The 72,089-nt window shown below is 35.4% G+C and overlaps 1 protein-coding gene, 2 long non-coding RNA genes and 1 pseudogene across 15 annotated transcripts; all 4 read right to left on the bottom strand.

Moving 5' to 3' along the window:
• Positions 1-30,514: 30,514 nt before the first annotated feature.
• LOC130716678 (sucrose transport protein SUC8-like) lies at positions 30,515-33,288 on the bottom strand (annotated as a pseudogene).
• Positions 33,289-34,984: 1,696 nt separating this feature from the next.
• Positions 34,985-40,512, bottom strand: LOC130720561 (uncharacterized). 13 transcript variants are annotated; one of them, XR_009013167.1, is made up of 7 exons: positions 40,052-40,510; positions 37,450-39,038; positions 37,133-37,262; positions 36,456-36,480; positions 36,197-36,322; positions 35,688-35,765; positions 34,985-35,235 (listed from the first exon to the last, which is right to left on the bottom strand). It is a non-coding gene; the product is annotated as an uncharacterized LOC130720561 (long non-coding RNA). The 13 variants fall into 13 exon arrangements; XR_009013165.1 differs by having other exon boundaries at positions 37,087-37,262; XR_009013166.1 differs by having other exon boundaries at positions 37,080-37,262.
• Positions 40,513-66,719: 26,207 nt separating this feature from the next.
• Positions 66,720-67,987, bottom strand: LOC130720603 (uncharacterized). The gene is made up of 3 exons (XR_009013188.1): positions 67,871-67,987; positions 67,729-67,768; positions 66,720-67,224 (listed from the first exon to the last, which is right to left on the bottom strand). It is a non-coding gene; the product is annotated as an uncharacterized LOC130720603 (long non-coding RNA).
• A 70-nt stretch (positions 67,988-68,057) lies between these two features.
• LOC130719894 (uncharacterized) lies at positions 68,058-69,623 on the bottom strand. Its single transcript, XM_057570491.1, has 7 exons — positions 69,470-69,623; positions 69,133-69,374; positions 68,825-69,028; positions 68,659-68,751; positions 68,465-68,566; positions 68,116-68,221; positions 68,058-68,065 (listed from the first exon to the last, which is right to left on the bottom strand). Exons 1-7 carry the CDS (start codon positions 69,621-69,623, stop codon positions 68,058-68,060), a joined length of 909 nt encoding a protein of 302 aa, XP_057426474.1.
• Positions 69,624-72,089: the final 2,466 nt, after the last annotated feature.

Consider the following 72,089-nt stretch of genomic DNA (forward strand, 5'->3'; position numbering starts at 1 on the left):
TATCTCAGCAGCAATATGCAGCACTCAGATGCTCTGGATGAAACATCAGCTGGAGGATTATCAGATCCTTGAGAGCAATATCCCAATTTATTGTGATAACACTGCTGCAATCTCGTTGAGCAAGAATCCTATCTTGCATTCAAGGGCAAAGCACATTGAGGTAAAGTATCACTTCATTAGAGATTATGTACAGAAGGGCGTACTTCTTCTGAAGTTTGTTGATACTGACCATCAATGGGCAGATATCTTTACAAAGCCCTTAGCAGAGGATAGATTTAATTTTATTCTGAAAAATCTAAACATGGACTTTTGTCCAGAGTGAAGATGGATCAGAACCTCTGACTATGATACTTCTTGATCAGAAGATGTCTAGTCCAGAAGGTAACTCAATCAGAGTGTGTGTGCCCACTGGTACTGACTCTGAAGCTGAGACAACAACACGTGTGTCAGAATTTCTGATGCATAATTCCTTGTGCCCGTGTGACAGTCTGTTATGATTGCGTGTAGATATGCTTATCTCCTGTGTGTGGTTGTGTATTTTACTGTTACTATCTATCTTTAATTTTCAACCGTTGATCTTAAAGTGCTTTTTGAATCAACAACGGTTATTTGATAAAACCCACTATACACACACGTTCTCGTTCACTTCCGGTTTTCACTCTCGCACTCTCTGCTTTTCAAAACCGCCTCTTTCTTGATTTCTCTCTCGATCTCTCTTCATCCTTCAAACTTCATCTTCTACCTCAAACCTTCAACCTCTTCAAAATGGTGAGACAAACCAGAAGATCTACTGCAGATGCACCTCAGTTCCCTCACATGGAAGTTGGTTTGGCAACGGGTCAAAGGGGCTCTGAGAACCCGGCACAAGAACAAGTTCAAGTTCAAGAGCAGATTGTTCCTATTGCAGAACGGGGCTGTGCCGTTCACTGCGTATTTGCTCCTGAGGAACTCCAAGTCCTGGCAGAATGGAGATTCAACCTCGACAACCTGGCTGCAAATGGGTTTGATCTTCGTCCTGAAGTCCAAGCTCAAGGTTGGGGAAACTATTTCAATCGACTTCGAGGACCGGTGTATGAGAAATTGGTAAAGGAATTCTGGAAGCACGCAGACTGCGATGACACTCAGGTGGTCTCTCACATTCTTGGCAGAAAGATCATCATCACTGAGAAGTCATTCGTGAATCTGCTAGGAGCAGAAACTGCTTATGGGTATCGGTTCCAACTGACGGAATCGAAGCTGAAACCCAGCACCAAGGACATAGTCAACAAGGCCCTGTACACCACCTTCAAACCGGGCAAGACGAGTTACAAGGTGATGGATCTTCACCCCAAACTCAGAATCTGGCACAAGATCCTGCTCAACTGCATCAATCAGAGACCGAAGGGCAGTTCCCCAGATTACATCAACTTCAACCAGAAGGCGATGCTGTTCTTCATCCAAGACAAGGAGAAGATCTGCCTTCCCTACTTCCTGTTCTCCTACTTGAAGGAATGCATCCGGAAGTCTCGCACCACCGCCTCCATCAAGTCTGCAATCAAATACATCCCTTTTGGGAGGCTGCTCTCAGACTTTCTCATTGAAAGCAACTTGGTGCAAGATTTGATCGATGCTGGTTGCACAGAGGATTTGAGCACAATTGTCAGTGATGTCTTCACTGCAAACTCCTTGAAGAAGATGGGCTTAATCCAGAAGAAGATTGCTCCTGCTCATGAAGACACATCTTCTGAGATCAGAGGAAGAAGATGCCTCTGAATGACTACCCTCTGTGGACTCAAGCAGACCATCCTGAAGCCATCAGATGCTATGTTGAAGACCTCAGGGCTCAAGGTTTCGAAATTGACCTTGATGAATTCGTCAGCAGACTACCACCAGCTCCAGAGTTTCCTTCTCCTCCCAAGAAGAAAACCAAGAGGAAGATGGTTCTGGAAGAATCCTCAGAAGAATCTGATGTCCTCTGGTCAAGAAGACAAAGAGCAAGCCTGATGATGATGATGGTGATGATAGTGAGGATGGTCCTCCAAAGAAGAAGCAGAAGAAGGTCAGAATTGTGGTGAAGCCTACTCGGGTGGAACCAGCTGCTGCAACGGTCAGAAGGACTGAACCTCCTACCAGAGTGACTCGATCATCAGCACATTCAAGTAAGCCTGCACTTGCTTCTGATGATGATTTGAATTTATTTGATGCACTTCCTATCTCTGCCTTGCTCCAACACTCTTCAAATCCCCTCACTCCTATTCCTGAATCCCAGCCAGCCGCACAAACCACCTCTCCACCACATTCCCCAAGATCCTCCTTCTTTCAACCTTCTCCTACTGAAGCACCCCTCTGGAATTTGCTTCAGAATCCAACCTCTAGGTCAGAAGATCCAACCTCTCTCCTTACCATTCCATACGACTCATTATCTTCTGAACCAATCGTCCAAGACCAACCTGAGCCCAACCAAACAGAACCACAACCCAGAACGTCTGATCACTCTGCTCCCAGAGCATCAGCACGTCCTGCTGCCAGAACCACGGATACAGACTCTTCAACCTTCACCCCTGTATCCTTCCCAATCAATGTCATTGACTCTCCTCCCTCCAATACCTCTGAATCAATTAGAAAATTCATGGAGGTTAGAAAAGAAAAGGTATCTGCCTTGGAAGAGTATTACCTTACCTGTCCAAGCCCTAGGAGATATCCTGGCCCTAGACCTGAACGTCTAGTTGACCCAGATGAACCTATCTTGGCCAATCCTATCCAAGAGGCAGATCCCTTAGTTCAACAAGCTCACCCTGTCCCTGACCAACAAGAGCCATTCAACCAGACCCTCAACCTGAACAATCAGTGTCTAACCAATCCTCGGTTAGATCACCTCACCCTCTGGTTGACCCTTCAGACCCTCACCTTGGAACCTCTGAACCCAATGCTCCCATGATTAACATTGGTTCTCCACAAGGTGCCTCTGAAGCCCATAGCAGCAATCACCCAGCCTCTCCTGAACCCAACCTCTCCATAATTCCCTACACTCACCTTCAACCCACATCTCTCTCTGAGTGCATCAATATCTTCTATCATGAAGCCTCTTTGAGGCTCCGCAATGTGCACGGTCAGACTGATCTCAGTGAGAATGCTGAAAATGTGGCTGATGAGTGGAACAATCTGAGCACTTGGCTAGTGGCTCAAGTTCCAATTATGATGCAGCACCTGCATGCAGAGGGCAGTCAGAGCATTGAGGCTGCAAAGCAAAGGCTTGCTAGGAGAGTGGCTCTTCACGAACTAGAACAGAGAAATAAGCTTCTTGAAGCTATTGAAGAAGCCAAGAGACAGAAAGAACAGGCAGAAGAAGCTGCACGTGAAGCAGCAGCTCAAGCTGAACAAGCCAGACTTGAGGCAGAGCGTGTTGAAGCTGAGGCTGAGGCAGAGCGACTTGCGCCCGTTGTATTTACTCCTGCTGCTTCTGCTTCCATTCCAGATCCTCAAGCTGCACAGAATGTTCCTTCCAGTTCTTCTCAGCCAAGCTCTTCCAGACTCGACATCATGGAACAACGTCTTGACACTCATGAATCCATGCTGATTGAGATGAAGCAAATGATGATGGAACTTCTGCGACGCACTGACAAACCTTAGTTTAGGATCTCTTCTTTTTCCTTCTTTTTATTTAACGTTATTTTATTCAAACTCTATTTCTTTTTATTTGCTTATTCTATTCTATTCGTTTGTGATTATATATGCATATCCTTATATATATTTGTGTCACATATGTTTGCAAAAATCTCGTTTTCCTCATAATTGTTCTATGTTTACATCATATTTCTTTACATCATATAATCTAGAATGGAGGATCCCTCCTCATTCTTCTGCACTCCTGGCGCTGCTCTGACCTATCCTTCTCCAGACGCTCCAGTTCATGCTGAATGTTGCTGAGCCTGATCTTTAGCTCATCCCTCTCCAGAATCTCTTCTGAAGTCTTGAGCTTCTCTTCCAAACTCTCTTTCTCTTCCAGCAGCTTGAGTTCAAGCCGGCTGAGTTCCTGCACTTCCTCCACGAAGGCAAGAAATTCCTTAAGGTCTCTCTCCAACTCTGGACGCAGGTCCTCTTCCAGAAGTGTTCGTGTCAGCTCCTCGATGGTAGTTGCACCCTCTGGATGCCTGATGTTTAGGAACAAGTCCTCTTCAAAGGCCTTCTTCCTCAGCTCTTCTAGTGCTACGTTGTATGATGCCATATTTTTTTACTAAAAATTATTCGAGGTGTGAAGCTTACCTTTCTCTCCAACGCTTTTTATAGGCTTCACTTTCTCTCTGAAAGTTAATGCTCTTACAGTTTCTCGAGGTTAAGTTCTTGGTAACTGACCCTTCTATTTACTCACTTGACCGGTGGTAAACGTTCATCCCTTGCATTAACTCTTCTATTTATTTTCGCCTGACTCTGATTCTTACATCATTTTCATTTTCTTTAAACTTAGACCTTCTCTAAGGGGGAGTACCTTGTACTTCAAGCTAAGTTTTTCACACCCCAGGCTTTTTGCTTATGACAAAAAGGGGGAGTAAACCCAGTTTTTGATGTGTAAGATGTGTTTAGTGTGATTTATTTTTCTTTTGGAGATTTTAAGAGTTCCACCTTCATGACCATAGATGTGTCACTGGGCAAATACAAGGAATACATTTCACTTCTTCTGAAGTGATTATAAGTTGACTCTGATACCTTGTCCATGACTCTGATCACTTATGCGCTCTGATTATTCGTTTTTCATCTATGTCATAAGTTTTTCACTCTGAACTCTTACATCATTTAGCTCAGAATCTAGACTTTACTAACGTTTTCATCAAGTATTAGATTCAGGGGGAGCTAAGCTCAGAATCAAGCAGTGACTTGAATTCAGAATGAGCAAGAAAAACTATTCACATCAGGATAAGTATTATTCTATATCTCTAAACTCTGAGTGAATTCGGTTTAATGTTTAAGAATTGTTCATCAAAAATCTTAGTTTTGTCATCATCAAAAAGGGGGAGATTGTAAGATCAAGTTTTGATCTAGTAGTACAACTCTATGTTTTGATGATTACAAGTTAACCTTTTGATATGAACAATTGTGGTACTCTAACGTGTTTTTCTGAGTGTGCTATTTACAGGCTCTGACCTCAACTCAATCTCACACAAATCAGAAGCACTGTGTATAAAGAGTGACCCAAGCAACGCTTTCGCATTCACCATGTTCAGTATGAACAGTGGAAAAGCTTCAGAAGTTCTGAAGCTATACAAACTCTGATGTGGACTCAGTCGCTAGAAGCTCTGAAGATCCAGAAGTTCTGATAACCAAGAAACACTGAAGGTTCAGATGTTCTGATGGTGTAGAAGACTCTGAAGATCCAGAAGCTGAATAGTGGAAACTCTGAAGTCCAGAAGCAAGAAACTCTGAAGGCCATGTTCTTCCCTCTGAGTTCAGAATCAGAAGATACAATGGTCAGAGGATCTGTGCTTTCCCTCTGACTCTGATCAACCGGCTTCACAAGTTCCAATATGAAGTATTCCTCTGATCAGAAGTCTCCTAGGTTAAAAGGTCAAGTCGCTATCCAAGTACAAAAGCAAGTGTACCTTCCTGACGACCTACCTAACGTTCTCAGCCACAGCAGAAGCTGGATTTTCCAGAACTGCCCTCCAACGGTAGCATTTCCCATGCAACGCTCAACCCTAATCCTTGGAGTATATATAGAGGCTGAAGATTGAAAGAAGCGGCTAAGAAACCAAGTTGAAGCAATACACGCGCAAGACATATTCAAAATATTCTAAGCCTTCTTTCATCTGAAATTCATTGTGTTTACTATTAGCTTTTTAGAAGCAATTTCTTTGTAAACAAGAACTTCATATACAGTTGTATAGTTTGCCTTTAGGAGATCAAGGTTGATCGGATCCTAGAGAAGACTAAGAGAGTGAATCTTAGTGGTGATTCCTTTAGGAGATCAAGGTTGATCGGATCCTAGAGAAGACTAAGAGAGTGAATCTTAGTGAGAGCTAAGTCAGTGTATTGTTAGTCACTTGTAGGTTTCAAGTGCAGTTGTAACGATTATCTGATTAGTGGATTGCCTTCATTCTAAGAAGGAAGAAATCACCTTAACGGGTGGACTGGATTAGCTTGAGGGATTTATCAAGTGAACCAGGATAAAATACTTGTGTGCTTTTCTATCTCTTATCTTTAGCACTTAAGTTCTCGAAAGATTTGTCAAAATCTTTAAGGTGGAAGTCTTGTTCTGAAAACGTTATTCAAACCCCCCCTTTCTACCGTTTTTCATACCTTCACTAAATTGTAAATAAAGATTAAAAGTGCAAATAAAGACTCTAAGAATGATTAAAATGCAATTGATGATGCTCAAATATAAAAGACTCAATTAATACTAAAGATTGTAAACAAGACTCAAAAAAATAAACCAAAAGAGAAAAAGACTATATAATCCTTTGTCATCAATTACTATCAATTATAAAATCTTATTTATAAAAAAATTTGAATTTATTTAGACTAGTCAATGGTGTGATATTATTTGTTAATAACAATTTTAGTAAAATTATTATGTTAAAAGTGGAATGATATTTTGAATCAAATATTATATACTTTTACTATTTAAATATTATATTTCACATATTTATTAGGTCAAATCACTTATGTACAAACTTAAATTTTCATTTATGATATTATTATTTATTTATTATATGTGATTGTACTCACTTGATTGATTATTAAATATAATAAATTTTCAAATTATAATTAAAATAAAATACACTAAAATTTATTTGAGAAATAATTAATGATTATCATAAGTAATGAATTTATTAAATATATGTATAATTAATAATCACTATTGTCAAAAATAATTTTTATCTAAAAATTATCATTTTTCTATTACAATATATACTATAAAAAATAATATAATATTAGTAAAATATGTAATTAATAGTCAAATTAGCTTCTATGATAACCCAGTCTTATCTTACAGTTTATTATTTTACTATAATAATTTAATGGATATAATATATAATTTTATGATAATAAAATATATTATAATTTATTATAATATATTAAAAATATAATATATTGAAAATAATATAATTTAAAAAATATATGAAAATATTTTTTTTATTTAAAAATCGATTTTTTTTTGTTGTTGCTTAAAAGCATTTCATGTGTAACGCCCCAAATTCTCGTATGTTAATTGGTAATATTTTCACCAATTTTAGGAAATAATTTTCGCCGATTAATTAATTTCAGAAAACTCTTGAACAATTAATCCTTTCCAAATCGCTGTCACGAAACCGTAAGAATTTCAACAAATGTTTAATGGAAAATCATTGTAACCTTTATTGAATAATAAAAACTTGGTTACACTGTCTGTAATTATTCAACTGAAAAATAAAAGAAAGTAAATGTACTACTTCCGTCTCTCGCCCCGCAAATACAATTTCTCTCAACCCATCCCATCTCTATACTCCGCTGATGTCGCAAATCTCTCCTGTGCAAATGGGAGACTAATTCTGCCATTCACTAATTGGGTCTCGATCCACTCCCCTTGCTGGTCGTAGAAACGAAAGGCAGCACTTTCGACGTAGATTCTTCGGACTCGGTTCTCGTCGGCAGCCCAAGCTCCATCGTCATCCTCTCTATGCAGAACGATCTCGCAGGACTTCGCCATCATCTTCTGATAGCTCATCTGGCAGCCACATAACACACAATCGCAGGAGGGGTCACTTCGACGCTCACACAAGGCACAACAACTCTCATGATATACGCATACATCATAAATTTCGCACAACACAATCAATTCGCAAATCTCATTAGAGTTAGGGTTAAACCTACATGTTCAGTTAGTCTAAACGTTCCTCACATCGCACAAACACCTCAACACCTTGGATCTAGTCTCAGTTATCCGCAGATAATAATCTCTTAAGCAACACTCATAGTCGCACAGCTCCCCGCTGCTTGATCTCCTTGAGTAGAAACTCAAATCGCACAGCTCCCCGCTGTTTGATTCCCATGACTCATCATGGTTAGTCTCGTGGAACTCCCCGTTACCACAATCTCCCTCGCGTGCAAGTTAAGTCTCAGTCTCTAACGAAACCATCGTTCTCATGGCTCGTAATCGCTATAGATTTAAAATCTATGATTCACAACACTTGCAAGCGAATCACCTCTCATATTCTTAACCTATTTTCTAAGGTTAACTAATCATCATCTCTTAAGTTCAATTCTCGGAATTAAACAATCAGCTATGACTAAGTAATAAATCTAATCAAGCATTCACACAATCACCATCACGAACCACTCATACAAGCATGAGATTAGGGTTTCACGCATAATCCATAGTGTCACACTCAAACATGCATAGATCACGCATAACATATATAGCATACAATACTATCATGTCAAGTCCTACTCACATAGTCACAAGTTCATGTCCTCCTCATCTTTTCTTTAAAGAAATTCGCATCGGTTTTCAAGAAAACAAGTTGAAAGCAGGAGAAATCGCTTGTAAATCAAAAACCTCGGAATTTCAAGATTAATATGTCAAAACGTCCGTCTTTCCGTATAGAATAAATCATTAAACATGATACCTCCGATCCGAGTTCGTTTAGAAAGAGTTAGACCCAAAATTCAGAAAATAGGGCAAAACTCTAGGTTTGGTTACGTGAATCCCCTTCATTGTGACAAACCATTTGACCAAGCTTTCATTTAAAGAAAAGATAAAGGTAGGATCATCACTCACATAGTCATCACATAAGAGTCATAAAGACTCCTTACACATGCATAAAGACTCATCAAGACTCGTCAACATGCATAAAAACATCAACAAGAATTCATCAAGATTCCAGAAAGATATCACCTAACATGCATAATCACATAAACAGGTAAGCATGCATATTTACAAACTCTAAGGACCTAAATCCTGGAAGTGGTTCCCTCACCTTAGCCTTCGTTGAAAAAAAAGAAGAAAGAATTCAAGGTTCCTCTCATAGTATTCGAAACTCCACTCCTTCCTTGATGATCCATGAATTCTTCTCTCCCTTTCTCAAGATCACGAGCTCTTCTCTCTCTTTCTCTAAGTGCTGCACAATTTTCTGAGTTATGGAGACTTATGGTATGTTTTCTCTAAGGTTGGTTATTTATAATAATCCTCAAGACTCCTCAAGAAAGATCAAATCCTTATCTTTTTCTATCTTGGCCGCCCACCACCTCCTCTTTGTGATGGTTATTTTCAAATTTTCCTTTATCTTCTATCATCTCTCAAGATTTACCCATATCTCTTCTTAATTCAAGTCTAAACCTCATAACAACCTAATCTTTTTCATAACTAAGATAAATCTTGACTAAATCTTTTAATTATTAAGTGAATCTTTAAAGCACGATCACCTAACAACCTTAACAAGATAACAAGCTCCAAAACAAGCAAACCCTGAACCCAATTGATTACCCACTTAAACAGGTCTGAATCAAAAGAAAATCCAATCACTTTTTGTTAAAAAAACCAGGTTAAAACCGGAATTAAAAGGAAAATTAACCAATTAATCCGCTGGCACTGTACAACCATAACCATCGTCACTAAAACTAGGATATCTCGAGCTACCAATATCGAAATGACCTGAAACCACTTGGATAATTTTCTTAACTTAAAGGGCTTAAATTCTCATGAAGGAAGTTTTTCCAAATGATGTCGTTAAGACCCTCTAATAATTCGCACAAGGTGACAGCCAGAATCTGTCAAAACTCAAACCTTGTCAAAACCTTCATTTTTATTCAATTTTTCACTTGAATAGTATAAAATGAGTTTAGGGCCTTGCATCATGCCCCTGATGTATCAATTTTGTGCAAAAGTCCCCGTCATTCTTTTTTCGTCTACATTTGTACCCTCTATGTTATCAATTTTTTGTGATAGGTGTTAGTCTAATTGTTTGATCTGCTGGAGAAGGTGCTTGGAGGGTTGGGGAATAGAATGGTTGATATAGTGGTTATTATTGCAAATGTCCAATAGATAAAATGGGGTTTTAGGATGGGTGAATGATTAGGGGTAAATGTCGATTAGTCTCTTATATTTTAGGGTTAATTAGTTAATTATTATTTTAGGTTAATTAGTTTAAAATATGGGGGCTTAATTAAAATTAAAATTAAAATTTTTATTTTATTTTTTTAAATGACACGTCATTTCCTTAAATGACGTGACATGACCACATAAGACGGTTGTGCGGCGGCTGCTCCGATTTCCGCCGTCGTGAGGGAGTGGTTGATGGGTGGGAGAGGGGAGGAGACAGAAGGGAAGTGGAGGAAGCCGGAGAAGAAGAGGAGGAAGACGGTGAAGGCGAGCGTGATTGTGAGGGTGATGGTGTTGATGGGTTTGGGAGGAGGTAGTAGCATGGTGGAGGGAGATGGGGGAGGAAACGGGTATCTCTCTTCTAGAGAGAGAAAGTAGAGAGAGAAAACATGGAGGGTGGAGTAAGAGACGAAACCGAACCAATTGGTTGTCTTCGTCTTCAATTTGAAACAGTTTGGTGGAGTATGATAATACTTTTCAAAGGGGCTTTTGTCCTTTAGCCTTTGTTTCTAAGTTAACTCTTACTGAGAATAATCATTTCGAGCAGCTAAGATTACATTTAGTAATAGGTGACCCCTAATATGCACCTGTTTATAGTGGTGTAATTTTACACCACTCTTTTTAATCTGCTATAACATGTCAACCCATCTTTTTATAAACAAATTTAATATATAACAAATTTTTTATGATACTTTTTAAAAAAAAAAATTATTAGTTTGTTATAACGGGTAAAAGTAAGTGGTGTAAAATTCCACTACTCTAAAAGTGGCGCATATTAGGGGAACCCTAGGTGACCCCTAATATGCATCACTTTTAGAGTGATGTAATTTTACACCGCTTTTTTTAAACTGCTTTAACCACTTTTAGATGGTTTTAGATATTATAATATATTAATATATTATATTATTTTTTAAAGTATAATTTACAATATAATATAATAAAATATATTATATTATTTTTTAATATATTATAATATAATAATTTAAAATATATTATATTATATTAAAATTTAAATTATAATATAATATATTAAAATTTAAGATATTCTATTGTATTATAATATATTAAAGTATAATATAATATATTAAAAGATAATATAATATATTAAAATATAATATAATATATTAAAATATTTTTAATATATTATAATATAATATATTTTTAGTATACTAATAAATGTATGAAAATATTTTATTTATTTAAAAATCTAACTTTTACATTCTCTATAAAAAAAGTCATCTTATATATGATCCATCATATATCATGAGCAAGACATATTAGCCTCCCCATCTTGCGAAAAAAACAATAGAAGTTGAAATCTTTTAAAATGGCTACACACATTTATTCACCTCATCTCTTGGTTTTATGCCTTTTTTTAATTCTGGTTTCAGGTAAAATATTTATTTGATTTACTGTTTCATTGTTATAAAAAAATTTCAAAGTAAAAGTTGAATATGATATATTCTTTTAACAAAATTGTCTATTTATTAAATAATACAAAGTTGTATTGTTAAATAACAAGGATTCGATAAAAATTACTTTGAAGAATTTTTTATGTTTATAAATTTTAGTTGCGGAAGTCACATTACAATTCATGAGATAAATGAAAATTTATAATTTAATGAGTTCATACTCGAGAGAAACACACACGAGGAATCTTATTTGCACCACTTACTTTTAGAGTGGTGGAATTTTACGCCACTTACTTTTCCCGTTATAGCAAACTAACACATTATTTTTTTTAAAAAAAGTATCATAAAAAATTGTTATATTTTAAATTTGTTTATAAAAAGATGGGTTGACCTGTTATAGCAGATTAAAAAGAGTGGTGTAAAATTACACCACTATAAAAGTGGTGCATATTAGGGGTCACCTGCGGAAGTCACGTTACAATTCATGAGATAAATGAAAATTTATAATTTAATGAATTCATACTCGAGAGAAACACACACGAGGAATCTCTTGTTGTCAAATTTTTTAATTATCTTTATACTTGGTTCAGGACTAGCGATGAGTTATGAGAATTCTGCGTCTAATGACGACTGCTTTAATAACTGGCCTGGAAAATGCAACGATTTCTGCCTCTCCAAAGGCTACGTGCGAGGCTATGATCAGATTGGATTGAAGGATGTGCATTGTTGTTGTGTTAAGTAATGAGATCTTATTTATGTAACCTACTTGAAGATGGTGTCCTCAATGTTTAGTGAATTTCAAAAAAATTTCTCTCTCTAAGAACAAGTATAGAGATCTTAAGTATCAATGAGCTAAAATATATAAAATATACACATAAACATAAATTGACAAATTTTAGTTTTGTTATAATATATTGTAATTTTACATCCACCAACAAATTAGGTGGTGAACAGATGCCCTAATTATATCTTAATCAACACGAAAAAAATATAAAAATTTGATATTATGCTTGGGAAACATATATCCATCACTTTTCTTGAGCTTCAAATTGCCTATAAAATTTAAAGGTTTAAGTAAAGATATATCACGAAACTAACCAAAAAATATTAAATGAGAGAAAAAAATTAATCTGTTTTTATGATTATTTCTGTCAAACAACTTATTGTACCCAAAGCTTAAGCTATTGGGTGAGGGCCATAAGAATGCTTTCATATTATTATTACCAAAATTATTATATTTTCTTCATCAACTCATAATTGCTCACTTTAATGCACTTTAAGGAAAGAATCATAAACCATGAAATTTCAGAAGACATTTCAACTCATGCTTATTTTCATAATTCTTGCTTTGCCCTCACTAGCTCTAAGAAAGACTAAAATGCAAATAAGGACTAAAAGAGCAAATAAAGACTAAAATGCAAATGATGATGCTCAAATATAAAAACACACAATTTTTTTTTTTGAAATTGGGTTTCATTCAATTAAGAAGAAGCCACAGAGGCAAAAACATCATCCTGGATGAGAGAGGAAACCTCCTCTTCAATCCAAACCAAACAGCCTAAACGAAAAGCAAGTTTTGCCAACGCGTCGGCAACAGAATTGCCGGTCCTACGAACGAAAGTAAAAGTAAAAACATCAAAATTACAAAGCAGTAAACGACAATCATTAACAACTGTTTCCAAATGTGAGAAGCCACCCTCTCTACGTTCCCAATAGTTGTATAGCACCAAGCAATCCGTCTCAACCCAGATGCGGCGAAACCCCAATTCCTTTGCCAACCCCAAGGTCCAGCGCAAAGCTAGTGCTTCTGCCAAGACAGGTGAAAGAACCGGGCCCATGGTCGATGTAGCAGCAGCCAAAACCTCCCCATCCTTGTTCCTTGCTATAAAACCGAACCCGGCCTCATGAGATTGCAGCAAGGAAGCATCAAAGTTCACTTTAAAAGTTCCTGCAGCTGGTCGACGCCATGAAGAAACATGCTCGCGACCATGGCGGTGAGGAGCAGTTAACTGGTTGCTCGACGGGCGAAGGCTAGACGCACGCAACAGGATCTGATCAAAAGAGCTTTGCTTCGCGCTGAAGAGAAGATCATTACGTGCCTGCCACACTGAATATAAGATGGAGAAAAACATACCAACGACACCACAGTCAGCTGCACCCAGAAATTCAGTAAAAAATTCTTGCACCGAGCACTCCTCATGAAGACGAAATCCCAGCGGAGAGGCAAACCAGACCTGTTTGATAAACGGACAAAAAAAGAGAGCATGCTCATGTGTTTCCGGAGCTGCTAAACACCGAGGGCACAATGGATCCGTTGCCACTCCTCGACAGTGTAATATCGCACGAACAGGTAGCAAGTTGAGGCATGCTTGCCATGCCGTTTCGCAGCACCTCGGTGCTACCTCTGCCTTCCAAAGCTTCAACCAAAGAGCTGGCATTGAAGCTGGAGCTGAAGAGCCCGAGGCCACACTCGCATGATGCTGGTTTCGGATGAATTGATAACCTGTTTTGGAGGAGTAGCATCCATCAACAGTAGCTGGCCAGAAAAAGCTATCCTCCTGATGATACATGGGCAAGGGGATAGAAAGGATAGATGTTGCAGTAGGCGGCCAGCAGAGAAACTCAACCTTTTCACGGTCCCACCCCCTCCATTTGGAAGCAGTAAATCCGACACATGAGTGACATGAAGTTCCGCTGCAACATCCTCGCGGTACACCATTGGGGTTGAGGAAGGGATCCATTTATCGTCCCAAGCTCTAATATTTTTGCCATCCCCAACTCTCCAAAGACCTCCTTTCTCAAAGACCCAAGCTGATCCCAGCAAACTAGACCATGCATAGCTTGGTCTATAACCCTTCTTAGCTCCAAAGATTGATTTTCTTGGGAAATATACAGATTTGTAAACCCGTGCCAGCATAGTATTAGGCTTCGACATGATTCGCCACCAGTTCTTCCCTACCAAAGCGATGTTAAAAGCTTTAAAATCTCGGAAACCCAAACCACCCTTGCATTTGGGTTGGCAAAGAGAATCCCATTTGAGTCAATGAACACATCGATTGTCAACATCCCCACCCCAATAGAACCTGCTTATCATGGATTCAATTTGAGAACATAAACCATCCGGAAGGAGGAAACATGACATCACATAAGATGGAATCGCCTGTGCAACCGCCTTCACTAGCACCTCTCGGCCAGCCCTGGATAAAGCTTTTTCTTTCCAACCTTTGAGTTTCTTCCAAACCCGCTCCTTAACAAAGTTAAAAATTTGGGTCTTTGACTTACCAATAATGGTTGCTAGACCCAAGTACTTGTCAAAATGCTCAACAGCCTTTACATTCATCAACCCTTTAAGGTGATTAAAACAATTATCTAACACGTTTCGGCTACACGTGAGCGTTGACTTGTCAAGGTTAATGACTTGTCCTGAAACTCGCTCATAATTTGAAAGAATTTCCTTCACACACTCCACCTCCTCTGGCGTAGCTTTCGCAAAGATTACACTATCATCTGCAAAGAGTAAGTGAGAAATCACAGGTGCTGATCGAGCTACCTTAACACCATGTAAAGAAAAGGACCTTACTGCTTTATTAATAAGCGCAGAGAAAACCTCACCACAAAGGATGAATAGATAAGGGGACAAAGGGTCACCCTGTCGCAACCCTCTCCCCGGGGCAAATGGGGTTTGGGGCGCTCCATTTAGTAAAATAGAGAAATTCACTGTGGTGACACAACTCATAATGAGGTTGACCCAAGAGAGAGGGAATCCCATCTGTGTTAAAACACTCGCCAAAAAAGGCCACTCGACTCTATCATAAGCTTTGGACATATCAAGCTTTAGAGCCAAAACGCCATTACAGCCACTTATTTTCTTCTTCATGAAGTGAAAACATTCAAACGCCACGAGAGCGTTATCCGTGATCAAACGACCAGGAACAAAAGCACTCTGGGCCTCACAAATAATATCCGGCAAGATTAATTTTAATCTGTTCGCCATAGTCTTAGTGATAATCTTGAAGATAACATTACAAAGACTAATGGGCCTGAACTGAGTAGCATACAATGGTTTTTTAACCTTTGGAATAAGCACTAACAAAGTTCGATTTATAATACCTGGTGAGATAGAGCCATGTAAAACATGAAGGCAGAACTGAGATATGTCCTCCCCAATAATATGCCAGAACTTCTGATAAAACAAAGCTGGCAATCCATCAGCGCCTGGAGCCTTATTTGGGTGCATTTGGAATAAAGCCTCCTCAACATCCTCTTTTGTGAAAGGCCTAGCGAGGATCTCTAGATGGTGAGCTGTTAGCCGCCCTGCGACCAGGGAGGTCACTGAGTCAATATCAAGAGGACCTGCAGAGGAAAAAAAAGACATAAAATAGTCAGCTAAAACACGGTAAATGTCCTTGACCTCGTCCACTTTTCTGCCATCCTCAGTTTCAATTTCTTCAATTGTATTGCGCTTCCTGCGTTGGGAAGATTTCCTGTGGAAGAACCCCGTGTTTCTATCACCATGTCTAAGCCAAGTTGCCCTGGACCTTTGACACCAAACAATCTCTTCCTGTTCCAATAAAGCGTCTAGTTGCCCCTCCACCGTTGTTGTTTCTTCTACCACTTGCTCAGATTGTACACGTCTCTGTAAGGCTTGGAGCTTTACTCGTAAATCAGCCGCTTTCCCTGAGACATCCCCAAAAGCCTCCCGTCCCCAAGAGTCCAAGTGTTGGCCTACCGAAGCAAGCCGATCAATACAGCTCCCTCTCCCGGAGCTCCAAACCTCCGCGACAACCTCCGTGCACTCCTCATTTTTTTGGAGCCAAACCTCCTCAAAACGGAACATTCTCTCACGTCTAGTCTCCTCTTGCTTACGTCGAACACCAAACCACAGGCGAATGGGGTTATGGTCCGATCTGTATCTCGGAAGGTGAGAAACATGAGACACCGGCCATTGTTCAAGCCACTTGTCATTTACTAAAGCGTAATCCAGCCGCTCCTCCACAGTACCCGGAACCTTGCGTTTATTTGACCAAGTAAAACGGTAACCGGAGTATCCAACATCTCTCAACCCATAATCCGCTATAGTTCTAGCACAAGCCTGCAGGCGCGTCACATCAACTGGGCCTTCCCCCAGTTTATCATTGGGACTCATTACCTCATTAAAATCACCAATGCATAACCATGGAACCGAATCATCTGGTTTGTATCTCCTCACTAAATCCCAAGTGCGCCATTTGTTATGCTCCTCTGGCCACCCATAAATTGCAAGAACCTGAGCAATGGAACTAGTATCTGGGTCTGTCACCATACATAGAATGTGATTGAGTGAAGAGCTAATAAATTCCACCTCCAACCCCTCTCGCCAAAAAAGACAAAGACCACCCGCTCTAGACCGACCTGAGCCCGAGCAACCAACTGGAAAAAGGTTGCCAAGCCCACCAATACTCCTCAAAGAAGCCATCTCATGTGAAAACCTCCGCGTCTCCAGACTGAAGACCACATCGGGCGCTTCTGAACGGATGAGCCTTCGCAAGGCTCGAACTGCACGTGGGTTCCCAAGCCCACGGCAGTTCCAAGATATGAGTTTCATTGAGGAGGGCGGGCCTACAAAGCAGACTCCGCCAATCCCAATCCATCAGAGTTATTTTGTTTTTTGAAAGGGGGAGACACCCCCGTGCTTCCCAACGCATGAGGGACCGAAGACACCCCACCTCTCTTCCTACTAGATAGCCCAAGATCCGTCGAACCAAAGGAGAACTCCGCTGCTGGGGTAGGAGGATCCCCATGCTCTCCGTGGCTGGCAACAGAAGCTGGTCCTTTGCCCCGATACAACTCCTTACTATCGCTCCCCATAGAAACCTCAGGCTTGTTCACAACAGGAGGTTTTACAATTAGTACTAAAGATTGTAAACAAGACTCAAAAAAATAAATCAAAAGAGAAAAAGACTATATAGTCCTTTATCATCAATGACTATCAATTATAAAATCTTATTTATAAAAAAATTTGAAATTATTTAGATCATTCAATGGTGTGATATTATTTGTTAGTAACAATTTTAGTAAAATTATTATGTTAAAAGTGGAATGATATTTTGAATCAAATATTATATACTTTTACTATTTAAATGTTATATTTCACATATATATTAGGTCAAATCACTTATGTACAAACATAAATTTTCATTTATGATATTATTATTTATTTATTATATGTGATTGTACTCACTTGATTGATTATTAAATATAATAAATTTTCAAATTATAATTAAAATAAAATACACTAAAATTTATTTGAGAAATAATTAATGATTATCATAAGTAATGAATTTATTAAATATATGTATAATTAATAATCACTATTGTCAAAAATAATTTTTATCTAAAAATTATCATTTTTCTATTACAATATATATTATAAAAAATAATATAATATTAGTAAAATATGTAATTAATATGTCAAATAAACTTCTATGATAACCCAGTCTTATCTTACACTTTACTAGAAATTAAACCCGTGCGTTGCACGGATAATGCACGAGTTTGTTTTAAGTTATATGTCTATTATTTGTAACAATAATATATGTAATATAAGAAAAAATTATTCAATAGTAGATAATTAAGAATATGATAGATGTAATGAAATGTACACTAATTTTTTAGTATATTAAAGCACATGTTTTATGTTGTGCTTTAATAGAAATTATTTTAAGTTCATTTGGTGATAATATGTTTTAATAGTAATGCACTCTCAATAATAAGCAAAAGTATGAAAATATATAATTAGAGTTGAATAATTTAGTTTTTGTTTGTGTAAAATATTTTATAAAAGAAAAAGACTTTTATAAAGTGGTATTTATATCTTTCTTTCATTTTTTAGCCTTAAAAGTAGTACTTTCAGTTGAAACTTTATGAAAAGTGTGCTACTGGAAGTTTAATGTTGAAATATTTTTGTCTCTTTCTTCCCAAAATTATTTGTTAATAAATATTATTTTCTTATTGAATTTAATTTTTAATATTTGTGAAATACAAAACTCAAGTAAATTTTAAGTTTATGGATGTTTTTATTTAATGTAAGTAGTTGAATAGTTTTTTACAATATATATATTTTCAATTTTAACTTTATTATTGTTTAACATATTTATTACAAAGTTTTTTGTTTGTTTGGATGCTTTCAATACAATGCAACACTTAAGTTTTGCTTTTGTATTTAATGCAAAAACTTAAGTGTGCTTTACATATATATATAGATTATTTTACTATAATAAATTAATGGATATAATATATTATTTTTTATATAATATATTATTTTATTATAATAAAATATATTATAATTTATTATAATATATTGAAAATAATATAATTTAAAAAATATATGAAAATATTTTATTTATTTTAAAATCGATTCTTTTTTGTTGTTGCTTAAAAGCATTTCAATTTTCATGCCCCTGATGTATCAAGTTTGTGCAAAAATCTCCGCTATTATTTTTTCGTCTACATTTGTACCCTCGATGTTATCAATTTTTTGTGATAGGTGTTAGTCTAATTGTTTGATCTGCTGGAGAAGGTGCTTGGAGGGTTGGGGAATAGACGGGTTGATATAGTGGTTATTATTGCAAATGTCCAATAGATGAAATGGGGTTTTAGGATGGGTGAATGATTAGGGGTAAATGTCGATTAGTCTCTTAGATTTTAGAGTTAATTAGTTAAATATTATTTTAGGTTAATTAGTTTAAAATCTGGGGGCTTAATTAATTTTTTTTTTGTATTTATTTAAATGACACGTCATTTCCTTAAATGACGTGGCATGGCCACATAGGACGGTTGTGCACGGCTGCCGGAGGTATATCTGCGCTAAGAACGGTTTTCGTACAAACAATTGAGTTTGAGGGCGTCATTAGGAAGATTTTCCGGTGAGGGGTGGAAATCAAATCTCGCTTAAAGTTCAGGGACGGGAAACAGGTTTAACCGAATTTATTTGATGACTGACGTTGCTGAACGTTAAATCTCGTACAAGAAAATATAATAATTTTGGTAATAATAATATGAAACCATTCTTCTCTCCTTCAGCCAATAGCTTAAGCTTTTGAGACACCTGGTTGATTGACATATATAATCATAAAAACATATTAATTCTTTGCTCTCATTTAATATTTTATGGTTAGTTTTGGTGATATATCTTTCTAGAAATCTTTAAATTATATAGACAATTTAAAGCTCAGCAAAAATGATGGATATATATTCCCAAGCATAATATCAAATTTTTATATTTTTCGTGCTGATTAAGATATAATTAGTGCATCCGTTCACCACCTAATTTGTTGGTGGATGCAAAATTACAATATATTATAACAAAACTAAAATTTCTCAATTTAAGTTTATGTGTATATTTTATATATTTTAGCTCATAGATACTTAAGATCTCTTTACTTTTTCTTAGAGAGAGAGATTTTATTGAAATTCACTAAACATTGAGAACACCCTCCTCAAGTAGGTTACATAAGTAAGATCTCATTACTTTTCACAACAACAATACACAGTCTTAAATGTCATCTCTGGATAGCCTCGCGAGTAGCCTTTGGAGAGGCAAAACTCGTTGCATGTTCCGGGCCAGAAATTAAAGCAATCGCTATCAGACGCAGAATTCTCATAACTCATGACTAGTCCTGAAACAAGGATAAAGTTAATTAAAAAAATTGACAACAAGAGATTCAGCGTGTGTGTTTCTCTCGAGTATGAATTCATTACATTATAAATTTTCATTTATCTCATGAATAGTAAGGTGACTTCCGCAACTAAAATTTATAAACATAAAAAATTCTTCAAAGTAATTTTTATTGAATCCTTGTTATCTAACAACACACATTTTTGTTTTTTAATCAATAGACAATTTCGTTAAAAGAGTATATCATATTCAACTTTTACTTCGTATTTTTTTTATAACAATGAAATAGTAACTCAAAAAATATTTTACCTGAAAACAAAATCAAAGAAAGGCATAAAACCAAGAGATGATGTGAATAAATGTGCGTAGCCATTTTGATGGATTTGAACTTCTATTGTTTTTTATCGCAAGATGGGGAGGCTAATATGTCTTGCTCATGATATATAATGAATCATATATAAGATGACTTTTTATAGAGAAGGTGAAAATTAGATTTTTTAATAAATAAAATATTTTTATATATTTTTAAAATATATTATTTTTAATATATTATATTATAATATATTATATTATATAATATATTTAACAAACATATTATTTATTTGAATGTGTATTCAACAAACATATTATTCTGTATTGGAGTTAAGACAAAAGGCCCAAGAAGGGATTCCAAGCCAGGTCTACCATCAAAGCTGGTAACGATCAAACAACAAATGGGCCTTATCTTAAAAATAAAAAATCTACATTCTTATATGGATTAAGTATCATATTTGGTCACTATCTTTGTCTCACCGTCTGATCTATGTCCCTCGCCGGAAAATAAATTTATTGCATTTACTCTTCGTTTTTAAAATTTATTTGGAGCGGATCCTCGCCGGAGGGCGGAGCTCCGGCAAGTGATGATTTGGATCGCTGACTAGATTTAATAAGGTGACGTGGAATAAAAAAACTAAAAAAAAAATTAGAAGTTAGAAATTTTAATTTAATTAACAAAAATAAAACTAATTAACAAATATAACCTTAAATCAATTAACAAGGATTCATGCTCAACTTGTATTTCCATAAATTACAAGTTGTCTTCATCCAGAAATTACATCCCTAAATCAATTAACAAGAAATTTTAAGATGCAAAATCAAACATGAAATCGAAACCCAGAATCTGCTTATGACATCCCAACCCTGCAACTTCTCTGTAATTACAAATAGCGTGCAATACCCATCACCTAACCAACATTTCAGCCTTCAATAGCACAACGTTGCCAACAACAAAAACATTGCCAAACACTCGCACGCACCAATCATACCAGTAGCGAATTATACAATCACCACAGCCTCCCAAACCTTCCCCATCATTGCTTACCAAAAAAACTGAACTGTAACAAAAAAAAACCCTTCATTATCTTCACCATCCACTCCATTAGTCCATCTTCATCATCTTCATCATTCTAGCCCAGAAAAATGCAACTCCAGAATTCATGTTCCTTGTCTTGAGCTTCTTCTCCTTCTTTGATCTCTTAGACCTGTAGCCTCACCCTCAACCTCACCCACCTGCAATCTCACTCTCACAGCCTCACCCACCTGCAACCTCACCCTCACGGCCACACCCAACCTCACCTTCTTTAATTACATATACTGATATACATTCTTCTGATGAATAACTTCACACTTAAGGTAATAAATTAAAAATCTAAGTATTGGTAATCGGTAGATACTCATAGCAATAAGAATTTGGAAAATGTGGATATATGCAGGCTAAGTTAGAATGTTTGCCTCTGCACTACTACCTCTTTAGCTTGAGTTATTCTCCTGATTAAGATGGGCTTGCATAATTAATTGGCGACAAAATTGTTGGCACATATCAATTGCCATAACTAAGAACTTCGAAACAAAATAGAAATCCAATACTGTATGTTTAGAAATGAAATAGATTTCTACATGTATTATTAAAGGATTAACCTTCCATAGTTCCATGCATGCTTGCTTCACCACTCCATTCCTCTGACTCTGAGCACCCAAAATGTACTACCAAATATTTACATAAATACAGAGCTGAGTCATGCTTCAACATGGTTATGTACAACCACAACAAACTCTACCAGTTTAGGGAGGACTGATTGTGAGGTATTCCTAGTAATTGGACGTACGGGGTGAGAAGGGAGAATTGCAAGGCACACCCGAACTGCATGCCGGCAGCGACGGAGGCTACCGCGATGATCTTCCGAGACTGACGAGCAAGACGTGGCCGACGAGACCGATGGTGAAGATCGGGTTCAAGGAAAAGCAGAAAAGGATTGGGAAGGCTTTTCATTTTGGATTTGTGAGATACTCATCTCTAGATGTAGCCTCGATGGCAATCAATCTATTCAACGGAGTGTTATTGGGGGGGGGGGGTCGATTCTTTCTGTTGCTCTTGCGAAGTTTCCAAGAGTGGGGTGTGGTGAACAGAGTGTGGACGCGGCAGCTGCTACAGGGTCGTTGAATCGGGTTGGGTCGATGCGGTTCGACGAGATAGGAGCCTTGAAGGAGCGACCGGAAGGGGCCTTCTTCGCTGATGAGGCTTTGATGATTTCAAGTCTGACTCGTTTTTCCCCTGCTCATGCTTGGCCAGCGCCGCTGCTATTCCCGGAGATAGCCTCCTCTTGCCGTGGAGATGGGTTTGCGATGTCTGGTGGTGTGAAAAGAAACCCCACTGAGGTTTTGTTTCCCGAACTGCTTGCGGACCTTGCTGGGTCTGCGTCTGGTGATTGCTTGAGTTCGGTAGCCTCGGAGGTGGAAGTTTTGACGGAACGACGGCGAAGAGGTCGACCTAGAAAGACCCATGTTCTAGGGAGGCAGCTACGTACAAAATGGAGTTCCGAGCGATGAGATCGCCAATATCCCAAGGACTGAGGTCTCGCTGGTTCAAAGCACTTCTTTGATTCTCCCTGAAACCCGAGGTTACGAGGGTGCACTAACAAGAGCTCGCAAGGACTACTTTTTTGTCAAGCAACTTGGAGTTGTCCCTATTGGTTATGATGAGGAAGCAATCCTTGGTCTCGCTAATCACTTCGTGGCTAACCATCCGCGACTTTACAGAGATTCCTAGTGAGGCTCTATTTGGTCCTGCCTCTTGAAGGGTTTGGTTTTGGTGTTTCTGGTTGTTTTTGTGCTGGCTGTGTAGGTTTTTTTAGTGTTTTCTTGGCTGTTAGGGTTTTCTTTGGCGAAGTTTTGGCAGGGGTTTTTAGTTGGTAGGGTGTTCTTTTTGGAATGGGTCTTTGATTTTTCTTTTTTCTTTTGTCGCTTTGCGGCGTGTAGCGGTTTTTTCCCCTTGAGAGGTGCTACTCTCATTTTGATCTTCATATATATATATATATATATATATATATATATATATATATATATATATATATATATATATATATATATCCTTTATGTTTCAAAAAAAAAGAACAATTGCTCACTTTAATGCACTTCAAGGAAAGAATCTTAAACCATGAAATTTCATAAGGCATTACAGCTCATGCTTATTTTCATAGTTCCCACTTTGCCCTCACTAACTTTAAGAAAGACTAAAATGGAAATAAATTGTAAATAAGGATTAAAAGTGCAAATAAAGACTCTAAAAATGACTAAAATGAAAATGATGATGGTAAAACATAAAAAGACTCAATGGATACTAAATATAGTAAACAAGACTCAAAAAAATAAACCGAAAGTGAAATAGACCATATAGTCCTTTGTCATCAATGACTATCAATTATAGAATCTTATTTATAACAAAATTTGAAATTATTAAGATTAGTCAATGGTGTGATATTATTTGTTAATAAAAATTTTAGTAAAATTATTATGTTAAATGTGAAATGATATTTTGGACCAAATATTATATACTTTTTACTATTTAAATATTATATTTCACATATTTATTAGGTCAAATCAGTTATGTACAAACTTGAATTTTCAGTTATGATATTATTATTTATTATACGTGATTGTACTCACTTGATTGATTATTATATATAATAAATTGTCAACAAATAATTAAAATAAAGAGGCTAAAATTTATTTGAGAAGTAATTAATAATAATAATAAGTAATGAATTTATTAAATATATTTATAATTAATAATTACTATTGCCAAAAATAATATTTATCTAAAAATTATCATTTTTCTATTACAATATATACTATAAAAAATAATATAATATTAGTAAAATATGTAATTAATATGTCAAATAAGCTTCTATGATAACCCAGTCTTATCTTACTGTTTAATATTTTACTATAATAATTTAACGTGATAAATATATTATATAATATATTATAATATAATATATTATAATATAATATATTAAAATATAATATATTAAAATATATTATAATATAATATATTATAATATATTAAAATATAATATATTAAAATATAATATATTAAAATATAATATATTATAATATTTTATTTATTAAAAAAATATAATTTTCTGAACAAAATTGATTTATTGATGACAGAAGTCAATTGCTTGGAAATAAGACACATTGTTAGAGAAGGCAACTCAGAAGCTGATTTGCTAGCAAATATGGGATGTGAAGCTACTACCCCCATATGGGTACTGCTTGAGGATAGGAGCACGGATGTGTTACCAGTTGGGTGAGATGTCTGCTGATAAGGTTTACCAGCAAAATGTCATAAAATGGCAGGAGAATTCTACCTGGTACCCCGCATGTTCATGACTTTTGAAAAGCACTTCCTGTTTCCTGGTCCATTGTCACGACAAAGGAAAAGGTATATCATGAAAATGATCCTATTTCAAAAGAGACGCATATAGAGCTTGTTGCATGTTGAACGTGCATATGGAGCTGGTGGGGAAGGTTCGGCTGTAATGCACTGGAACAGGATTATTATAGATAGATTGGTAATTTAAGTGGTATTTTCATTCGTAATTCAATGGTGTTGGAGAGAGTAGCTCTCATTCCTGTACTGTAACTGGCACTTTGTTTGTGCTCTGTAATTTGGTCTATGACCTCTTTAATCATAATATCATTTGATTTTTCAAAAAAAAAAAAAATCTAATTTTCACCTTCTCTATAAAAAGTCATCTTATATATAATCCATTATATATCATGAGCAAGACATATTAGCATCCCCATCTTGCGATAATCAAAATGGCTACGCACATTTATTCACATCATCTCTTGGTTTTATGCCTTTCTTTGATTTTGTTTTCAGGTAAAATATTTTTTGAGTTACTATTTCATTGTTATAAAAAGATTACGAAGTAAAAGTTGAATATGATATACTCTTTTAACGAAATTGTCTATTGATTAAAAAACAAAAATGTGTGTTGTTAGATAACAAGGATTCAATAAAAATTACTTTGAAGAATTTTTTATGTTTATAAATTTTAGTTGTGGAAGTCACCTTACTATTCATGAGATAAATGGAAATTTATAATGTAATGAATTCATACTCGAGAGAAACACACACGCTGAATCTCTTGTTGTCAATTTTTTTAATTAACTTTATCCTTGTTTCAGGACTAGTCATGAGTTATGAGAATTCTGTGTCTGATAGCGATTGCTTTAATTTCTAGCCTGGAACATGCACCGAGTTTTGCCACTCCAAAGGCTACTCGCGAGGCTATCCAGAGATGACATTTAAGACTGTGTATTGTTGTTGTGAAAAGTAATGAGATCTTACTTATGTAACCTACTTGAGGAGGGTGTTCTCAATGTTTAGTGAATTTCAATAAAATCTCTCTCTAAGAAAAAGTAAAGAGATCTTAAGTATCTATGAGCTAAAATATATAAAATATACACATAAACTTAATTAAATTGAGAAATTTTAGTTTTGTTATAATATATTGTAATTTTACATCCACCAACAAATTAGGTGGTGAACGGATCCTCCCCGAAGCCCGTGGTGCTGTTTGTGCTTTGACGAGAGCTCGAAGAGATTTTTTAATTGCCAAACAGGTTGGAGTCGTCCCCATTGGTTCTGAGGAGGAAGTCATTCAAAGCTTTGCAGAGCACCTCATTGCCCATCATCCTAGGCTTTATGGAGTTCCTTAGAGGGGTTGTTTGTTTTGAGGTGGCTCGCTTTTGGCCAGTCTTTTGGGGGAGTTTGTTTTAGTTTTCTGGTTGGGTCTCTTTTTAGGTGCTTTCTGTAGGTCTTTTTAGGTTTTTTCTCTCTTGTTGTCTTGGGTGTTTTGCCTTTGGGTTTTGGCCGGGCTCGGTGGTCCTTGGAGGTGCTTATGGGTGTTTTTGGTTTTCTTTTTGTTGATGCCGAGCTCGTTTATTCTGTAATCTCTGCCTGAGAGTTTTGCTCTCAAGCCTTTTGCTAATATACTTTTAGCTTTCTAAAAAAAATTATATCTTAATCAGCACGAAAAATATAAAAATTTGATATTATGCTTGAGAATATATATCCATCACTTTTGCTGAGCTTCAAATTGTCTATATAATTTAAAGATTTCTAGAAAGATATATCACGAAACTAACCATAAAATATTAAATGAGAGCAAATAATTCCTATGTTTTTATGATTATATATGTCAATCAACCAGGTGTCTCAAAAGCTTAAGCTATTGGGTAAAGGAGAGAAGAATGGTTTCATATTATTATTACAAAAATTATTATCTTTTCTTCCTTCTTCAGCTCTCAATTGCTCATCACTTTAATGCACTTCAAGGAAAGAATCTTAAACCATGAAATTTCAGAATGCATTTCAGCTCATACTTATTTTTATAATTTTCACTTTGCCCTCACTAGCTCTAAGAAAGACTGAAATGGAAATAAATTGTAAATCTGATTTTTTCCACTTCCTTCTTGTTTACGAACCTGAAAACTTGGCTTTGCAAAATTGAAGAAAGTTACAAGCTTTGAAGGCTTTTTGTGATGAGTGTGGGATTAGAGGAAAATATTGGGTTGATTATATAGATAAGGAAGAGGAAGATGAATTGTGGGTGTGTAATTGTACTAAGGGTGGTTAACGAATGGTGTGGAAGGAAATAGAGCAACACAATTGTTGTTCATGACGAAGTAAAAGAGTGATTAGTTTCGACTGGTCAATCTAATCTAATTAAATTGGAATTTGTTTATTAATTAAGTTTTAATGTAAATTAATAAATTTGGGATAAAAAAAATTAAAATTACAGGTGATCACCGGTAAAACAAAGGTCTCCAAAGTTGGAGCCCGAAAATCGGGCTCCATATTAGCGGGATCCATAGAAAAAGTATATAATATTTGATTCAAAATATCATTCCGCTTTTAACATAATAATTTTATCAAAATTGTTATTAACAAATAATATCATACCATTAAATAATCTAAATAATTTCAAAATTAGTTATAAATAATATTGTTATTAAAAAATAATATCATACCAAATTACCAAATTTTTTATTAACAAATAATATCATACAAATTTGTTTTAACAAATAATATCAAACAAACACCCAAGAGAAAAGAAAAGTGCAAAGATCCTAACAAATAGAAGGAAAATTTTATTTAAGTTTTGCTGTCAACCCTCGAATGACATCTTCATCACTACCCGGAAAAGTCATGCCTACGAACTTTGCCATAAACCAAGCCTTCGTTACACGCGTGAAATACGAGCCGAAAGGAAAGGGGACAAGACGACTGTGGCGCAGCAGCGAGATCCACGCTCCTCCAATTACGAGGTGAATCCGTCGGCAGAGGGACATATGTCGAATCCTCTTGGACAGCTTTCTTAGGCCTACCTCTAGGCCTATGAGGAGAACCCATCGAGCCACTCTTCACCTTTGAATAAAGTTGATTTAGAGGGGGGAATAGATATAGAAGTAGAGTACAAAATATGTTTCAGCCTTGTTTGGCTTAGAATTCTTGTTTTTTCCCATCAGTAAATTATTATATTTTTTATTTCTCTATATTTTTTATTTTAATTAGTATAGGTTTTTTTGGGACAACAACTACAATTAGTGTAGAATTTTGTTTTTGGTCAGAAGAATTTTGTTTTTGGGACAACACATTTCAAGATTTTTTTTCTTTCTCAAAAGCCCTCAATAATGTCCAGATTTGGAAGCAATCTCATCTTATTTAACTTTTCTCTATTCACTCGAACCATCAATTTTAATTATGAGAAGGATTGTTCCAACCGGTGGAGCTCTGGAACTGTAATTTTTTGAAGATTGGGAGAACTGTATAGCTAGCAGCTTAATTTCCTGGTATCAAGTGGAAAGACATGCAGAACAGTGCAAAACTCTTTCTAATCACGGATTGCATAAAGTGATAAAGCTGCAGGAGAATATGCTGAAATCATGCCATCTTATTTAACTTTTCTTACTTCAGTTTGGATACTTTAATGAGGGCTTTTTATTCCTTCTGGTTTGGATAGTTTAATTAGGTTTTTTAGAGTTTAAAATTATTTAGATTCTGGGCTTTTGCGAGCTTGCTGGGAGGGATGAGAGAGTGGCCATGGTGGTGGTAAGGAGATCGATCCAGAAAGGAGTGGATGTGGGATGGATTTTGATTAGGAAGATGAAGATTTCTATATAGGATGGATCTGAGGTGATGAAGGTTGCAGGTTGAGAAAGATGAAGATTTGGGGAAAAATCCAGATCAAGGACTAAATTGAAGCATTTCAAACTTTCTCAACGTTCCAACTCAACCTTTCGTTAACGTCTGTTTGTGTTTTTTAACGTCAAGGACTAAAGTGACGGATGTTTGACACTTTGGGGGACCGCGAGGTGAATAAAATTCATTCAGGGATGAATGTGAAGTCGGTTAACACTTTTGAGGACCAAAGTGACCATTTACCCGAAAAACATTCATCATCACCATCCTCTTGTCCACGTCACCACATTCTTTGGCTAGATATTTACTCTTTTGTGTTTTAACTCGGAGCTTAAAGCTGGACCCATAACTGATTCTTATTGAGAATGATTAATATGGCTTCTTAATTGTTATTTTTATTTTTAGCAGGATGATAGTTATGTTAAAATATTTCCTAAAGTCTCACATGGTTGGAGTGTGAGATACAACATCGAAGATACAGAAGCTGTGAAGGTTGCTGAGGAAGCCCATCAGGACTTGCTGGACTGGTTTGCTAAACATCTCATCAAGTGAGAAATCAATCCTGTTTTATGAATGTGAAGAAGAACTTCTATTGCCCCTTTTCTAATAAGAGAATGTTTGTCTGAGATTGTTCATAACTTTGCTTATCCAACTTCTGGGTCATATTTTCTAGGACTGTGGTAAATACATCTTCAGCTTCGCCTCGTATGTAAAATGATCTTCATAGTCCTGTTATCATGCTAGTCATATTGTGGTTGCTTGGTAACAGATATGTATCATTAAGAAAAGAAGCTATGCATAACTTTGATTACATGTTAGGGTCTGGTAATTAATTTGATTTACTGCAGCTTCTTTTTGTAGGAGATTCCATCTGTTTTAATTCTCCCAATCACTTTTCAACTATTTATTATGGAACAAAGTACTGAATCAACTGAGTTGCTTAATTTATCATTGTAGAGAAAATTGATGAGAGCACTTATTGTGTTACATGTAGTTTCAAAAATACAATTTCAATCTAGAAGAAATTTGCAGACAAAGAAGTGACAGTGTAACTAAGCCAACTAAGACCTCTAGTCATATTTCCACTAGCTAGGAAGTTTTCAGAAATCGTAATTAATAGCCCATTCTCATGCACATGACCATCAAAACTTGGTAGGACCAAAAACAAAATCTCTTAAAAAAAAAGGAATAGAAAGTTCACAACTGTAGGCTTGGATTTGATTATGATTACAATGGCCCACTTCGTAGGGTTTTGAGTCTACTCATACTTTACGTGGCGAGGGTCCCCAATGAAAATCCTTCATCAAGTGTGCTAGATGCTTAAGATTCATTAAGCATGTGTACAAAATCGCTGGTTGAAAGAAAAGAAGTAATATTGTACTATTGTATATATATTAAAGGATATGATTAGGAAATAACTAAATATTAAACAAGGTTAATTGGTGGGGGAAAAGCAAAATGAAAGTAGCTAAGTCATGTTTTACTTTTTTTATAGAATTAAGTTTGATATGCATGTGTCTATTGAAATTCATTTATTTTAACTAATGTTAAAAACTTTTGATTTAATGCTTTTTAAGTTTTCAAAGAACTATTGTCAAATTAGGTGGGAGCACCTCTCGAATACATTCAAAAATAAAGAAATCATGCATGCATGCACATACTTATCACTGATAATTTGAGTTCTAATATTTATAAAAGAAAGTACTTGTAAGTTCATGGTCTTTCATAGATATACCAGTAAAAACTTACCTATTATTTATCATAATTAAGATAAAACTATATCAGTATATCCTTATTTTTCTTCACAGTAGTTTTTATAAATGAGGTTAATTATAATGTATAGTTGCAGGAAAATGCGCGCAAATATCTAGTACAATTATTGGTTGTCTTCTAGAAAGAAAATATGTGAATCCGATTCCTTGGGTTGCGAAACAAATGGATGCAAAACTAGTTTAAGATGAACTTAAGAAAAGACAAGATAAGGAAGAATATCTTTCATCTACAGAGTTGCAAGTATATCTAAAACAACAGCCACTAATAAAAGCTCCCCCCCCGCCCCCCCGCTTAATGTCCTCCTCCGGCGGCAGCGTTGACCGAATCTGGCGGTGGAGATGGCAGTAGGACCAATGATAAAATCCCACTGGCTGCAGCCGCCACAGCACCTGCCACAAAAGCCGGCAAATTGCCACCTCCAAACTGCTCATTCCAATTTCCAATGACAAGATCAGACACCACCATCTATGCACATATAGTCATAATTAGCTAATAATAATCCACACTAATGAAGTTAATTATTACTTGGAAAATTTATAATGAAGTGAAGTTAATTCTAACCTGTGGCAATGGAAATATTTAGAACTCCTAGAGATAACCCTAAAACATTTGAACAAAAAATATGAGGTTATGCATTATTAATTGTTTAAGATGACCCTGAAATATTTGAAAAAAAAATGAGGTTATGCATTATACCTTGGCCTGCCCCAGTGGTGCTGGAGAATATAGATGCTAGAGCAAACGGTATACTGAAAGTAACCTTAACATACAAACCAAAAAAAAAAAGGTGTTAATTTTTCAGTACTATATTTCTAAATTTCTAAATTTACTATATCCATGAACAGATAAAAGCAAGAGGATACAAAGCCCCCCTCTATCAAAATTCAAAACAGAACTTACATAGAAAGGAAAAACAACAGTCATCTACTGATGCCATACTAAATAAGATAAAAAAACAAACTACAACCAAGACAGAAAATTTTTAACACAGGGCAGAGAACATATATCATACCCCGTGGTAATTATTCAAACTAAAGGGAGCAAAATGACAGCACCAAACAGCACGAGATATCAAAATAACTTAATATATTTATACTTTGTTTCAAAAAATATATTTATTATTAAGGAATTTTAATTTCTACCAATAAATTTACTTTTGAAACATTTTAGTTTATCTTTTTTATATTTCATGAACTAACAAAGACACATTGCCTATAAAAAAAAATGAATTAACAAAGACTGCCCGAAATATATTTGAAAGTGCAATAAATTGTTTACCGCCAGTGGGATGCCGAGGATGGTAAAGAGAATTAGCGTCCCGGCTTTGATGCCACCGTCCGGCTGGAGCAGCTGGCCACCGACGCCGTAATGACGCGACTCCTTCGCCAGCTTCGCCACCAAAACCGTCATTCCCAAACCCACTGCAAGCAGTAAGTTCGCGATCCCCCACAACCTCTTCACTCCGCCAACTCCCCGAGACAGCCGTTCCATCCCCAAGGATGTCGCACCGAGAACCACAGAGTTAAGCATCAGACCCAATGTTCCCCATTGCACCCCCTTGTAAAAAAATTTCTGGTCAACTTTTTCTCCACCGAACACCTCTCTCCCCACAAAATCGGTGTCGAATTGGAAAAATGGGAACCATGCCAGCCAATTCAAAGAAGTCACCAACAGCAGAATCCACATCGGTTTGTTCAGTGTGAGAAACGCACTGAACAACCCGCCAAAGCAACGCATCCCACCATCATCACCAGCTACCGTTTGCGTTTGCGCTTCCTCCTTCACGTATAACATGGCGGCGGTGGCAAGAGTCAACAGAAGCGTAACCGAAATGATGAAGCAACATTTAAGATTCGCGCATGATTCGTCACAGGCGACTGTTTTCGTGAATGGGAGAAACTGGCGGTAGAGGTGGCCGTTGGTCCCGGCGTACGCCGCCGACATTGCCAATTGCCATAAAGAACGAAAAGAGGGAGTTTGCCGTTCGTGTTTTGCGCTGGTCGCCGGCGGCGAGGTCGCTGAGGAAGGCCCGGAGAGGACCTTGGAGTACGTTATTCGCTACGTCGAATATCCAGAATCCGACCACGAAAACGGCTATGGCACGGGGACGGGTTCCGGTGAGGGGGTCGCCCAAGGCGTGGCCGATGTCGGCAGAGTAGCCGATGAGGAAGGCAGCGATGACGATGGCGAGTGCTCCGGCGGTGATGAATGGCCGGCGGCGGCCAAAGCGTGAAGTGCTGCGGTCACTGTGATAACCGACAATGGGCTGCACCAGGAGGCCAGAGATCGGGCCGCAGAGCCAGATGTAAGCGGCCCATTTGTGAGGGATGCCCAGTAGCTGGACATAGGGAGTGAGGAGGGAGAGCTGCAAGGCCCAGCCAAATTGGACCCCCGCAGCAATGGAGGCAACGGCGGCCATCTTGCGGGGAGGGCTTGGCTGAGTTGGCGCCGGTGGAGGTTGTGGTGCTTCCATGTCGAGAGAGGAAGGTTTGAGGTAGAGGAAGGTTTGAGGGCGAGGCTGTTGTGTTTGCGTTTGAGTTTTGTGCTGTGTTAGATGTTGGTGGTGGAGTGGTCGGTTTATAGAGTGGCTGAGTAAGGGAGAGTCGTAGAGAAGTGGTAGCTCATTTAAAACCCAAAGTTAATTTCACTTGCTTATGTATCCATTTGATAAAAAGACAAGGTCCGCCACTGGTAGTAACAAATCTTGAAAGCGGAAGGAAGGAAGGAAGAAGAAGAAAGAAACAGTTGAGAGTAAACGAAACTGAAAACTTGATTGTATTGAATGAAATGATACCAACTGATTCAATGAGAATCTACAAGCTTTGCTCTCAGCTATATACAGTGAAGGAGAACTCAAGTTGAGTTAACCAACCTATTTAGTTAGTTAACCCAAAGCCTAACCAACTCTTAACTAACCTATGGTTAAGCAAAACTAAACTCAACAACTATATTTACATTTTAACTAGCAATATCCATATCTATTAGGTAGAGAAGAGCATTCGACCTGGATAGAGTAATATTGCTCAAACTGTATAGAGTTCATTCGACCTGGATTATATGAACCATGTTAGTTTTAACTATGAAAATGCACTAAAGAAAGAACAGACTGTGTTTCCCAAAATGAACGTTTTATGATGGCAACGTTAGTGAACCACATTGCATGTTGCAGTAAAGGGGAAAGAGTTGAGTTCTGTGCTAACTCATGCATTGTTTGGAAGGACGTGCTTAAAATGAGAGAGAGTTCAAATTTTGGTGGGAGAGTGCTCACCAGTCACCACCACCTACATTTAGTAGAGGGAAAAGAAAAGAGCATAATTAGTGCGGGGCGGGGCCATCACTATATGTATATATTTTTTTCAAAATGAAGAAAAAGATGAGCGAGTTGGACCGGGATGAGATTAACTTATTTTTATGCCAATTTTCCAATTTTATCACTAGGTCACTATCCTACTTTTACAACATCGGTACTATCATCCTTGCAACTTTTAATTTTATGGCTTTATTTTTTTTTTTGAAAGAAGAAAAGTTATATATTAATAGATAAAGCCTTGGGAACACTCCCTCCCAAGTGAGAACAAAGTACAGTTAGAAAAAAACTAATTGACAAACTACAGCTACTGATCACGCAAGAAAATAAAAAGCAAACAAGGAAACTCTAAGCCCCACCAGCCGTGGTGATTTCGTACTCTATGGCTTTATGGCTTTATTTATTAGTTAGGTGAAAATCATACTCATCTGTTTTCAGTAACACTTTCTAGATCCAAAAGGATGAGTTAAATGTAAATGCAATGTTGACAACTAATCCTTTCTCCACCTAAATGATCTCATCTCATTTTCTCTATTAAAAACAGAAGTAACACTTTATCAATGTTTAAAATTTGTCCACAACCAGATATATCTATAAATTACATGTCAAACAACTGAATGGAAATTTTTTGCACAAGAGTACAACTAATCACTACAGAAGAAAGGCTTTTTGCCGGCAATAATTATTTCCTTTAGCGACAATAAAAATGGCCGCAATGGCTTTTACCGGCAAAACTACTTCGCCGGTGCATCGGTGGTCGGCAAAGGCTTTGCCGGCGCTTATACCGGGCGCGGTAAAGATGCAAAAAACGGCCGGCAAAAGCCGTCATCATTTAGCGGCCATATTTAGCGGCGTTTACTATTGCCGCTAAATTTCATCATTTGCATTGGCTTTGTAAAACAAATTGTGGCCGTTTTAAACCGCCAGAAATTGGTTTCATAGCTGCCAAAAAATAAAACTTGCAACTCAAATACCTACTTGCATTAAACCTACTAAAGCACTAATGCTCTTACCACTCAGTTCATTACTTTGTATAGTTTCAGAACTAGAGTAGAAGAAAATCATGGAAGTAGAAACACTAAAACTACTCTACAAATCAGATTTTAAACTTCATCATTTAAAAACACCAAACAAGCTAGGAAACATTAATGCCAAACAACTGTAAAGCATCACAGTTTTACAATTTAAAATAGTTTTTAGTTAGCTATATCACCATCAATAAGACACCTTATCATTTTAATTTCACCCCAAATTGCGGAAGGTTTAACTCTTAAATAGGTAGTATGCATCATAATGTCAGTCCATGAAGATGTCATACTCACAATTAATATCCATCATGATCATGTCATTATAAGTTTATAACATATGGAAACGGAATTAACAACAATCATTTTACAATAAATATGATACTGAAAACATCCCATTAGAGAAAGGATAGGATGAGCTGCAATGCTTTAACCAACGGAACTGCATTAAGTGTCCACTGCAAATTACTCCACTTCTCTAGCAAAACAATATCACAAAATAAAGCACTTATGAAACAAATAAAAAAATATTATCTCATATAAAAAAGCTTTCAATTAACTTAACATATTTTATCTAAAATTAATTCTCCATAAATACTGTGCATACTTCAGATTTAGGTAATGGAGTAAGAATCAAAGAAAGGAATATTTTCTCATTTTGTTGTGGAATCCACAAAGGCAGTGTAGAAGGTTACAACTTGTGTTATAAGTAAAATTACCCTTTTGCTTTTACAACAGAGTGAACAGACATGTAATTTTACATGATAAAAAGCTGAAAGAAATCCATGGGGCAAGTACATTCAACAACTTAGATATGTGGATCAGGAAATGAAAGTAATAAAATGAAAAATAAGAAAATTATAGAATTGTAAAACAAAGTTCAAACCGAGCTTACTTTTTTATATAGGTCCATAAGTTTAGACAACTAACCTGCAACCAATACAAGAGAATCACCCTACAAGACCACAAGTATGCAGTGGCCTCATCATAGCCTTTATCATTAAGGACCTACATAACAAGAGTATGTAGTTAGAACTTAGAAGAGTGACTAGAAAATATATGATGTAGTATAACAGGGCCCTCACAAACTTGCAGCCAACCACAAATTTTCCCCCTAAAAGTATCCTGCCAAAGTTAAAGGTTTTACTTGCAGCCAACCACATAGCAGTTATAATTAGGAGAACAATTAGTGGTAGGAAAGCGGTTACATTAGCATTTTTATCTTGCCAACAGCCTCCATTTCTTTCATGAAACTCGTTAGTCTTAATATCTGTTAAAGTCAGTATGTAAAGTTCAGTATCTTTCATGAAACTCGTTAGTCTTAATATCTGTTAAAGTCAGTATGTAAAGTTCAGTATACCACTCTTAAAAAAGATTTTTAGAACTCAAAGACTGTATCAAAAGTGTAGTTCATTTAATTGAGTATGAAGCACACATACCTCCACTTAAATAAACTGGAGGTTCAACACTTTACTTAAATCCAGCACATACAGCCTTTGCAAGGGGGTAAGTACTGTCTTGATGCTCAGTTGCATATTTATAGAAGTCCTTAGCCATCTTTCTTACTGAAGTACATAAACATAAAACATCAATTATCAGCCCTGAGGCACAAACCAAATTAATAGCATAGGAAAAAGTCAAAAAGCAAAGTCACATATCTTCATCTGCTAAGAACTAACAGCAACGATACTTCCATACCGTGAACAAAATGCCGCTGAAAATGCTATAAACATCACCATGGTTAAACTTGAGCAAACAAAAAACTCTCTCAACTTATTAAATGTCAATCACCAGATAATAAATGCAATGGACTGATTACACTAATAGACCTTAGTCGTCTTTGTAGAAGTGTATAACTTTTGTAGTTGCTGGTGACATTCAATTTCAAATTCATCAATCAAGAATTGTTTATTGCTAAGTTGACCCAACTGTCTAAGTATAACATGCAAAAGAACATAATCATGGCAAGAGACAAAAATTCAAGAAACTGAAACTATGAAACAACTATAAATATACAGGAGCAATTTTAACCTAAATGGTAAACATACTAGCATAGAAAGCACCCCCCCAATTGCAAGAAATCCACAGAAAGAAGGGTTCCATCTGAGAGAAGTTGAAGGTAGGGAATCAGAAGAATAGGAATAATCATCAATGAAAATTGAAAAGACTTGCTCCATTTTTTTTTTTGATAAGCAGTTAGAAATATATTGAATAGAAGTACAAGGGGTACTTCAACCCAATACAAAAAGAGAGGAGAAAAGATAGCGAAAAAGCAAAAACAAGAGCAACACAAAGATCCTACTAATGCCGAGACTACCCCACCTAATACCTCTTTGAAAAAAGACTTAACAAAATAAGCCTCGTTAAAACCTTACTAGGATAAAACCCCCTTGGGAAAACCTAGTAAGGAAAAGACTTGCTCCATAAGCTTCACTTCATGTGGTTTAGAACTCCCTTCTTCACATAATCCATCACTTGCTGCATCCTCTCATAAGCATCATGTTCCTATTCAGATTTCAAGCTCAAATTAACCAAAACAAAAATCCTTAAAATCGCAAATACACCAAACTGTGCAGAAAATTCAAATCGATGAAACAGTGACTGCAACCTTATTCAAACAGAATGCAATTTGAAAGGTAAATTATAGATTATAGATCAAAGAGAAAAAGAAAGTGTAGAAATGGAAACTTACCATTGGAGATCTTGAAAGATCTGGAGCAAACAAAGATCCAGAGAGTGAGCACGAGTGAACGAGAACCTAGAACGCGAATCAAGCAACTGAACGAGAATGGAGAGCTAAGTATGCGAATTGGCTCTGTTCCAATTGGCTTCGCCATCTGCTTCTTCTGAACCTCAACGTATGAAAGTAAGGGCGAGGAAGAGGGAAACAGAGACTTTCCGGTGAAACTTTTGTCACTACAAGATTGTCGCTAAATGTAATTTTTGTTGTAGTGAATAATGAGAAACTTGTATTGGCTATTTGGCTGCTCAGTGAAATGCACTGACTCTCCATATAGTTTGTAAATCATTCTTCTTCTTCTTCTTCCATTTTCTTCCAACTACTCTAAGTAGCTTTTTACTAACCCTTGCAAACCTTAGCTCTTCTTGTGGTGAAATAACATACGCTTGGACCTAAGAAGAATAAGATAATCTTTAAGACAAATAACTTTGGTTATTACAGCTATAATAAATCAAGAAGTCCAGACATCTCAACCATTTCTATAATTCAACACAACTGATTCAACAAATTCAAAACAAAGAAAACCACCCCCAGTTATCAGAACTACTCACACTTTAGACAGTAGGAAACCAACCCAACAAAAACATATTTATAGTAGGTTACATGCAACATTTTCCCAATTACTTTTTACTATGGCTTATATGCTCCCTTTGATAAGATGTTTTGTAGTCCAAAACATGTTAGTTCCACACCTACCTCTCAATAATAACCTTGTGCAGATTATCAATTGACTTTTTTTTGCATGTGCCTAGAGTTACTAACCTCTCATATCTCAATAATGAACTTCTAAATACGAAGCCAAACTTTCAATAAACTAATGCCAATAAGGTATAAAATAAGAATAAGAAGATATATATTGGAAAAAGGACATTGGGGCAATGCTGATACCTAATAAAACTAATGGGTCAAGGCCGAAATATACTCTTGCAACAAAACTCTGCTAAGAGAGCTATATGATCTGAGGACCATTCAAGAGAATGAAGAGCTGTATCTTTCCTCAAACTCTCCTCATCCAATAACTCCAATATGACTTCACAACCAACGAATCAGTTGAAACAAAAAAGAAAAGAAAAGGAACGACAGTTAAGTTAAATTTAGCGAACGATGAAACATTGCAAGATAGCTCACCTGTGTAAAGTAAAGAGTGTCCATAAAATCTCTACTGACATTTGTAAATAGAGGTTCATTTGTTGTGTTGTCAAGTCTTGACTTATGATGCTCAAATAAAGAGAATAGTGGAATATAAATATATAATGTCGTGATTAAATGATCAATATCAGTTATAAAAACAAACTATTGTTCTACACTCGGGTAGCTATTCTAAATATTTGTCAACAGACTATAAGAAACCCAGAAATCTAAAGGTGACTTATCAAAAGACAACACATAGACCATGCTACCACAAAATTGTAGTCATGTAAGTTAGGGAGCCAAACCATCAAGTCAAGATTCACCAAATCATCAAGTTTAAATTCAAACACTTAATATTATGGCAGGGATGCATCATGCTGAGGCACTTGTGGACCTTTGAAGCCCCATACCTGAAGGGAAAAATAAACAAACAATCTCAGAAATGGGAAACAAAAGCTTTAATAATTAAATTCAATTATGCTCTTAAAACTCATGATATAAACTTATTGTGCAATTCCCCCCTGCCCACCTTATTGGTACTTAAGGGTTCAGGCTCATGCATGATCTTTAAAACCACATTTGGACTGCACTAAGTTTCTAATGAAAGAGGTAGACAAAAACATAATCTAAAACGTAGTTTAGAGTTAAAACATATACTTTTGAATAGAAATGACTAACATGTCACAAAAACACTATCTAATTAATCTATTAATCCTAGTTTTGTATTTATTGAAACATGACACCACAAAAAGAAATTAATCAAACAAACTATGTGACTGTTTTAAGTTCTATTTATCAAATTGTTGTTATAATCTAGAGATTGTACACAGTTGTTCTCAATCATTTCTTCTTTCCTCTAATTTAGATCTCAACTTTGATTTCTAAAAATTTAAAGGGACTGGCATAAGGTAGTTGTTATTCAGGATTTAAATAACTAAAGTAACATGAAAATCGCTGTCACTTGTGAGTGGAATGACATGATCGTTTTATTGCTATGCGACACACCAGAAAACCTGAGACCAACACATAATAAACAAACATAGGGCAGAAACATAGTGAATGAAATTAGAACCACCCCTTACCCCTTCCAAAGTCAACCAATAAGTGACATCTCATCAGTTTAGGTATTTTAAACTATCTGTATTAAGAAGTTGCTTCAATAACTCATTTAATGAGTGCAATAGTGAAGGCATTCCCACTTAATCTGCATAAAGCAATGCAATGCCTATTTGAAAAGGTTATGAAAACATGAGTTAAAGTGTTTTAGACTTAACGCACAAAAGAAACTCAGATACCAGCACAATATTTTTTTTGCAATAAATAGTGAAAAGGAAAACTTGGAACAATCAATAGCTTTAAATAATTCTGCATAACACAAATGCATATTGAAAGTAATGAAAAGATAAAGGAAATAAAGAATTACCCTTGCGGTGCTCTAATTTTGTGAGGGTTGCTTCTGATGGAGCAGGGATTTTTCTTTCAGCTACAAAAAAAGACATTACAGCTGTGCCAATGACGCAAATTGTAGGTCTGAGATCAAAGCTTCACCCCAACTCTCTAATCTGTTAGGGTGATGATGTATTTTCATTTGGGTTTGGTTGTTGCAGCACCAGGCATGATGATGATGTGGTCGTGTTGCAGAGCCTGGTAGAGACAGGGGAGGGGAGTTGGGTTTGGCACCCCACCTATGGGGCTTGGCACCCCACTTTATCAAATACGGAATTTAAAATTCCGTATTCTCCCTATTGAATACGGAACTTAAAATTCCGTACTGTATTTAAGCATGCGTGTCACATTTTCAACCACTCATTATATACTAAAACAGATACGGAATTTTATTTTCCGTATTGATACGGAACTTTAAATTCCGTATTTAATAAAGTGGGGTGCAAAGCCTAAGGGGTGAGGCACCAAACTCAATTCCCTAGAGACAGTGAGGCTGTGGTTGGGGCATTTGGGTATTTTAGTCATTTCAATAAATTTGTATTTTAACATCTGGTTATTGTTTAAAAAAGTAAAACATATTTTCTTTCACTGTGATTCTCTTTTTAAAGAAACGAGACCATAATTTGGACACCGGCCCAAAAAATGCTAATTAGGGTAATAAAAAAAAGGCTTAATTCCACTTGAGCCCCTGATGTTTTCAAAATGTGCGATTGACACCCCCCGTGTTTAAAATGTGCGGTCATGGCCCCTAACGTTACAGAAACGTTAACTTTGGACCCTTCCGTCCACTTCCGTTAGTTGACCAAACGGAAATGCTGACGAGGCACCCTTTAATTAATAAAAAAATTCATTTTCTAATTAAAAATACATAATAATTAAATTTAATTAATCAAAAATAAAAGACTTAATTCCACTTTGAAACTTTTTCCAGAATTCATATCATAATCTTTGTCCAGAACTCATTATCATCATTTTTTTCAGCATTCATCACATCATCATTTCCAGAATTATTTTTTTGTTTTCCAAATCATGAAGCTTTGAAACCACCATCTCCTGAAGCTTTGAAACCACCATCTCCTACTCCTTCATCTTCATCATGAAGCTTTTCCAGAATATAATTTTTCTCTTCCAATTCTTTTTGAAGATTATCAAAATCATCTGATTTTTTATAATTTGATTATTTTTAGTTTACATCAAGAAAGTTATGGCTTCAAAATACATTTATATCTGCATCTCTATCATCATAAATTTATATAATCCGCGTTGCAAAGGCCACATAGCTGCAAGTAATTACAAAAACTGAGATCTGTCATATGTGTCATCTTAGTTTCAACCCCTGGTATGACCTTTTCTTCATGTTGAGATGTCCCTGCTCTTGGCTTTCAATGGCCTCAGCACTCAAGAATGCATTATCTGCTTTCTTGGGTCTAAATCACTCTTCTAATATACCATTAAGATGAAGGAGATTTCAACTTCTATTCCAAAAACATTATCTATACTCAGTCCAAAGATAGATTGCCAGTTCGAATGTCTCGCTGCTGACGGCTAATCCTCCTACCCAGTCGAGACGGGGATGAGTTCCAGTTATCTGGTTTTCCACTGAATGCATATGATTCAAGTTTCGGCTGAAACCATTTTCTCTTCCAAATTAACACAGCAAATCAATACCCCAATCCAACCAGAACCACCCCAATCCCGAACCCCATCGCTTCGATCTGTGAACCCAGATCCAGAGCCACCCACCCACACTCAGCAAACCCGACAATCCATAAGCCCTCACCCACACCCAGTGAACCAATTGACCAAAACAGGAGAAAGAGAGAAGATAGAGTGGGAAGGGAGAAGAAGATCAGAACCAAACCCAAGGTTTGACCCAAAAATTGCAGAACTCTTGCTCTTTCTCTCGCTCACTCTTGCTCTCACTCGATCTTCTTCATCCCTTTCTCCCTCGCTCTTGCTCTCGCTGCTTGGCTTTGATCTTCCTCGATCTTCTTCAGGGTCGTGATGGGGTTTGGTCGCATGGGGAGAGAATGGTGGCATCAATGAAAATATTGTTGAAGATGAAGATTGTGCATTTGTTGAAGAAGAAGAAGCAATTGATATGAAATTGGGAATGGGTCAGATTGGATTAGGGTTCAAATTGGGGTTAAATTAAGGTTGAAAGGGATTTAGGGTTAATTTACCAAAATTAAAAAAATTTATCATTATGTTTTAATATTTTTTATTAGAAAATGAATTTTTTTATTAATTAAAGGGTCCCACGTCAGCATTTCCGTTTGGTCAACTAACGGAAGTGGACGGAAGGGCCCAAAGTTAATGTTTTTGTAACGTTAGGGTCCCTGACCGCACATTTTAAACGCGGGGGGTGTCAATCGCACATTTTAAAAACATCAGGGGCTCAAAGTGGAATTAAGCCTAAAAAAAATAACATTGACCCAAAAGCTTAAGTAGGAACACAGTAAAAAAATGAAAAAGATAAAATCAATGATAGAAATCAAAGAGAGTCACAAAATTGTCTCTTGATTAAAAAACAAAAATGTGTGTTGTTAGATAATAAGGATTCAATAAAAATTACTTTGAAGAATTTTTTATGTTTATAAATTTTAGTTGCAGAAGTCACCTTACTATTCATGAGATAAATGAAAATTTATAATGTTATGAATTCATACTCGAGAGAAACACACACGCTGAATCTCTTGTTGTCAATTTTTTTAATTAACTTTATCCTTGTTTCAGGACTAGTCATGAGTTATGAGAATTCTCCGTCTGATAGCGATTGCTTTAATTTCTGGCCTGGAACATGCAACGAGTTTTGCCTCTCCAAAGGCTACTCGCGAGGCTATCCAGGGATGACATTTAAGACTGTGTATTGTTGTTGTGAAAAGTATTGAGATCTTACTTATGTAACCTACTTGAGGAGGGTGTTCTCAATGTTTAGTGAATTTCAATAAAATCTCTCTCTAAGAAAAAGTAAAGAGATCTTAAGTATCTATGAGCTAAAATATATAAAATATACACATAAACTTAAATTGAGAAATTTTAGTTTTGTTATAATATATTGTAATTTTACATCCACCAACAAATTAGTGGTGAACGGATGCACTAATTATATCTTAATCAGCACGAAAAATATAAAAATTTGATATTATGCTTGAGAATATATATCCATCACTTTTGTTGAGCTTCAAATTGTCTATATAACTAGTATATGACCCGTGCCTTGCACGGGGGAATTGAAAATTATATGTAAGTTTCATTGCTTATTTAAAAAATTGTGTAGTTTATTCTTTAATTGTTTTGTAAATTTTATGTATTTTGTCAAAGTTGTTTTATTTTGTCTTGGTTGCAGTGAATAATCCTAATATGTTAAATTAAATCTAAAAAAATATTGAGTTTTTTGTCAAAAAAAAAGAGGTTAATCTTGGCCAAGTTGAAGTTGTAAAGTATGGTGATTTAAGTACAATTTGTCGGCAGTGTGATTTTAAGGTCTTTTGTAAACTATAGAATATGTGTTATGCAGATTAAATAAATCAAGGAAGATGAATTATAATAGACATTCATATGAAAGACACCGCTTCTGGAATGGAAGGATTAAACATAACTTTGGTGCATTTTAACCCAGCAGTTAGCTGATATTCACTAAAGATTTTTTGTATGGTCGGGTGTTATAAAGATAAAATATATGCGTTATTATAAATAAAAGTTGATTTAGTACGTAGAGCAAAAAATGTAAATGTGCCTTGATTAACTATCACTTTTGCCAACGACAACATGTTCGATATCGCTAGTACTTGGAAATGCGTTCAACTCGTCGATAAATTCATCGAATAAGACACATTTAATTTTTATCCTTCGAAAACAAAGAATAACTTAACTTCTTGTGTAGTAGTTTACACGTTTATTTATTTTAAAATTGAAATAAGCTATTTTTTCGGCTTATAATTAACCATGAGATTCGATCTCAATTTCATTGATTTTCATTACCACTACTCCGTTTCGCTCATATGAGTTTTTATTGCCGAAGTTTGTAATAGACTAAACCTTCAGTGATAATATCTTCAAAACGATTTGCAATGTCATTCCTAGCCTCTTGAATTTTTTGACCTTATAAATCAATTAGGTTCCAATCATTGCCTGATCATGAAGGAAAATAAAATATATTGAATTATTAATAATAGTTTCAGACTCTATGGATACAAATATTTGAATCCATCAGCAACAAATTATAGGACATATGATGGAGCCTTTCATCGTCATCTTCAGAATACCAAACCTTAAGGACTCTCACAATAAAAGATCACTCATGCGTTGACAGATTGATTTGGCCAAGATGGCTGAAGCGAGAATTCATGATGTATGTGTTCAAATGAGATGAAAAGAACGTGTGATGGTAAGGAAAATGAGTAACGTTCTTATAGTACAAATTTTGTCAATTTATGTCCGCCTATGTAGTTTTTTGTCAAACAATAAGTTGCAGCAGATACGATGTTGATGATTTTTTTAAAATTTTAATAAGCAAAGGTTTCTTTTTTTTTTATTCATTAAAAAATCAATTTACAAAAGGTTCAAATCTAATAATCTTTTAATTAATGCAAGTCTAAAAATTAGGCAACAAATGGTAAAAAAATTGAGTATAACTAATTTCTAATTGATAATTTAGCTCAAAATTAACAATTGGATTAATAAATTTTAGGCTTAAAAGCATTTTTGGTCCCCACGAATGTGATGTGTGCAAATATAGTCCCTAAACTTTAAAAATAGCATTTTGAGTCCCCCACATTATCTGCCGTCAACAAAACTGGTCCCTCCGTCCAAAAACTAACGTTTTATCTTATGTGGCACATTTTAATTGACGTGGATGCTTATTAGGAGAGAGATTATACTGTGTGGTAGTGTTTTTTTTTTAAAAAAAGAATTTGCATAAGTTTCATCATCTTCATCATCATGAAAGCTCAAAACCCAGAAGTGATGCAACCCAGAGATTCGTCCTTCCTTCACCAGATATGAAATCTCCTCCTCCTTCGTGCCATGCCCCCACCAAACACCCAAACGTCAAACTGAAAACCTCCGAACCCCAAACTTCCGTCCAGCCACCTTCAACACCAAAAACCCCAACCGAAATCAAACCTCTGTAGAGATCTGGTGAGAGAGTAAGGGAAGTGAGTGAAGCATGCCCTTTTTCTCCCTTTTTTCCCTTTCCCAAATTTCTGGGCGAAGCATGTTGGGTCTGGGTTGAAGAAGGTTATTTGCGTTTGAAGAAAAATTTGGGGATGGGTTTGTGTTTCAAGTTCAAGCCATTTTATTTGAACTTGAAACACACTTGTATTGGTACCTACTTCTTGTAGAATGAAACAGATCCAAATACGACCCAAATTCAGTTTAAGAATAATACAGTTAAGTGTGAAACAAAACATCATAGATTAGACATACCTTTTCTTAGAGGTACTCTTGAGAAAACAGAGGAATGTCTGAGAATTGAGACCCACAGAGACCAGTTTGCATGTCCGCAATGCAAGGGCATCCTGAAAATTCCACAAATTTTAATTTCTCATTCACTCAACTTGCCAAGTTGATTGATAAAAAATGAGGAAGACAAACCTCAGTGTCTTGGTTTCCATATGCTGCGGCCTCTGTGTACAAGGTGAGCCAGACATTTACACAAACAGTTGGAGTGCCTAGGAAATAAAACGAAAATGGAGAATTAAAGAACCTGCAAGCACGGATTCCAGGAAAGTGGGATGAGAGGAATTGTTGGCAATGAAAGTACAACTTTTCTTTTCTAGATACAAAGCTCAAACTTATGGGTAGATAGATACCTGTAAAATGATGAATATGGTGGTAGAAGAAGATGAAGATGAGGATTTTGCTGGGTTTCTTCATGATTTTTTATTTTTCAATTATTTTTGGGTTAAATTACATAATTGTCCCTAAAACCGTTAGTTTTTTGACGGAGGGACCAATTTTGTTGACGGAGGGTAATGTGGGGGACTCAGAATGCTATTTTTAAAGCTTAGGGACCATGTTTGCACACATCGTATTCGTGGGGGACCAAAAGTTCTTTTAAGCCTAAATTTTAAAAACAACTACAAATCTCATATATTGTCAAACACTTCTTTGTAAACTACGTTTTTCATTTTGTTTGTCACTTTTCCTTCTTTATCCAGGACTAATAATTTGAGTCACTTTCTTTACCTTACCCTTGAGAGAGCTACATAAAATTGGCCATGTGTGAAGATTGGGCATGTAAGGTATAGGCCAACGTGGGACAATGACTAACATTGACTTTTATTTATAGTCATTGCAAAGCACATACTGATTGGAAATTGACATCATTTATTTATGTCCATTCTTGGAATGAAAATTTCATCCGTTGGTTTCTGTTATTACACTGGCACATATAACATTTGTTCCAAGATCAAATACAATTAGTCGCGTCCCATTGCATAAACCGACTGAATGATCTATATTTCTTAAAAGCATTATCGGAGCATCAACCTTCAATGGTATTTTGTGATTCGGTATTCTTGAGCCTGTAATATCATTTAAGAACTCAGTAGTAAACCACTCTTACTCTAGTTCGGTGTCCTCATCAGATTTGCAAGTGCTATCGGAGCTTAAGTACTCCTTTGTATCACCTGGAAGTAATTCAAGGATAAAATCATTAACCTTCTCAACAGATTCCAAGGTAGGGCACAATATCATCGTTCCTCCAAAAACTTGTCATTCTTCATGTTCTACACCAAATTGGGAAATGCAAAATCAACCTGATCGAGAATTGGATTTTAACTATCATGTATTAAAAGATTTGCTGAATATTCAATATTTGATTCGCCAAGCTCATTTGAATCGAAATCAATATCACCGATTTTGAGAATCTAGTCAGCAAATTCTTTTATTTATAATGCATGCTTTGGTAATCCTATTGTGCCTAATCTCATGTTTCCGGTGAGCTTTAAAACCTTACAATGTTTCCAAAGATTAGAAGAATTAACAGCAGCAAATACGATGTCTTGCCTTCCTTCTTTTGGAATGATCGGAAGAATTTGTCTGAAGTAACCACCAAGAACTACAACCTTACCACCAAATGGCTTGTCTATATTGCTTTCATCTTCTTGTCTCATGATATCTCACAAAGTCATATCTAGTGCCTCGAAACAATTCTTATTTCACATGAGAGCTTCATCCCAAATGATCAATTTGGCACGCATAAGTAAATTTTCCGTTAAACTACCTTGTTTGATGTAGCAAGTAATTATTTCATCGGTTTGCAAGGGAATGGAAAACTTGAAATGTGTTGTTCTTCCGCCGAGCAACAACAATGAAGCAATACCACTTGAAACTACATTTAGAATAATCATACCCATTGAACGGATGGCTGCAGATAAAATATTCCAGACGAAAGTTTTTCCAGTATAAAATGAAAAATCTCACTGTCAAACAACACTAACTGCATTATGTTGTCATATGCACCCTTCTATTCAGCTGTCATCATATTTATAAAGGATGCATATTTAGTTGTCATTTCTTCTTTGTTGTAGTTAAGCTCATCTACTATGAAATTGTTCTGAAACTGTTCCACAACATCAAATATCAGATATCCTTTGCCATTTCGTTGGAGCATTTTTTCTATCTCAACCAAACACAAATTTTGTAGATTTTGAAAAAATGTCAAAGTAAAATTGTTAAATAGATAACTGAAGTTAAAAAATAAAACAAAAAACCCACAAAATTAATATTTTGAACAACCTGGTATTTGAAGTATTTGAAGTATTCTCCTTCTTTCATGCAAAATTCCATCACCAAGTAACCTCCATGTAGCATTCCAAACGAAATTAGGTCTAATCATTGTGCTTATTTTAAAATGTTACTTTTCTATTAGTTTTAAAATTAAAGTATTTTCATATAAAATGTTCCACCCTGTGGAAGCTTTTTATCATATAATTTCTACAAAATCAAAAGTAGACTATATAACTATGTAGTACATTTAAATATAATTGTAAAATTGAGAAATTTAATTAAAATTTGTTTTTCTATTAATTCTTAAATGAGTTCTTTGGTGGAGAAGAGAGTGATGATGCCTAAAAAACAAAACTAAAAAGCTCCTCTCTACCTATTCATGCTCCCCCTTTTACACATTAAAAAGAAGAGAATTATTTGAGGGAGGATGGGTACACCACACTTCTTCAACCCTCTCTAAACTCCATCTAATCACCTTCTTCAACCCTCTAAAACCATTTTTTACATCACCATCCATCAGCTCCATTATCCAGCTATATCCTTCTATTTCAAAATAATTATGAATCAAATAGGAGAGTGGTAAGGAGGAACACATTTCAAAAATCAAAGACACATCCTTATATACTATCAATGTCGAGTAACAGACTGCCTTCAATTTTCACCATATGGGTCATTATATAGTTTCAGGGAGAAGTAGTGAAGCATACAAAGGTATTAATTCAATAAGGAATCAAACCAAAATAATTATAATCAATTTATGCATTATACCTTATTAAAAATAATTTGAAATTAAAAAAAAAATTAAAATTAATTTTTCATCCAACAATTTTGTATTAAATCTAAAGGAGAAAATATAATTTACAAAAATATTAAAATTTAAAAATAATGATGCTTTCTTTTGAGTAAAATAAATACATATAGACATATAAAAAACTAATTTTGAAATTATCATCTAATCTACATATTAAAAAAGACATATTTTCCTTTAGAAATAGTAATTACCATTTAATGCATAAAATAGTCAAACGGTATAATTAAAAAGGATAATACTTGGTATATTAGAGGCCTTAAACTTTGATTCAAGAGTAAAATACACTCACCCCCTCAAGGTTTGTGAGAATAACACTTAACTCCATTTTTATCCAAAATATACACTCCACCCCAATAATAATCTCATAATTACACTTAGCTCAATTCTTCTCTGAAATCTTCACTCCACCCCACCCCTTTAACACCATCCAAAAGATGCTAACGGAATATTCCTTTAACTCAAATTAATTAATTAAAATATAAATGATAAATAAATTACATTATCCTCTAACCAAATAATAATTGTACTATAATTTTGTAAATATTCTAAATATTTATAAAATATTTTAAATACCTCCAAATAACAAATAATAATTAAACTTGATGTTTATTATGGTCAAAATATTTCTCTCTCTAATATAACTCAAATTTAAATAGGGAGTGTTTCAGTCAAAATATTTATCAAATGATGAGTTCTTAATACCTGTGTATAACCTTAAACAACTTATATTTTAAAACTTAAAATGCCATGTGCTTAAGTGCTCATACAACCTAATAACTAAGGTAATCACATATCGTCATAACACAATTATATTTTGAAAGTTTAGTAAACTTATTGACAATTTTTTTTAGTAAACTTAGTGGTAAAGTTTTTGAGTTTTGATGGTTCTGACATTGAGTTAAGTTTTGCTACATTTGTGATGGAAAGTGTTGTTGCCTTGAAGAGGATGATTTCAAACTTAGCTGGAAGCTACGTAACTCAGATATGGAAGAAGTAAAACAGAAGTTGTTCTCGTTTAAGAAATGTTCTAGTTCTATGAATTTGGAATTATACCAAGAAGGCCAGAACATGCTTTATTGTAAATCATTTGTGCTACCCTCCAAATAACAAGGATTTATTTACTTGAATGAGCACTGATTATCTCGTGCTACTTTTTTTTTAAAAGTATATTTATTATTTAGTTAGAAGATAATGTAATGTATTTATATTTAAATTAATTAATTTTGAGTTAAAAGAATATTCCGTTAGCATCTTTTGGATGGTGTTAAAAGGGGTGGGGTGGAGTGTAGAATTTAGAGAAGAATTGAGTTAAGTGTAATTGTGAGATTATTATTGGGGTGGAGTGCATATTTTGGATAAGAATGGAGCTAAGTGTTATTCTCACAAATCTTGAGGGGGGTGAGTGTATTTTACTTTTGATTCAATGAGCTTAACAAGACCAAAGTGAAATTGATTTCCTCTGCAAACTTGAAATTGATCCATTTAAGTGATTTAGCAGACTTTTTTCACAAATAAGTGCAATAGCCAATAGGTGTTACATAATAAATGTTTATTAACATCAAGTGCTTAATTAGTTACAAAACGTATCCTGTACGAATTCGTTAAGTTATTTTAGTTAAGTCATTAAGTTCTCAAAGCACTTGAGTTTACCCCAAACTTCATTTTCCCTTAAGAAGGATGTTGCTCCAAAAGAATTAGCTGAAGTGAAAATTGTTGGTATCTGTCAGGCTGTCAACTTTCTTAAAAACGAAGAACTCCCAAAAAAACTAGAAACAAACTCAAAACTGATAGACCCTTGCTTATTAAGATTTTTGTTTGACCTTAATTACAAACAATTTAAAGCTAAATATGTAAAATTAGTAATTTTAATAGAGAGCAATGAGAGGGCAAGGGAATTATATGTCAATGTCAGAAATAATTGACGGTAAGTTCAGATTAATATTCTGATAGTTTACTGGAAAGTCAATGAAATTGTGCACAACTTCATACTATGAGTTTGGAAATCAAGGAAAAAGTGATTCTGGAAGAAGCTAGTAGCTCTTGTGGAGTGAGAAATAATTCTTGCAGGTTTAAACGTGAAACTAAATATACTAATCGTCACAAATAGTAGTAATTATTTAACATGATGTATAAAAAAAATTCCGTGACATCCAATAATATTTTTGGGACAAATAATTTTTAATTAAAATAAAAAATCATGTTATTAAGTAACTATGTGTCACAATCTCTCCAAGCTGTTTGTTGAGGTCACTTTTTGAGAACAATGTACGTGAGTGTGAGTGGTAGGGTGAAATGGAATGGATAATTTCCTCAACAAGTAATTTCTTGAGTGTGAGTATTTTCTTCCGTTACTTTCTTTTTCCCTTGCCTTGTTTCAAGATTGTAATTTACTTATGCTGGCACATCTTGTGCTTTTCTAATACAAATTTAGCCTATTCAAATTTAAGAGTGAGAATATAAGTTCAAACATTGGGAAAATCATTTGTCAGAAGAGACAACTATAGTTTCTAAACGGGTAAGACATCCGTTAAAAGAAAAAAAAAAAAGAGCATGCTACCCCGGTGAATTTTAAACAAGGAACATTTTTTTTTTAGTAAATTTAAACAACGAACATTACTATTAAGACAATGAGATTAAATAGGATACGAGGTGTATCATGTATACAAATTGAATTATACAAGATGGTGACCCGCACACTGCTACCCCGGTGAATTTTAATATAATAATATGAGTAAATAATTGTATAGATTAATAACAAATCACATATATTTAATATTTGGCTTAATTGCACTTTTGGTCCCCAACTATGACCTTCCTGCAAAAATCGTCCCTAAACTTCAAAATTAACAAAACTCGTCCCTCAACTATACACACAGTTGCACTTTTGGTCTTCCGTTAGCATTCCGTCATAAATCTAACAGATTGCTGATGTGGTATTATTTAATAATATTTTAATTGAAAAATATTAATAATATAATTAAGAAATAGAATTTTTATTTTTTGGGACTAGTGACGGAGATAATCCGTCACAATTCACAATTCAGTCACCAAATTTCTTCATCTTCCTCAATATTACAGTGAGCATTTTCATCAACCTCTTTCCCTAACATCACTGGAACCTTTCCCAAAATCATAATCAAAATACCCATCATCATCACTGCATATATACAAGATGAAATTTCCAGACCAATTAAAAGGAAATTAATACGTGTTTGTCATAAAAAAAAATCTAAGTTATTTTTCCTAAATTCTATCATCAATCCAAAACCCAGAATCATCACCCCAAAACCCAGAATGAAGAACCCAGAATCATCACCCCAAACAAATCACCCAAAACTTCATCCCTGCCGCAACCCCCAAAACCCACTAGGGACGAGTTACGACCACAACATGGTACCAAGGAGTAGTGGCGGCGGTAGAACTAGATCTGGCTGTTCCATCTTCAATTTTCAGAGAAACATAACCATCTTGGTTCTGCTATGGTGCACAAACACAGAGAGATGAGAATCAGTGGTACAACAAGAAGCCAACCATCACCTCTGAGATACATCGAACCCAGTCAGCCCATCCATAGATCTGCACAGCCAGCCACCAAGCTCCTCCCTTTCCCATGGCCGCAAGCTTCACCATCTCATCACTGTCATTTTGGTTCGCCACGCAGATCTGGTTCAGGAGGTGGCGGAGGGTATAACCCAGAGCAGAACCAAGATGGAGAAGATGGGTTAAACCCTGCGTTAGGCTAAAAACTGATGAATTAATTGTCAAGACACAGGTGTGATAGCCACCACAAGAAACTTCTTCCGAGTATGGAAGTTTACTAATCAAGGATGGTTTTGTTGCATCGCTCGTCTCCTTCATACACTGAATATTTTGATTGAATAAAGCACTTGTCAATAAAACCAGTTGATAATAGAGTTAAGTAATAATAATAATAATAATAATAATAATAATAATAATAATAATAATAATAATAATAATAATAATAATAATAATAATAATAATAATAATAATAATAATGATGATGATCTTCTCTGTATAGCGGTTTGTGTTTCATTCGCGCCATGTCGGCGACCTACACGCTTTACATATTCTTTGTTGATCCCGCCAAGTAGCGTGGTTAGGTGATCTTCTAGGCGGGGAAGCTATTGCAGCTAGAAGCTTGGGAATAGTTCCTGCGCATTGGTCGGAACCGCCAGCCGAGGAACGCCGTACCGAGTGGAAAGTGGCAACGGGCGACCTGCTAGGGGAATCACAAGGGGACAGAGATTGGCGGTCACATTTTGAAGACACACTTCGTTCTCGCCGCTTGTGGACTTGTGGACTTGCCAGCTCGGGTTGCTCGTCAAGTCAGTGGACTGGGTAACTGAAAATGCTAGTTTCCTTTTGCTCACGCCATGTTGGCGATATAGTTTACTTCTCTTTTCTCAAGCCATGTTGGCAGTGCAGATTCCGGTGTACTGTAAGACATATGTAAAAGCATTTAAAAGACACACTTAGCTCTCATGCTTCGAGCTCGGTGTCTTGTGGACTTGTGGACTGGGCGAGCCCCTAGAGGGGCAACGCCCAGGGTTCACACCGCCCCGTGGCGGGTCCCCAAGCCAGTAGGGTTGGGCCTCGTTCAGCCAGGCCCACACGGCCCATTAAGGACACTAGCATATGGGGCCCAACACTACCTCTATAAATAGGTAGCGGATACCAATTGTAATGGACTTTTGGCTCATTTTATGAAATTACACATGAAATTCAGCATTCTCTCTCTCATTTTCTCTCTCTAGCACAATCTCTCTACCCTTAGGTACTATACCTTTCTTCAATGTTCATTCCCAGAACAAATAATAATAATAATAATAATAATAATAATAATAATAATAATAAAAACCAACTTGTCAAACCTTGCTGTTATTTAATTAAAAAAACTTTTTTTTCAGTTAAAATTAATTAAGAAAGGCCATGTCATCATTTTCAGTTAGATTTCTGACGGAATGCTAACGGAAGACCAAAAGTGCAACTGTGTGTATAGTTGAGGGACGAGTTTTGCTAATTTTGAAGTTTAGGGACGATTTTCGCAGGAAGACCATAGTTGGGGGACCAAAAGTGCAATTAAGCCTTAATATTTTCAAGTTAAGGGTAATTTTGAAATGCATGATTGATGGAATTGATTGGTAATAATGAAAAGGATCTCTTTTCTCTTGACCAGCTTAACATCAGTCGGGTGTTTATGCTTGATTGTAAGCATTTGAGCATATAGGTAAACATGATTCATGTTGTTTTGAACTGCAAAAAGGTTGTCAGAATCTAATTGAACCAGAGAATGATGGGAAACCAGATTTGAATATTTGTCTACCCAATATATATATATATATATATATATATATATTTATCTCAAGGGCCATTGTCCAACAGTCCAAGTGATCAAATCTTTGAAGGGAAATGTTTCCTCTTTTTCTTCTACAAAATATATAGTAAGCCTTTAGAATAGTCTTTCTCATCCAAATCAAGAGAAAGTCAGAGGACGGGGTATTTTTCAACTGCTTTTCTCCATAAAGGGACTATGCCAATGGCAACCCTAATAAATAAGATAAATTCATTCATAAACTATTTCATATAGTGGCGAAATCAGGAATTTTGTGAAGCCTGGACAAATTTTAGAACCACAAATCCACACGTGACACAATATATAAATAGTTATAAACTGAAATAAAAAAAAGACTCGTCATTTTGCCAATAAAAGTATAGCTAACTCGGGTTACATTCCATTTACACGTGACACATCCAAAATTGACAATACAAGATAAGAAAAATGTAACATACCAAATTACCAATAGTGTGCTAAGTAAAACCACGAGCCAAATGTCCTCCTCACTCCGTCTTGAATATCCGGAGCATACTCATCAATTTGTTTCCTACGACCTGGATCACGCACAATCTCATTTGTATTAAACTCATTAGCAACATTAGGCGGCGACTTTAATTTGGATTCTGGTTGCACAACATTCACATTCTCAATACTTCTATCAACCAAAAACCTTCTAATCTCTGAAATTTAATGATCTAAAGTTAATAATGAGATAATTGATATACACATAAAGTTAATAATGATCTAACTTTAAAATGAGAGAATTAATATACCACACACATATATAAATAAAGTTAATAATGACCAAAGACAACAAGAAGAACCAGAACTGGATTGCACAATGTTTTTTTTAGGTAAGCCAATAATATAATATAAATAGGTACAAGGGGTGCCACCCATAGTTTACAAAAGGATAAAAATAGGGGGATAAAAGAAACAAAAGCAACAGAAAGAAGAGTAACTTGAATTGCACAATGTAAAAAGTTAATAATGATAATACAACAACAAGAAGAACGTTTTTTTTATTGAATGTTTCCAGTTTCATAAAAAGGCCTGAAAGCCTTAGCCCACTATTGGGGATGTACAAAGCCAACATTGGTGGCCCATCAAAGCTGGACAAACACCTACCTAACGGGAAGACAAGATAGTCAAGAAGGTTTTTTGTGCCCAATATTTTGTTTTTTCTTGCCCAAAAGGGCCCTACGGCTCAAATAAAAAATTGTTTTTTCGGCCATGAACGTATATCCGCCATTGAATTTTCATACACTTACATGACACGATATAAGCTTGTAAGATTCTCCTAGAAGGATGGTTTCGGAGATGACAAAACTACCAACAAGCTAAATAACTTGGAAATGGTAGAAGAAAAAAAAAGTGCATGACTGAAATAGTGAAATAATCAAATAAAATACGCACACCCCTGGAGAATCCTCATCCATTTTGATGAAATTTGGAAGGAGATATACAAAGATGAGAAAGAACGAATGTTTCAAAGTAATTAAAAACAAACTCTTGTTATGAATAAAGAGTAAGCAAAGAGAGGAACAAGAGATAGAGAAATAGTGTGATGGAGATGCTCTGCTAGGTGCAGACTCCCTTATATTTATACTATTAGGTTTAGAGTGTTGAACAAGTATACATGTGGGTCTGGCTCATGGACTCCTAACTCTGATGTGCATCCAAATATTCATAACACTCCCCCTTGGATGACCATCCCTTAAGAATGTGTCTCATTAAAACCTTACTAGGAAAACCCTGCCATGAAAAACCCAATGGGAAAAAACATGGTTAAGGAAAAAAGAGTACAATGCATTTTAATTGAGATCTTTGAGTCGACGAACTCTCATATTCTGCACAAGCTTTTCAAATGTTGTAGTTGGAAGAGCCTTCGTAAATAAGTTTTCCAAATTATCTCTTGAACGAACTTGTTGGATGTCTATGTCACAATTCTTTTGTAGATCATGAGTGAAGAAGAGCTTCGGTGATATTTGCATTGTCTCATCTCCCTTGATGTATCCTTCTTTTGATTGAGCAGTGCATGTAGTATTATCTTCATATATAGTTGTTGGCGACATCTTTCTAGAGGACAAATCACCAATATCAAGTACGCATTGAATCACGAATCTCAGCCAAACATATTCTCGTCTTGCCTCATGTAATGCTAATATTCCTGCAGGGTTAGCTGAGGTGGCTATCATAGTTTGTTTCACAGATCTCCATGAAATGGTTGTTCCTCGACATGTAAACAAGTAACCTGTTTGAGATATTTAGACAAATATCCAGCATCTGCATAACCAATTAGATTAAGCTTGGACATAAAGGGAAAAAAAATAAACTCATATCTAATGTGCCTTTAAGATAACGAAACACTTGTTTTCCATTCCAATGTCTTTGTGTAGGTGAAGAACTATATCTTGCTAATAAGTTAATAGCAAATGATATATCAAGTCGAGTATGACTAGCAAGATACAATAATGCTTTAATAGCACTAAGATATGGTACTTCAGGATCAAGTAATTCTTCATTCTTTTCTCAAGGTCTAAAAGGATCTTTATTTACATTTAATGACCTTAAAATCAATAGAGTACACAGTGGACATGATTTGTCCATATAGAATCCTTTTAGTACCTTTGCAATATAAGTCATTTGGTACATAAATACCTCATCCTTTAGATACTCAATTGATAAGGCTAGACAAAAGTTTCATTCTCAACTCTTTTATCTCAAATTCTTTCTTTAGCAAATCTACAGCTTTTGTGAGCTCTTCTATAGTCTCAATAAATCATTTTCATAAACATTAATTATGACATAAACAATCTCATATCTCATCATAAATATGCATGAGTTTGTTGGGTCATTTTGTGACCGTCCTTAAGAAAATAATCATCTAGATTGCCTCAATCTAGTAATTTGTTCATTGTTGAGAACATGAATTGTGTGCTTTAGACATCTTACAATCTTCAAGGAGTTTTATAGAGATATCAATCTCAAGTGAGCCATACCAATAAGTTGTAACTCCAAGTATCCACCACGATTGTCACTTGTTTGTCTTAAATATGACAACATTATTTCACTTTACTACAAAGACTCTTTAAGCCTTATCGTCTTTATATCTTTAGGGTATAGATATGAGGTCCAAAGACCCTTAAATTCAGCAAATGAATTGCTTCTTTCTATTTATGGCCAATCACACCCATTCATTTTCGGGGTCAAGATTCTCGCACATATTTCTAATATTGAGCGCTACTTCATCATGTCGACAATTCTTCATGTTCTTGGTTCCTTGTGTTAACTTGTAGATAAATAATCATATGAGATCTCTTAAATAAATAATTACAGGTACCTGAATCTCTTCAGGAGGAATAAACATTTTTGTAGTCTCTACACTTTTCAAGATAGTTTGCATCCTCAACAAAACCATCATCCTTCTCTAGGATATATATTTTTGAACCAAGTTTTAGGCATGCCTTAACCTAATAATAATGACAAATTTTCCAACTGGGATATCAAGTTAGAGAAGGGTATTTGCAGCATATAAGGAATTTAATAATTCCTTTTAGGTCAGAGAATGCATCTTTTGAACTTCTGGTTCATAGTGCGAGTATACATATGCATTCTTTACAAATTTTCAGAGCTGCTTAATTTCCTCTCCCCCCAATGCTGAGAAACAACAAGTAAGATATAAAATATATATCAGTACTGGCTCAAATTGATTACATAATCTCGGCTTTCCTTGTGGTCCCACCTTAGTGCGTTGTGGTGGAGCGATTCAAAATATATAACGCACATTGAAAATTCTTAGATGAGAGATATTAGGTTCCTGACCATGAACCAATTGCAATGGGGAGAATTCTAATGAATTGTTGGCTTGATGCGTGTCAATGCTGCTAATTGCAATATCACATGTCCATAAATAAGGATATTTGTTCTCATATGTAATTGTCTAGCTATAAATATGAGGCATTTAATTAAACAAATCAGCTAGATAATTTGAATACGAACATGTGCAACTAGATATTCAAAATCATGTCATTTACCAACTTGATCAAGGTTGAAATTTTCACTCTATCAATATTGAGAGTTGATGACATATATTTGGTCATTTAGTCGATGCATCGATAAATTTATGAAATACTTAAATGACCCGTAAAAAGAGTGAATACGTGCACATGTATCGCATCTAATATACTCAAGAGTATGCGGGATTCAAACCCATATATTTTACCAATTATTAATTGGTAATGAGAACAAGATATAATAATTCATTATATTGAAGAATCTTTAGGTTCTTCGATGGGTACTTATATGAATTCATATACTTTCGCATCATAAGACTCGGAATGGTCTAACCAGCCATGCATGCCAATCACATTCAATTTGTTCCATATATAGAACTTTATCATTCAAAATAATACTTCAATGTTTGAAGTAAAATTTTCTGGCATTTTAAATCCTTCAAGGATTTTGATATTTCCAACCCATAGTTTATCGTTACATCAATTAGATGTAAATAAAGTCCTTCAAGACTTTCAAATTAATAAGGAATATGTGTACATGACAATTGTGTCACAAGATGAGTATTATATCTCATAATTTCCTTTAACTCATATCCATCGCATGGAAAACGCAATAGGTTTGACATATTTACATGTCTGGATTACTACCGATCCAAGCAGTATCTAACAACAGTTTTTATATTGCTCCTTATCTTTCTATACTTTGATACCAATTTAGGGGAAGATAAAGGGAGCAGAAAGCATGAGATCATGCGCCAATGTGAGACTCTAACTCACACTTCAATTCTCAACATTCTCCCCCTAAGTGTGAGTCACAACCATATTATTATGCTCCCCCTCAACAAACTATTAGCAATTGCACTGCAATTCGCTTCATCACCTTGTCAATAGGACATGTTGTCTGACCACCACATTGTGTCAAGAAGACTTTCGATATGAGGAGTCATTATCATGGTCACATCAACCATTAATTCAAATACCATTTTTAGGATTGCAACCGCATCTGGGGTTGCTTCTTCAAAAGAAAATATAAGATTATTGATCAATAGATCTTTTCAAGAGTGTCCGTGATCCATTTTAAGATATTGCTTTGAAATTTCATAGGCTTCTTCTAGAGAGCCACCACAAAAGTTTCATTTCATGAAACAATACCATATATGCCATTGGATGTCCTTCAGGGACATTTGACCATGCGTTGATCTAAATGATCACAACTTTTGCCATGTTTGTTGAAATATTCACTTCAGAAAATATCTCAATCATTCCTTAATATAGCTACTTCTGTAGCTTACATGATAGACACATGTCTTTCAATCAACTTGATCATTTATAATGACAACGATATAGTTCTTCAGGAACTACAATATAAATATTGACAAAAGACTATAGAGTCTTCTTCTTTTGTTTATTTCAAAAGGCTAAGTTTGTTTAACTATTCCTTTATGATACAAGAAGGAAGTCCAAATATATGTAAATATTTTTTTTTTTATAAATAACTAAAATAATTTTATCACAAACCCATAGATTTATTCCTAGAATACTCTGTTCATGATCTCATAAATATTTACACATATTAAAAAACTTTAAATTCTAATTTTATTAAGAGTCCCAAAATCAATTGATATTAGATTGACTCTTCCCATATTATCTAGCCATAAATCAAGCTTTGCAATGTTCTGCATTTTTACTAAAAAAAATTAATCAGTTATTATAATGAAAAGACTGGAAAAAGCACAACTCATGTAAATTTTTATTTATTTATTTAGGAACCGTATCCAATTTATTGAAGATAAAAATAAACTCATCATGATCATATCTCTTTTAAATATATATATAATTTGAATTGAATTTAAACTGATTATAACAAAAATTAAATGTATGATTATATAAGTATAAAAATTTCATGGAGATAAAAAAAACTGATATTGACACCAATAAAAATATACCCGTGATCTAAAAAAAAAATTTAATTAGAAGATAATATTTCACAAATCAATTATCAGAAGAGAATTTATGTAACAAATCATATGAAAAGTAGTAAATTCAATAAAGAGATCAATTTAATAATATAGTGTATTTTATGAATCTTTTCTTGATCTCTTTCCATTATGATATATCTCATGACCTTTTTTTTTTGTCTCTTCCACTTCAGGTGGCAAGATTCAATAATATTTCATTCACATCAAGGAAGGAATGAAGAATGATCAAGTCAACTAAATCATAGAGTAATTTCTCTCAAATGTATCCAATAAATCGATTGAATCTTTTTGGGATTTAATATTCATATAAATTTCTAGTTCTCCAAGAACTCTTTGTATATTCATGCTATGGTACTTCTAGACTCATAGCTCAAAGAGAATATATCTCAATACAATTCTTATGGATTCGTAGGATACAAATCTTCATGATTCATATTTTAAAAATTCTACTACGGTACTTCCAGACTCGTAGGTTACGATGTATTGTAAAAATCAACTACGGTACTTCTAAACTCGTAGCTATGAATCTTCATGATTCATTCAAAATAATTCAACTACAATGTTTCTGGATTGTAGGATATGAATCTTCATGATTCTTTTAAAATAATTCAATTACAGTGCTTCTGGACTGTAAGGCTATGAATCTTCCTGATTCATGCATAATAATTCAATTACAGTACTTCTGGACTTTAAGGCTATGAATCTTCCTGATTCATGCATAATAATTCAATTACAGTACTTCTGGACTGTAAGGCTATGAATCTTCCTGATTCATGCATAATAATTCAATTACAGTACTTCTGGACTATAAGGCTATGAATCTTCCTAATTCATGCATAATAATTCAATTACAGTACTTCTGGACTGTAAGGCTATGAATCTTCAGGATTCATGCAAAAATTGGTACTTTTAGACTCATAGTTATGAATCAATAGAAAAGAAAAAAAAATTGATTCGAAGAAGAAGAAAGAAGAGAGAAAATAAAAACAAATTATAACCTTCCACATGGATGTGGTACTTACTCTGGAATTGGTACTTACTCTTTCACTTAGGAATTGAGAATTTTATGGAGAGACTATCGTGCTGATAACGTGTTATGAATAAAGAGTAAGCAAGATAGGAGAAGAGAGGAACAAGAGATAGAGAAATAGTGTGATGGAGATGCTCTGCTAGGTGCAGACTCCCTTGTATTTATACTATTAGGTTTAGAGTGTTGAACAAGTATACATGTGGGTCTGGCCCATTGACTCCTAACACTGATGGGCATCCAAATATTCATAACAACTCAGAGCGCCAGAGTCAGAGACGACTTAGGAATATTTGTCATTTAAATCACTGCTCAATATCATTTTTATTTGTTTCTTCACTTCCTCCTCGAACCCATGCTGAAATGTACATTAGTTGGAATCACAAATTAGGAAGATGAAACTTTTTCGACAACCCATAGAGGAAGAACATGCAATGTTCGAGTTTTAAAATGAGTCAATAGAATCCTTAGAGGAATAACTACTTCAATTTTCCTCAAGAATCCTAATATCCTCACACATTTCTTTATTTAATTGCTTTAGTTTTTTTAGAAATTTCTCAAAACTCCTCGGTACAAATGAAAGCGGTTCCACAGTATGGAAAAGACATGAGAAACCTCAATAACGAGTTCTTAATTAGAATCACAGTGTTACTACTCCCACCCTCTAGAGCGTTCCCTCCAATTTTAATATTTTGAAAAGGTATCTACATTTTGGTCACAACTCTATTACACATCTTTATGATGTAGTATTAAATGTCAAATTATGATTGTTATAACATGGTTACTTTATAATTGGTTTAAGTTTCAAAACTTCGAATTAAGTTTCATTCACACTCTCATATAAGTGGAATTGGAGTGAAGGGAAGAAAAAGATAGGAAAAAAGAGATAAATAGAAAATTAAGGTGGAAATGAGGTAAGAGTGTGAACGAATCATAGTTCCAAAACAAAATGACCGACTACGTGCAAAGGTCCAAGCAACTCACCTCGATCAACAAAAGGTGAAATTAATGACGAGCATTTCAGCTCGAACATGAACATATATATGATAGTCAATTTTAAATTGCTTATCTTAGAATTCGTTTTACTTTTTTATTTGAACATAATACGTTAAGCTAGCCATTATCTCACTCTCTCACACACGCACGTGCACGCGCATGCACACTGCTTAATGGAAGCCTCTTCCGGCGGCGGTGGGAGCCTTGGCCAAATCCGGTCGTGGAGACGGCAGTAGGACTAAGGATAATACTTGGTATATTAGAGGCCTTAAACTTTGATTCAATGAGCTTAACAAGACCAAAGTGAAATTGATTTCCTCTGCAAACTTGAAATTGATCCATTTAAGTGATTTAGCAGACTTTTTTCACAAATAAGTGCAATAGCCAATAGGTGTTACATAATAAATGTTTATTAACATCAAGTGCTTAATTAGTTACAAAACGTATCCTGTACGAATTCGTTAAGTTATTTTAGTTAAGTCATTAAGTTCTCAAAGCACTTGAGTTTACCCCAAACTTCATTTTCCCTTAAGAAGGAAGTTGCTCCAAAAGAATTAGCTGAAGTGAAAATTGTTGGTATCTGTCAGGCTGTCAACTTTCTTAAAAACGAAGAACTCCCAAAAAACTAGAAACAAACCCAAAACTGATAGACCCTTGCTTATTAAGATTTTTGTTTGACCTTAATTACAAACAATTTAAAGCTAAATATGTACAATTAGTAATTTTAATAGAGAGCAATGAGAGGGCAAGGGAATTATATGTCAATGTCAGAAATAATTGACGGTAAGTTCAGATTAATATTCTGATAGTTTACTGGAAAGTCAATGAAATTGTGCACAACTTCATACTATGAGTTTGGAAATCAAGGAAAAAGTGATTTTGGAAGAAGCTAGTAGCTCTTGTGGAGTGAGAAATAATTCTTGCAGGTTTAAACGTGAAACTAAATATACTAATCGTCACAAATAGTAGTAATTATTTAACATGATGTATAAAAAAAATTCTGTGACATCCAATAATATTTTTGGGACAAATAATTTTTAATTAAAATAAAAAATCATGTTATTAAGTAACTATGTGTCACAATCCCTCCAAGCTGTTTGTTGAGGTCACCTTTTGAGAACAATGTGAGTGTGAGTGGTAGGGTGAAATGGAATGGATAATTTCCTCAACAAGTAATTTCTTGAGTGTGAGTTTTTTCTTCCGTTACTTTCTCTTGAGTGTGAGTTTTTTCTTCCGTTTGGGGTTGTGTTTGGTGTTGGTGTGGTTGGTCTGGTTTTATAGTGTGGCTGAGAGTGAGGGTGGTAGTTGCATGTAACGTTGTAGAGAAGAGAATCTGAGTTGGTTTGTTGAGGTCACTTTTTGAGAACAATGTGAGTGTGAGTAGTATGGTGAAATGGAATGGATAATTTCCTCAACAAGTATATTTTTTTTATCTCAAGGGCCATTGTCCAAGTGATCAAATCTTTGAAGGGAAATGTTTCCTCTTTTTCTTCTACAAAATATAGTAAGCCTTTAGAATAGTCTTTCTCATCCAAATCAAGAGAAAGTCAATGGACGGGGTATTTTTCAACTGCTTTTCTCCATAAAGGGACTATGCCAATGGCAACCCTAATAATTAAGATAAATTCATTCATAAACTATTTCATATAGTGGCGAAATCAGAAATTTTGTGAAACCTGGACAAATTTTAGAACCACAAATTCACACGTGACACAATATATAAATAGTTATAAACTGAAATAAATAAAGACTCGTCATTTTGCCAATAAAAGTATAGCTAACCCGGGTTACATTCCATTTACACGTGACACGTCCAAAATTGACAATACAAGATAAGAAAAATGTAACATACCAAATTACCAATAGTGTGCTAAGTAAATCCACGAGCCAAATGCCCTCCTCACTTCGTCTTGAATATCCGGAGCATACTCATCAATTTGTTTCCTACGACCTGGATCACGCACAATCCCATTTGGATTAAACTCATTAGCAACATTAGGCGACGACTCTAATTTGGATTCTAGTTGCACAACATTCACATTCTCAATACTTGCTCTATCAACCAAAAACCTTCTCATCTCTGAAATTTAATGATCTAAAGTTAATAATAAGAGAATTGACATACACATAAAGTTAATAATGATCTAACTTTAAAATGAGAGAATTAATATACAACACACATATATAAATAAAGTTAATAATGGTCAAAGACAACAAGAAGAACCAGTACTGGATTGCACTAGGGCTGGCCAAAAAAACCGGCCCGGCACGAAACCGTCCAAACCGAGCCCAAACCGCAGCAAACGGGCGGATCAAAACGGGTGAACGGGCCAGCGGGTGATAAAATCGGGTTCAAAAGGGTTGAACCGGTCGAGTTCAGTCCAAGAAACCCTGGTCCAGCGGTGACCAAACCCGACCGGACCCAGATATAATTTTTTTTAATGGCCATAAGCCCAGCCCACATAGAATATAACAAGTAACAATCCTAAAATTCTAATGCTCTCTCTCTGAATCAAAGCTGACGGCGGCCACACAATGCTTTCTCTCTCTCAGATCAGAATCAACATGGAGGATGAGAGAGGAAGTCGATGAACAACAAACAAACCTGTTGATCCCTAATGCTCTCTCTCTCTCTATCTTGCTTTGCTTTGGATATGATTTTCAATCCAAGAAAGTTCAGGCCGCGCTTTGCCTTCATCACCCTCGACGCGTTCTCCGCCGTCAGCGACGCGTTCCCAGCGTCCTCCGGACCTCCCTCTCAAACTCCTCCTCTCCTCCTGTGTTTTATTTGTTTGAATGTTAGATGATTGTTGCCTCTAAGTCTGACCTCTGTATTTGTTTCTGTAATTCTGTGTATGAGGAAGGTCACCTCTGACCTCCGTCCTCCTCCTCTTCTTTACTTCCTCTGGAAAAAAAAAAATCATTTTTTTTGTTCTGCAACCCATGTAACCCACCCTTCTAACCCGAGACCGTTCAACCCGAATTCGATTTACCCATTGCTTAAATTCGGTCGGAAATGGATTCAAAATATGGAGAAATTTTACCCGCTCACACCCGAGATTTGGTCCGAATCCGACCGTTGCCCAGCCCTAGATTGCACAATTTTTTTTTGGGTAAGCCAAGGATATAATATAAATAGGCACAAGGGGTGCCACCCATAGTTTACAAAAGGATAAAAAGAGGGGGGATAAAAGAAACAAAAGCAACAGAAAGAAGAGTAACTTGGATTGCACAATGTAAAAAGTTAATAATGATCGAATACAACAACAAGAAGAACGTTATTTTTTGGGTCAATGTTTTAAGTTTCATAAAAAGGCCTGAAAGCCTTAGCCCACTATTGGGGATGTACAAAGCCAACATTGGTGGCCCATCAAAGCTGGACAAACACCTACCTAACGGGAAGACAAGATAGTCAAGAAGGTTTTTTGTGCCCAATTTTTTATTTTTTCTTGCCTAAAAGGGCCCTACGGCCCAAATAAAAAATTGTTTTTTAAAAATTTCTCTTAACTCCTCAGTACAAATGAAAGCGGTTCCACAATATGGAAAAGGACATGAGAAACCTCAATAACGAGTTCTTAATTAGAATCACTGTGTTACTACTCCCACCCTCTAGAGCGTTCCCACTACACCAAAAAGCGCTATTTCGCGGCGGTTGGAATTGTGTATAGCGGCGGTTTAAACCGCCGCAAAAACAATCTCCCGTCGGTTGTCCAACCGTCACAGTTTTTAGCGCCGCGAGTCACCTTAACGTCGTTTTTTAGCAACCGCCGGAATAACCGCCGCTAAATTTTTAGCGGTGGTTTAAACCGCCGCTAAGGATCAACTAAAACATAACGTCGGTTGCAACCGACGTGAGTTAATAAAGCATTTTATCTCATACTTTTTTGGCGGTTTAAACCGCTGCAACTTGTTCTGCATTTATAGCGTCGGTTTAAACCGCCGCGATAACCTCATCATTTTTTTTTTGGAATTTCTACTTTCGACTTTTATTTAATAAAAGCATAATGACTTTTATCTAGTGCCCTAGCATATTTCCTAGACATATGATATATATTTATCAATCCCAAATACATAATAACATTTTCACAAAGGCTTGGACACAAGTAACCAAAGTTTTCACTTTCAAGAAACCAAATGTGTCTTAGATGTGATCTAAGCAATAGAAAAAATGGCAATCAAGTTTCCAAAATTTCTTATTCTAACTGTGCAAACCATGTGTGCATGTGAATATTGAAAGGGAGAAAAGGGAATAAAGAGAAAAAGAAATGTTTTTTTATATAAGAAGTGGCAGTTGGTGGGTTCAGACTATGATTGATCAAGTGCACCATTTTCCCCTATTTCCTTCTGTTTGCGATTCCTTATTAATTATCCTTTCTTATTAACTGGTCCTTAATTTCATCTATTACTAGCTTCTTCATCTAAAAGGACATATATACATTATCCAATTGTATACTATCAATTTTGACTCTCACGTAATAACAAATAGTTGGTGCAAATATTACATGTTTGATTCTAAATTATAAATCAATAGAAGTTCATTTTGACACCACAATTGATAGCTTTTTAAATTATAAATCAAATTTCTTTTAGATTTTTAAAAATAGAAGGCATTTTAAAATATGACTACTTTTTAAGAATATACAATTAGAGTGTAAAGACAAGCTACTCATTTTATTGTATTACTTTTAAGAATTTTTGATAAATTCATACCATGATCACAATATTCAGAACCAAAACCTGTAACCTGCAATAGAACAATTGCAAGAGGAACATCTTATATTACAAATAAGGAAAGCAAAGATAAAAAATACCAAATAAAAAAAAGCAACATGTAGTTGGACAATATTCTCCACTGGTAGGATCATCTTATATTACAAATAAGGAAGCTCTAATCCCAAATCCACATGTTTACTTCATAGTTATTTTTGAGCATTAATGAGTTACTCAAATAAAACTAACTAAGATTCGATGCATTCAATTGGCATGCTCACACGCACTAAATTCAACAATCCACAGCAAACCTACAAGTGATCATGAAAGATAACTGGAAAGGATCACATCATAACAAATATATCAAGCAACATGGTCTCATCCATTGCCCTTGAAGACTACAATTAAACATGAAGCAGAATCTATACACAGACCAAAGTTCACTCAGAGTTTGTGTTTTATTCCCCATGTTTATTTCCTACAAGTGATCTTGACAGCAACTCAGCTCCTCCAGGTTTCTATAAACATAAATAGAAGAATGTGTTAAACTGTGCTAGAATGAATTGGACATAAATTCTATATTCTATGTTTCTCAAAACTTGGATGAGAATCCAGATGAACTATACAGAAGCAGCTACTGGTGTGGTTAACATTACTATGCCTATGTTTGATTCAGTGTTTCAAATAATTAGAATAGCGTATTTTTACTAAAATCTATTAACAGTTACTTCTTCAGCAGAATGTCATTCTAATCTAAATAGGTTCAAAAGCTCTAAGGACAACTGAATAGCAATGATCACAGATCTGATCATTGTTCGTCAGAGAAAATAAGCAGGGGAGAAGATTCATTTTCATGAAAAACACCAACACTCATTTTACTTTTCCTATATATTAGTTAAACCAAATCAAAACTTGGAAGAGAATCCAGATGAACTATACAGAAGCATCTACTGGTTGCTCCTACAGACACAAGTCAATAGAATAAGCATTATTAATTGCCACGACAAAGAGCTATGTTATACCTTTTCTTTACTTTGATTGGTGATGACTAGGAGATTGTTGCTGCAAAAAATATAAAAGAGCAGTTTATTAATATTGTAAACACATCAAAGAAAAGTATGAAAGGCATTTATCATAATACATGTATTGACAAGTATAGCTTACAATGTTATCTAGCCCATTGGCTAGATCCGGTGGAATGGAAATTGAAGCATTCGAAAGAACATGAGCAAGTAACATCTCTATTTTGCTCAATTTTTCATCCCTTGCTTTGGATAAAAGTCTTTCTTGTTTGAGTTCATTTTCTAATTGAGTAATACGGTTATGGTCAATTGGATTACTAGAAGAACCATTAAATCGCTGGTATTTAGATCCAAAAAATTGTGAAGGGCAAGCTCCAAAGCTGACACCTCGGACACGACCATAATGTTCTGCTCCCTTTACTTGTCCAAGAGAGTCATCAATTGCGACTTCTACAGGAACAGTTCCCTGACTCTCAATTTCAGCAATCTTCTCCTACACAATGTATTAGCAAAAACATCCATTATTATTTATCATGACATGAACCAGTTAAAGACTCATAAACTCAGACGCTACTTCTAAGACAAATCCTAATAACATGTTCAAATCAGTTTCTCTTTTCTCATAATCAAATCAGAAATTCAGATGTCAAGTAAACAAGTGCAGATGTTTCAACATAATCACTTACATTTGAAGCTAAACTTCAACATAAACATAAGGAGAGAGATAAATACTTACACAAACTTGTCGAGCCTCTTCATTAATGTAACTCCCATCCCTTCTCTTATGAGTTTCTATATATAAGGTGCCCCTACTCACTGGTTTCCCAATTTGACTCATCTATTGGAGAGAATCACAATTTTAAATGTTAAATACACAAAATAGGGATAAAATGTCTAACTACATTTAACATATAATTTCAAAATACTTACAATCTCTTCACTTCTTCTCTTTAGTTTCTTAGAGCCACCGGTATGGTTAATCGTAAGCTTTGCTCTATTTGCTGCATTTTGTTTGCTTTTTTTCTACACACAAGCACCAAATAAAGTAAGTTTCATTGTGATTGTCAAACCATTTAAAATTTAAATAAAATAATACCGTAGTGTCCTCTTCCAATCGATAATCTATAAAGGCAGCCCACTCTGTTGGTGGAATTGACAATGGAGGATTTCTGATATTTTCTTCACGACTTAATGTCTGGTCAAACTTGGTGTGGAACAACCGTATCCTATTCTCCCTCCATTTTTTCCCCATATCCATCATAAAGCTTGTTCTTGCTGCTGCTTCATGGATTGGCTCCCACTAAAACTTGACCTTTAATCACATAGTGGTGTTATTTATGACATTATAATTTAAATAAAAAATAATCTATTATATGAAACTAGAGAAAAAACTTTATTTTATACCTTAATGTGTTTTTCCCAAACCCAATCTTTGTATGTCTTAACCACCTCAGGCCACTTCTTGAAACTAATAGGAAGTAATTTGTGGTTAGAAGCTAATCGACCCAGATATTGTCCTAGGAGCCCATCAATATCAGTTCCAACAGGCTGATTTCCTTTAAAAGGAACTATAATTTGCTCCGTAACAGGAAGTTTAGGAACTTGTTTAGCCCACATACGACGTTCTGTCACTTCTCCATTCAAATCTGTAAAAATGAAAGTGTTAACTGTTTAATATAAAATGAATCAATTAATACATGAACAAACTTTGTAATGAAATGCAAAAAATTAAATGTCATACTTCTGATTTGGACCAACCAGCCTTGTCGTTTTGGATCATCAGTTGCATCCGATGTCTCATTCTCAGTATCCTCAAAATTCTCACCATCCTCAAACTCATCGTGTAGAAAAGAACCATCATTTTGAAACTCATCCTCAAACATGCCAGACTCCATAGTATAAGGACCTTCTAATCATCCTCAAAATGTCATTTATAGATTCAAAACATAAAGAAACAGCAGCATATTGACTTAAAAAAAAACCAGTAGCATATTGACTTAAAAAACAGTAACATATTGACTTAAAAAAACAGTAACATATTGACTTAAAAAAACAGTAACATATTGTAAGCATGAAGTTGGAACTTTGTTGATTACAAAAACCTAAACACAAAAAGCAAATGTCAAAGCTAACCAGCAACACAATAATGAAAAATAAGTTAATTACTAACAAACAACATGGAGAAACAAGAACAATTTCTAAGCTCAATCAAATTCCACAAGTACTCCAGGCCTGAATAATTGATCTTCGATGTTATCATCTGACCAATGCATGTCACTTTGTTGATGATATGGCTCACTCTCATAAGTTGTTTCTATCGGACCCTCACCCATGTCAAACAAGTCTCTTGGTTTTAGATGTACTGGGGTATACCATCCTTCATCCATCTTATCCTCCACATAATACACTAGCTGACCTTCAGAAGCTTGAATGTATGGCTCATCATCTTCCCGATCACCCGTATGGATTAAATGAGAAAAGCTTATAGAAGTGAACCCCAATACATCCTTTTTCATCAATCTAAAATTTGTAGTGTTAGCCCACTGACATTTAAACAAAGTCACCACAAATTGACCATGGTAGCTTAATTCAATAATGTCAACCAGTTTCCCATAATAAGGCACTAAACCTTCTGTTGGCCTATTGTCACTTGTACTTGCATAGCTCTTTGTTCCAGAGCTACAAAACACACCACTATTCTGAGTTTTCATCCCTTGCTCACGTTGTAAGGTTCGGAATTTATATCCATTAACATTATATGCAGTAAACCTTCTGGCTTGTTGAAGCGGGCCTTGCACTAGGGCACAAATATCATCAGAGTGTGCAATAGAACTATCATTCATAATCTATCAAAAAGAAAAACTTGGTTTCAGTAATAATAAGTAATAGAATGTTCAAACTTGGTTTCAGTAATAATAGGACATCTCTTATACTTACACGACGCCTAAACCATTCCACAAAGCCACGATGAACTTCCTTCTCAATCTCAGTTGACGACCTTGTTCGAGACCTTAATCTCCTTTTTGTGATAATTCTAAATTCCCTATATCAATCATTATGTTAAAAATTATGACGAAAAGAATATAGAATAACAAAGTATTTCATATAAGACTTACTCAATGAAATGTTGTACTTCTTTACAATTAACCAACACATGGCGATGTGCTTGTAGCCATTCTCTCTCTGTCAAAGTGAAATAAGATGAACCTCCAACAGGTTTGCCTACATTGGGAAATAAAAGTGATGAAGACTCGTACGGATAATCGTCAACACGACCTCCGCGATTGAATCTTGTCTCAATTTCATTGTCCAAGTATCTTGAACAAAATGTAAGTATCTCTTCAGAGATCCAACCTTTGAGAACTTTGTACATCCTTCATACAATGGTTGCTCTCCATCTTGAAGTAAATCATAAAATTCTTTAGCACCACTTGCCCCATATTGTCGTTCAGGCATGCCTCCTCCACCTTCATCACCATGTTCTGTTGATGATGGAGAGTGTTCTTCATTATCATCCATTCTAGAGAATCCAAAAGCATCCTTTAACATATTCTGCATTGGGTCTTCAATTACTGTATGTGGAATAACATCTTCATCTACAATGCTCTCTTGAATATTAGGTGGACCAGAAACTGATTCCCCTAATAAAGTCTCCCCATGGTCACACCAGAATGTGTAAGTTTCAGGAAACGGTTTACATATTAAGTGGTCAAAGACTTCTGGTCGAGTCTTCCACTTCTTAAAACCACATTTATCACACGGACATATAATTGTACCCTCAGAAGAACTGTGTTCAAAGGCAAAGTCTAAAAAACCATTTAATCCTCGATGATACTCAAGTGTGTTGCGTGGCTTTTTAATCCATGATTTATCCATCACACCAAGAATCTTCAGATAGAAGAGGAAGGTCAGGAAAGTATCAGAAGCAAAGAAAGCATGAAAATTACTCTTATGTGTGTCAAAACTAATCCAGATTCCACTAACAACACTAAAGCATTCACTAATCCTCATTAGCTTCCTATGTAATTGATAATATAATACTTAATTTACAATCATATTGTATGATTATTAGAAAAATCTGTATAGTCATTGTGTTGACTGGAGAAAAATACAGTCAACACTGATTCAACAATTATAATGCAATTAACATGTGGCTTTGAACTACAACATTTAAGTATTAGCATGTATAGACTCAACCCTATATATTACCTTTATTCATCCTACAAAAACCATAAACACTACAACTATCAACCTATAAAACTATAGACCATGCATCTCAGCATAGCTAAGAGTCGTTAAAACCATTCAAACTACAAGAACCAACTTGAAAATCTAATGATACTATATTAATCATCTCGGTA

The sequence above is a fragment of the Lotus japonicus genome, chromosome 5, assembly GCF_012489685.1.
Source record: "Lotus japonicus ecotype B-129 chromosome 5, LjGifu_v1.2".
Classification (NCBI taxonomy): domain Eukaryota; kingdom Viridiplantae; phylum Streptophyta; class Magnoliopsida; order Fabales; family Fabaceae; genus Lotus; species Lotus japonicus.

Coding starts and splice junctions, on each gene's coding strand:
- LOC130719894 (XM_057570491.1), bottom strand. CDS start 69,623: ATGGAGTCTGGCATGTTTGAGGATGAGTTTCAAAATGATGGTTCTTTT. Junction 69,375..69,469: donor CTGGTTGGTCCAAATCAGAA/GTATGACATTTA, acceptor TCATTTTTACAG/ATTTGAATGGAGAAGTGACA. Junction 68,752..68,824: donor GATTGGAAGAGGACACTACG/GTATTATTTTAT, acceptor GCTTGTGTGTAG/AAAAAAAGCAAACAAAATGC.